General features: G+C 28.9%; 3 protein-coding genes, 2 non-coding genes and 1 pseudogene across 5 annotated transcripts; 3 read left to right on the top strand and 3 right to left on the bottom strand.

The window, feature by feature from the left end:
• LOC149495536 (putative carboxylesterase 7 pseudogene) overlaps positions 1-1,058 on the bottom strand; it is a 1,555-nt pseudogene extending 497 nt beyond the window's left edge.
• A 4,951-nt stretch (positions 1,059-6,009) lies between these two features.
• Positions 6,010-7,912, top strand: LOC149495535 (protein neprosin-like). The gene is made up of 7 exons (XM_089723388.1): positions 6,010-6,164; positions 6,247-6,339; positions 6,436-6,648; positions 6,753-6,902; positions 7,015-7,068; positions 7,165-7,302; positions 7,406-7,912. Exons 1-7 carry the CDS (start codon positions 6,021-6,023, stop codon positions 7,796-7,798), a joined length of 1,185 nt encoding a protein of 394 aa, XP_089579514.1. The 5' UTR covers positions 6,010-6,020; the 3' UTR covers positions 7,799-7,912.
• A 31,315-nt stretch (positions 7,913-39,227) lies between these two features.
• Positions 39,228-39,334, bottom strand: LOC149495534 (small nucleolar RNA R71). The gene has a single exon (XR_016321524.1). It is a non-coding gene; the product is annotated as a small nucleolar RNA R71 (small nucleolar RNA).
• A 5,541-nt stretch (positions 39,335-44,875) lies between these two features.
• On the top strand, positions 44,876-46,770 carry LOC149495533 (protein neprosin-like). The gene is made up of 7 exons (XM_089723357.1): positions 44,876-45,022; positions 45,105-45,197; positions 45,294-45,506; positions 45,611-45,760; positions 45,873-45,926; positions 46,023-46,160; positions 46,264-46,770. The coding sequence occupies exons 1-7, from the start codon at positions 44,879-44,881 to the stop codon at positions 46,654-46,656; spliced, it is 1,185 nt and encodes a 394-aa protein (XP_089579483.1). The 5' UTR covers positions 44,876-44,878; the 3' UTR covers positions 46,657-46,770.
• A 2,785-nt stretch (positions 46,771-49,555) lies between these two features.
• Positions 49,556-49,662, bottom strand: LOC149495532 (small nucleolar RNA R71). The gene has a single exon (XR_016321513.1). It is a non-coding gene; the product is annotated as a small nucleolar RNA R71 (small nucleolar RNA).
• Positions 49,663-57,477: 7,815 nt separating this feature from the next.
• LOC149495531 (protein neprosin-like) lies at positions 57,478-59,418 on the top strand. The gene is made up of 7 exons (XM_089723421.1): positions 57,478-57,624; positions 57,707-57,799; positions 57,897-58,109; positions 58,214-58,363; positions 58,476-58,529; positions 58,626-58,763; positions 58,866-59,418. Exons 1-7 carry the CDS (start codon positions 57,481-57,483, stop codon positions 59,256-59,258), a joined length of 1,185 nt encoding a protein of 394 aa, XP_089579547.1. The 5' UTR covers positions 57,478-57,480; the 3' UTR covers positions 59,259-59,418.
• The last annotated feature ends 12,671 nt before the right edge of the window (positions 59,419-72,089 follow it).

Here is a 72,089-nt window from a genome sequence, read left to right as displayed (position 1 = left end):
CTCTTCTTTAGTTTCAATTATTTCTACAAATCCTCCCCATTTACTCTTTTTTAAAATCTCATAATAAAACCACCCTCTATCTCTCAGAAAATCCTTCTCAGCAACAAATAAAAGCACCCTGGTGCACCCTAATGTGCCTAACTTAGGATCAGTTGCAGGATTAATTAAAGGGTCATCACATCCACTTGTATTTGGACAAGCAAAATACCAAAAACCAGCAATCTTATCTCTTATTTCTTTTTCCTTAACTTCATTACCAATGGCTTCAGTACCCCAAAAATAAGGATGTATCAAAACAATACCTACAATACTAACAATCTTCTCATCAGATAATTTCTCTTTACCATTTCTAATACCCATATGATGTGCTATATTAGCACCAGCACTATCCCCAGCTAAAAACACCTTTCCAAAATCAACATAGCTATTTATCCACTCTTCGGGCCCATTCCCAGTAACATGGGAAGCAACCCATTGAAGCACTGCCCACGAATCATCATAAGCAACAGGAAGATGAAACTCTGGAGCTCTTCTGTAATCTACAGAAACTATTATAACATCAGCCTCCGCGGCTACTGTGTTGCAGAATTTATGGTAATGAGGAGAGAAAGGAGTTTCAATACAAAAGCCACCTCCGTGGTAGTACACTAGGAGAGGGAGTTTTTGATTAGAGTTTGGGTTTGTGTTGTTTGGAAGGTAAAGTCTAGATGATAAGTTTAGTTCTTGTGAATAGAGAATGTCTTTGGATTGAACGTTGGTTTTGGAATCTAGAGAAGGTGGGACGATTTCAGTACCCATTAGTCTCTCTACTTTGCCATCTTTGTATGTGCGGAGAAAAGGAAATAAATCTATAGCAACTTCTAACAGTTCAGGATTTGTTGAATCCATAGGAACGAATGCAAATGGACATGAGACTGAGTAAGAAAATTTGAGAGCTTAATTAATATAGTGGACCAGAAACTCTTGCACATTTGCGAAATCAGAAGAAGAAAACATATAATATTAACAAACATATATAGTTATTAAAGCAATAAGTTGGATGCCGAAAGCAATGATGCATGTGGTACAACAAAAATGACTAGAATAGTTTGCTTTCCTTCAGATTTATACTGGGTGGATATTATTTTCGGTAAAACCAAACAAAAACAAATTGATTGAATTTCAATTATTTTAGTTTGAGTTTCAATAATTTGGTTTGATTTTTGAGCTTTGTTAAATTTCGGTTAATTAGATTAAATTTTGGTAATGAAAAATCGAAATAACCGAACGAAATCATATTATATATATTATATCAACATGCAAAAATAATTTTATATATCTATTAAATTTATAGGTTATTATTTTTTTTAGAATTTTAGTTTATTTCAGTTTATTTCCATATAAAATATGATTTGATTTAGACTCTATTTGTTTGGACAAATCACTTACCTTAAAATATTTTCTTTGAAAAATATTTTGCAAATGACTTGTTTCCATTGTTTGGTTGCAATAATGAAAATTAGTTAAAAAATGTTAAAATATTTAACTCATAAGAACATAAAAATATTTATAACAATAGAAATTTCATATTTTAAAAATTGTATTGTTAAATGTGAGGAAAAAAAATGAAAAAAATGGTTAATTATAAAAGTTGCCAATGACCGGTGATGATAGCTAGTACTCAACCTGATTGATGATAGTGGCTACCAGTAATTAATCTATCTATACTATATACAAATGTATAAATAAGAGGAATAATGAGATTTTCAATAATGCGCGAGTAAAATTTGAATATCTTAAAATAACTTAGCAATGACCAATTAGAAAATTATATTTTATTAGTTGATTGGATATAATTTATTAAAATTATTTTTAAATAAATACATATAAATAATTAAGCATTTCAAAGTTTTAACTTTTTTAATCTTATTTTTTAATAAATATATATGATAATGAGACATTTGAAAATTTTATATTTTATTTTTTAAAATTTATTTTTAAATATTGATTCTATTTTTATTATAATTTAAAATATTTTATTTAGGGGAGAGATAAGAAGCATATTTTTTATAATATTTTTTTCTATATTCTTGTATAATTTGATTGGATATATTTTTAAAACATAAATTTTCAAATAGAATATAAATCATTTTTATTAGTATATATTTATTTTATTAATTTATATCCAGTAAAACTTAGCATTTTTAAGTTTCTAAACCCGAACTATCAAATTCTCTAAGTACATTAAACCTAACTCCAAATTGCTAAGTAAAAAAACCTAGAAACCTCGACTTACATAAGATTCATCTTCTTTTTGAGATAAAAAGATAAAAAAAAATTCCAAATCACAATATTGAAACAGCCTAACAAATCAAAAACCAAGCTAAAAAATTATTAGATAATTCAACAACTCTTCTTTGCTAAAGAATCTGCAAAACAATTTTGTTGTCTTAAAACAAGCTGAAATATAATATACATAATTAAGCTTTTAAAAATTTTTAATTTTTTAATTTTATTTTTAAATAAAATGAACATATGTGTGTGTAGGATAACGAATAGTTGAAAATTTTAATTGTAAAAATATATATTATATAATATTTTGTTGTTATATCTATGTGTGTGTATATATATTAAAACGTATTTATTAGGTTATATTGTAGAATTGTACATATATAATTATAATAAATTTTAGATAAACGAAAATATAAATTGAACTGAAATGTGTGTATATATACATATTATTATTTTATTATTTAACCATTATATTTACATTAATCTCATATGAAATTTTATTTTAACATATAAAAATCTAAATAGTATAAGACAAAAAAATTATAATCAATATTTAATATTAAAAAATAAAAATAAGTATAAATAACAAGTAAAAGTAAGCAATGACATAAAAAATTGAACGAGTACAAATAACGAGTATAGTCACGAGTAACGCACATCATAAAAAGACTAGTATATTAAAAAATATTTATTTATAAGGTTATAATAAGTTCGTAAATATATAGAAAATATTTTCCTCTCTTGAAAATGAAAAGTCATTTTCCTTAAAAATAACTTAATTTTCTTTTGACCAGGAAAATATTTTTCATTGACTTATTTTTCTGAACGCTTCAAACAACAAAAAATGGTGAAAAATATTTTTTTTCTGTAACTTATTTTACAAAAACAAATGTATAGCTCAGTTTCTTTTCACAAATTGAGTTCCATTCAATTTTGTGAAATTTGATTGGACCCAAATGCTTTCCTAGTTGGAAATATATATAAGAAGAAAATATTGAACTTGTGATTGTTGGACGGTTGTCCTCTCCCTTTAACATAACATAATGAACATTGTTGTCTGGTCGGCAGATTCGCTTGTCTTTATGTCTCCATTTTCATTAATACAATTTAATAATTAATTATAATGCTAGCCCAATTAATTGGGTCACGTAGTTCTAGTGAATATACTACTGAAAATTGTTCATTTGTACTCCCACCACTAGAAATATACTCTATATGATCACTATACGTATCCAACCTATGTTGTGGGGGGAAAAAATCAAATGTATAGCAGCTTAAATAAAAACTAAATAAATTAAATTAATATCAACTTTTCTATGCAACAACCTTTAATTCATATATATGGATACAAAAATATAAAGGTTCTTAGAATTATGATTGATAATATATAATAATAAAATATATAAAAGATTAATATAAAAGGGTATTAAATTCTTAAATAAACTCTAATTAATATATAAATAAGGATTCCTACTATCTTTATCCACTTATAATTATCTCTTTACCAATATAAATATTTTCAATCAAGCCTATAGGGCACGATTACACAATTTATTTACTACTCAATTTCTGAGAGTTCAACAATTGTTGCAGTGAGCGTGGAATACATCTTCAATCCCTAAAAATCTTAATATTTTCCTCTTGGATATGATTGCTAATGATTCCGTTGAGCATCTTAATATAGAAGGACAGGACAACACCCATGGCAAAGCAACAGAGCAACCAACACTAGTTCCTTCCCTAACTACCGATCCCAAGCGGCTGCCCTGGCCCAAGCTTATTCACAATTCACCACCATATTATAATAGTTAAATATTAAAAAAATCAAAACATTCAATAAACTATCCACAAAAGGATAAAGCAAGAAAGGGAAAATCAAATATCGTATTATTAATTTATAGTAAATTCACTTTAAATGTAATAATAATGATACATCGTAAAACAACCTCTTCAACAATATTATTATCTTCTTGAGTTTTTATTCTTTTGAAAGGATCAACATCAAATTCCTTTAAACTATAGTCTTTTTTAAGCAAATTTGTGCATGAATATAAATTTATATCAACTTTAAAGTTTAAACCTTTTTAATTCTCAAATTATAAACTGGAAATTTGATTATCCTAATTACATATGGTATTCAAAGCTTTAATTGTAAAGTTTATTATCTTTGAAATTCTAAAATTATAAACTAAAAATTTAATTATTATAATAAATTATGATAATTAATGGAGTATTGAAATGTTTAATTGTAAATCCTCCACTTACCTATTAAAATTTTAAGAGAATACCATATCAGTTTTTAGAACTTTATTTTTATATCTTTATATGGACTGATAGATATATATAGATAGATAGATATGTAAATATAGATGAAAAGGGAATTTTTAAATTGGAAAATAAATTTAAAAAATATTAATGAATTACTTTTTTTTGAAAATATTAATGGTATCATCAATTTCCTTAATTATTAGAAGTGTTAATGTTTCAATTTCTTTTTTAATATTAAATGAAAAATAATATAATTAATATTTTTTAAATAATTAAAAATAATACTCATTCCATCCCATTTTGTTTGCATGGTTTGACAAAAGACGCATATTAATAATTTAGTCAATAAAAATTATTTTGCGTTTTTTACCCTTAACTTATTAAGATATTTATAAAAGTCCTTCATGAGCAATCATAAAAGTTATTATGGAAAAAATAATTGTTTCAATATATAAATTTGGAAATTTTACAAATATTTTAGAACATCCAAAAAAGAAATAACAAACAAATAAAATGGGACTGGGGGAGTATTAAAATTGGATATGACACAATGCATGGAGACATGATTAGCTACTTGTATATATTTGGTTGATATTGATTAACTTATATTCTCATACTATTTAAAGAAGAAAGAAAAATTATATTCTCAGTATACTATTATTTAAAGTTTATTTTATACCATAAATAACAATTAAAAATAAATTAACTGCATTATACCTACAACTCGTGTATGGGACCATACATACAACAAATCAATCAAAAATAATTTTTTGAATTAAACGAGGGCATTTTTTGACCATACATTGAGAAAAAAAATAAACGAGTAATAATTTCTTAAAAAATGCTTTTTGAATTGGTTCAATTTACAAGTGGTCTTATACACCAGTGTAGACAATTCTTATCATATCAATGTGATTCTCTTTCTTTTTGTGCATAACTCACAATAGTTGTTATTAGAGGTATAGATTAGACAAGCCGGATCACGAGTTGTTCAATCTCAACTCGAGAAAAATTTGAAAAAGCTCATCAAGTCTTATTAAGTGTTTTTTTTTTCAAAATATATATATATATATATATATATATTTTAGACTTACTCGAATTTCGAGTTGAGCTTCGAGCCTAACAGGTTGGAGCTCGCTCATCTCGTTTACATCCAAATTGCCATTTATTAATTGGCAAAAACTTATCCAAATTTCCCCTTAAAAAAAAAAAAAAAAAAAAAAAAAAAAAAAAAAAAAAAGCTTGTCCTAATTACATTACTGCAAAAATCAACTTTTATCCATAATGATTAATATTCTCGTTTCCATTTATTCAATATTATTACTTTTTTAGAAGAATTGAACGTTATTATTAATTAGCAAATTAAGAAATAGCTAACTAACGTATCTTCCTACCAAAAATTGTCTATTCTACATTCATATAAAATCATTGCCTTTTATCTCCGTCAACACATAAACATAGCATCTAGTTCCTTAGAATTCATGGCTTTCAAGGTTGCACTAGCAATTTTGTTTTTATGGTATTTATCGCCAACATGTATTGGAAGAACATTATCGGTAGAAGAGGATTTAGAATTAGAGAAGGAGCTCAAACGTCTTACTAAGCCAGCAGTGGAAACCATTCTCGTTAGAAACTAACTTTTTCCTTTGTTTGTAATGAATTTATATCTTAATATTTGGTATTATTAATATGTTTTCATACATACAGACAATATATGGAGATACATATGATTGTGTAGACTTTTACAAACAACCTGCTTTTGATCATCCTTTACTCAAGAATCACTCTTATCATTTTCAGGTTTTTTTTTTCTTTCTTTCTTTTTCTTTTGAATCAGTTTCATTTGTTTAATCTAAATTAAATATATAGTAATATTTTAGGATTTCTTTAATGCAGATGAAACCTACATCCTATCCCACGGGAAGGAGACAAAGAAATTCTTCATCAATCTTAAGACCTGAAACCATATGGCTAAATGGCAAAGGTTGCCCAACTGGTACAGTTCCAATCAAGAGGGTTACAAAAGATGATCTCATCAGAGCCAAATTAGCTGCAGAAATATATGCTTCAAATGTGAATCCTCAAAATGCTGCTAGACCTGGTGTTCATGTAAGTTTATGTCCACATATTTGCATTACTACCCTCTTAACATTGCATAAACCCAATAAGAGTTTGCTGAAATCTGGCTATCTAGTAACTAATACATGAAACAGTTTGCAGGTGGTCGTTTGTCAAATGGGAAGTACTATGGAGCTGGAATGTTTACTAGCTTGTACAATCCAAAATTGTATGATAAAAGTCAATACAGTTCAAGTGAAATTAAAATCCAAAATGGTCCTGATAGTCTTATTTTTGGATGGACTGTGAGTTAACTAGATTCTATTCCTTTTTGCTAAATGTAAATTTCATATTTATCTTGTGCAGTTTCTTTTAAACAATCATCATCAACTTGTTGTGATGTTATGTTATTCTTAGGTCAATCCTGCAGTGTATCGAGATACTCGTACTCGCCTTTTTATATACACAAATGTAACGTTATGTTTTTCATGTTTATAACTTTAAATTGTCTGAATTCTAAGTATTTCATATTAATAACTATTTTCGTATTATTTTGTCTCTTAATAGGCTGGAAACAGTCACTGCTTTAATACTCATTGCAGTGGATTTATACTCAATAGAGCAGATATACCTCTTGATTTTGCTTTCCCTCAACTTTCTGAAATAGGTGGACCAACATATACTGAACACTTTTTCGCCTACAAAGTAAGTTATTATCTCAAACATCAATACTTAAATTTTCAAAGTATTTCAGATTTAGCCCGACATCATATATACTTTTGTTTTTTCCTTGTATGATGATGTACAGGATGCAGCTAATGGAGATTGGATTTTTCAAATTGGGTGGCAATCAGAGTACAGTACCCAAGTTGGATGGTGGCCGAAAAAAATTTTCACAGGATTGGCAGATTCAGCTACATACATAGAATGGGGTGGAGAAGTATATAGTCCTCCAAATATTCCAAGTCCTCAAATGGGCTCTGGTAATATTCTAAAATATCCTATGAGCACAGAATATAATTCATTTTGTGCAGAATTGACAATCGTTAATGAAAGTCATCAAACTGTGAATGCTCCAAAAGTTGAGACATATAGAGATGTCCCTCGTACATATTATGATGCTTATGACTCGGGATACGTTAGAAAGGATTACAAACATTTGATGTGGTTTGGTGGTCCAGGGACTTATAAAGGAAATTGACATAGACAATATTATTATTAAGCTTACAAATAATTTTTATATTAATTGAAGCTTTCTACTGCTGCAACTCAAAAATTAATCTCCAATAATGATTGTAACATTATCAAATAAATAAAAGTGTAAATTTAATCGTCTTTCTAATGATATATTACTTATCAACATGTTATGTAATCTATTCATTATTTACTCGTTTATGCTTTTTAGTTTTTTTATGACGTGCGTTGTTGATGGCAACAAAATATGCATGTAATTTATCATTTATTTTAATTAAATTAAGTTGCTTTTGGTTACAAAGATTGGAATAAAATCTCATTTTCATGATTTTTCTCTCTTTTTTAATTTATCACTTGAGCAACATCAATACACATATTCTTAAGCGAAAATGGACTAATTCATGGTCTCATAGATGCTTTCATCAATGAAAAAGAAGGCTCTTGAAATCAGCAATTTGAAAGCCCAATGAGTTGTCCAAAACCAAAGGAGTCCAACCAGCTAAAATCCCAAGAAACATTTAGCCCAAAAGAAAAGAAGAAGCCTAAGTGAATGAATTTGGACACCTGAAATAATAAACCCCGCGAATGAGCATCTGACAGATAATCTGGATTAATACTGCACCGTTTTGGAGGTGCAATGTATCTGATTTTGGATTCAACTCATTATCAATTCTTTCCAAGGATTGGGCGGTGCAAATGAGAAAATCAGTGCAAGTGGGTGCAAGTGGACCAACCCTAAAACAAGAACAAAAACATTATATAAAGAATGAGATGAAAGATTTGGGGGTTCCAACCCAAAAGGGATTGGAGTTAAGAGAGCAATAATAAGGAGAGACAGCAGCCATTGGAGTTATTACAACACAAAAGGAAGCAAAGTGCAATAAAAGGAAGCAAAGAAGCAGGAGTTATTTTACAAAACTTGGACGTGGGGCACAAAGGACAACACATCAAATATACTCCAAAGTTTGTTTTATTATGCCTCTTATTCCTTTTGTGTTATTTATATTGGTAGCTATATTTGTAATAATGCACCGCTAAAAATTCAAATGTAGTTATGAAATTTTTCTATTAGTTTAAAATGTAACCTTGAATAGTTTGATTTTACATTTGAATACCTATATTTTCCTGATTTAATGTGTGTGAACTTAATACTTGTGAGTATGTTAGTTTCTATATTTGCATGATTTTAGATCTACTTTTTAGATTGAAAAATTAATAAGTTAGATTGGATCCTACATATTAAACCTAAAATTTTAGATCTTAAGCTAAGTTCTTTGAGGGTAAAAATAATTAACACCAGCTTAAAGAGTTTTAACCGTGTTCTGCTATGAGAGTAAATATCACATGATTTTAATATTCCATTTAAACTCGAGTGAGGAATTTGGATATCCTAGATTAGTTCTCCTTCAGGAATAGGCATAAACACGTTTTAATCATGTGAAGCTACCTGAGTAGACGTCACGTGGTTTTAACAATCCATTTAAACTCGAGAGAGATATTTGGAAACCTTAAATTGTTCATGGTTTGCACTAGAATTAATAGATATCCCATAGCTAGATTGTCTCAACTAATTGGTTGCTTGAATTTACTTTTGATTATCTCAACTTGCTATCTTAATTTGTATTTATTTAATTCACTTTGTAACTTAGTTTAACCTTTCTCACCAAAGCCGATCTTCCTAATAATTTGTTGAATTTGAAAATTAATAGTCTATTCCTTAATCCATGTGGGACGATAATCTTTTTACTACTTGTACGATCCGTGCACTTACGGAACACAATTCCAATGGCATCAAGTTTTTGGCGCCGTTGCCAAAGATTAGTGCCTATAATAGATATTAATTTAATTGTGAGACAATTAATTAGGAAATTTTTGTTTTCATTTATTTTCATTAAAAAAAACCAAATAGATAATATTTTCTTTCTTCTTAAGCAAAGTAGGTATGTATACTTTATGTAGTTATTTTATTTTTAATTTCAAAAACATATATATATATATATATATATATATATATATATATATACCAACAAAAGACTAAAGAATAATTATACTAAAGGCTAAACAACAAAAGACTAAAGACCAACAAAACAAAAGACTAAAGACTTTGAACTAAAAGACTAAAGACTTTGAAAACAAAAGACTTATGCTTTTTAATTTTTATCGTATATATACTTTAAGGATAAAGACTTTAAGACTAAAGAGTTACAAGTCATATATATGTAGAGAGCTAAGATTATTACTGGGATTTAAATAAATACAGATACAAACATTTAAAGATAAATTATAACTGTGAACTAAAATACTATGATTAACTGGATTTATATGAATACTTATATAATTCATTAAGTATAATTTTACTTCAGAATCAACATACAGTTTACATAGTATTTCTGATGTGGAAGATCAGACTAAGCTGCATCCACAGAGCATACTTATAACAAATTTAATCAACAATTTAGCATAAAGGTTTAGGGTTCTTGCAACCTTAACCTGGGATCCCCAGAATTAAGTCAGATTGTGGAGGGAGAAGAGAAAGGTGCCGTAAACACGGACTTATATTCGTAGCAGTTTAAGATAAAATACAAACTTTATTTATTTACAAAATATAAATACAAGATTTAAAACTTACAAGAGTTTTAGATTTAGATTTTCTCCAACTTGAACTCTTACAACTTGAACTAGGAGCACCGAAGGAGAGAGGTATTATGGGTAATAACTAAAACTAAACTTATGCCTTCACAAGGGGAGAGGTTCCCTTTATAAAGAAAAAACAAAGAATCTTCTTTCCTGTAGACTGTTTATTTTTTACTGTTGATGCACATTACTCTGTTTACCACGAAATTTTACTGTAGAGACACGTGAAGGAATAAGGTTCCTTCTGCCTTTTAATCATATGAGGACGAAGTATCCTTCTTTTTCTTTTCTTTTCTTTTCACTTTGCTTTTTTGTTTTAACTTTGCTTTTCCTTTTTCTTTTTTGTCAGTTTTACTTTTTACTATTATTGATTGAAGAATATCATCATTGCTATCTTTACTTGAAACAAGGGAAGATGATGATGTTGACGAAGATGAGGACGCCATGTCTGCCCATTTGGCTTTGCCTTTAAGACTGGGTTTGGATGACGATTTATCTGAAGAGACTGCTGGCGGTTTACTTGATGAGGGTTTTATTGGAGAATCTGAACCTGTGGAACTGGAAAATTTCCTGGCAAATTCTTTTATACTCATCAGGTGTTTTAGCCGCTGCTAACCTGGCTTGACACTGTGCTTTTTGGATTCCAAATGTAGGTTGATCCTTTAAAGCAAGAGTTGTAGCATAGGTTAATGCAGGTGTACTAGAAAGTTTAGTTCTAATCCATTGATCGATTTTAAGTTCAGTGGTAGAGTTCTTGAATGATCCCCACCATTTAATCTTGTGTCGTTTTACCAACATAGGAATTTGAGTTCCTATGGGATACTGAGTGTCCAAATACCATTGATATACCCAAGGTGTAAAGAAGGCCATACAATAGTACATTAAGGATGGAATATGGGCTTCTTCAGGTCTAGGTTTATAATGGGCTTTAAAGTACTGATATAAAGAAATGATAGGAGGAGGGAGAATATCATTGGATAAACCTCTTGTTTGCCACCATTTTTAAAACCAGTTTGGAATCTTTAAATCAGGACGAAAAGACTGATCAAAATAAATTAACCACGAATGAGTAGCAGTGGGATTTTGAATAGAGAAAACTTTTTCCCATGCTTCTTTATAGTCAAAATAATTATAAGTAGTACTATGCACATGTTTATATAAAACTTTGAATTTTACTGGAGTATAAAGGGATGGAGCAGGCCAATCTTTAGGATGAATGACTCTTTGGATTTTTATGGAAGAATACAAAATAATAGATTTATTTTTAGGATCAAAATTATGTTTAATTTTTACAGAGTCAGTATCAAGTAAGATATTATGATAATATTCCTGAGGTTTTGAAATATCATTTGGAGTAAAATACCAATCCTCAGGGTAATAGTGTTTTAAAATTGACCAAGGATTAATATTATTATACCCATCCTCGATCTCAATTTCATAATCAAAAATATTTTTAACAAACCATTTATGTATACTTTGAGGAGTATACTGGATTTTTCGCAAATCCACAGCCATCAACAGATTTGATAAGTCTTTACTGTCTACCGTTTGAGACAGACTAGCCGTACCATGAACGGGCACGATCGTTTTAAGTTTAGAAGACATACCTGCATCCTCTATGGAAGAAGATGCTATACCTTGCAACGCCTTTAAAACTTCAGGAGATTGACTAAGTTGTTCAATCCATCTTTGAAGATCTTTAGAGGTTTTAGTGTTTAAGGCTGGGGTTTTAGTGAGGTCTTTAGAATGCTCAGAAAGAGCTTTAGTGGGTGAGTCTGATTCTTCTTTAATGGCTTTTCCCTTATCCTTTTTCTTGCCCATTGTTCTGTAAGAATTCACGAGTAAGAAAGTCTGGAATATTGTTTTTATTACCAGGAATGAATTCAATATCAAAATCAAAAATACTTAATAATGCTTGCCATCGTGCAAAAATTTGTTTAGAGGCAAGATTTTGAACATCTTTTTGTAAAACATCTTTAGCAGATTTGCAGTCGATACGTAATAAAAATTTTTGATTTAAAAGATCAGATTGGAATTTGTTTATACAAATGACTATACTTAAAATTTCCTTTTTAATAGTAGAATAATTAACTTGAGCGGGAGTCCAATGTCCTGAAGTATATTGGATTATACGCTCTTTATTATCAAGTTTTTGTTTTAAAATACCACCATAGCCTATATCAGAAGCATCAGTTTCAACTATTTTAAATGCTGTAGGATTAGGAATATATAAGTAAGGTATTTCTTTTACTAAAGATTTTATCTTTTGAACTAATTGAGTATGCTTTTCCGTCCAAGGACTAGCATTTTTTCGTAATCGATCATGCAATAATTTTAACATACAATTTAAATTAGGGTAAAAATCAATGACATAATTTAAACAACCAAGAAACCTTTGTAATTGGAGTTTATTAGTAATTTCATCTGGAAATTTTTCTCCAAATACCAAAGTTCTTTCTATGGGTTGAATTTTACCTTGCTCAATATAATGACCCAAAAATCTGATTTTAGTTTTAAACAAGTCCATTTTAGTTTTACTTAAGGCCAAACCATTTTGTCGAATTATCATACAAAATGTTTTTTAAGTGTGTGAAATGTTCATGAAGAGTTGTACTAAAAATAAGTACATCATCAATATATACAATACAAAATTTGGAATAAGGATTAAAAATATCATTCATAATCCTCTGAAATTCAGAAGGAGCATTTTTTAGTCCAAAAGGCATTACATTCCATTCATATTGACCAAATGGAACTGTAAATGCAGTTTTATATCTATCCTTAGGATCAATTTGAATCTGCCAATATCCAGATTTCATATCAAATTTACTGAAAATATTTGCTTTATATAAATTTTTTAGAAGATCTTTTTTATTAGGAATTGGATATCTAATCCATTTTAAAGCCGTATTTAATGGTTTATAATTTATTACTAATCTTGGAACACCACGTTCTATTTCAGCATTTTTATTGACATAAAAAGCTGCACAAGACCATGGGCTTCTAGATTTAGATATTAATTTTTTATTGAGTAAATCCTGAATTTCATTTTTACAATGCTCTATCAATTCAGGATTCATCTGAATTGGTCTAGCTTTAGTTTTAATAGTTTTTTCATCAAAATCTTTTTCATATGGTAAATCTACTATGTGTTGTTTACGATCCCAAAAAGCATGTGGATGATCAGCACATAATTCCTTTTCCATAGATTCTTTTAATGTTGTGATTTTATCTTGTATTTCTTTAGTCTCTAATTGTTATTTAATTTTGTCTAAACACATATTATTTCTTGCATCTTTTAAATCTTCTTCTCTAGATTTAATTAAAGAATTGATGTCTAATATTTTAATTGAATGAGCTTTTAAGAGATTTAATTGCTTCTTCTTAGGTTTTTCAGTGAATTCTAACTTAACTGTACTATTTCTTATTTTAAATTTAATACAATCCTCTTTAACTGAATATGGTGTTATTAGATTTATAAAAGGGGTTCCTAATATAACCATATAATTTATTTGAGATGATAACAAAAATACTGTGTTTATTTCTAAACCTTGATTTACTATTTGTGCATCTGTTTTACCTATAATTTCTAATTTAGATTTATTTGCAGTACTTAGTTTTTCATTAGTTTTTGACCAATATCTTTTAGGGATTAAATCTGATTTTATACAATTTAAATCTGCACCTGTATCAAACAGTGCAATTGCATCTATTACAAAATCATTTACCTGAATGTTTATTTTTACCAAATATTTTCTTGAAGTTATTTCTTGTAATAAATTTAGAAAATTACTATCTACATCTTCATCTAATTGATTTATTTCATCTTTACCTGGTTCTGCTTCATCAGAAGAAGAACTAGAAATAAGTTGAGATTCTAATACCTTTATTAGTTTATCATGAAGTTGAAATTGTCGTTTTAATTCACTAACTTCCTTCTTTAGATTTCTAACTTCATTTTTTAAATTACTAGTGGAACTTTCTGCTTCTACTTTTTTATGCTTATTTTTATTTAATATAGTTGTGAGATCAAAAGTATTATGTTGAATTTTAGGAGTTATATCCTCTTTTACTATCTGGGTTTCTTTAAAACTTTTAATGAGTTTTTGAAGGAGTTTAGCTTTAGTGTCTTGGTCATCTATAGAATTTACTACTTCTAAAAGCGTACTTTGATCTTTAGTTAACATGTTTATAGAATAATCAGATGAACTAGTTGTTGTACCTAATTCATCAATTTGATTTCCACTTTCTATAACCTCAGATTATGAAGAATCATAGTCAAGATATAGTTCGTGGATTTTATTTAACACTTCTTCATCTAAATGTAATTCATTTAATTTTTTATTAAATTTACAAAATTTTGAAGTATGTCCCTTTTTACCACAATTATAACAAGTTAAATCTTTATAAGAGGTTTTATTGGAATTTTTAGCTTGTTGCTTTCTTTTAGACTTCCTATGGGGTTTATATTTTTCTTTAGAATAAAATTTATCTTGACTAGGTGTAGACCTGTATTGTCTTTTATGATATTTATTTTTATATTATTTTTTAGATTTATGTGTTCGCATGCATTGTCCATCACATTTCTGTGGAGATTTTACACTATAATCAAATTGTTTACAAAATGATCCTAATTCTTTTTTAGTTTTCTGCATTTCATATTTTATTGTTCTTTGAAGTTTTAAGTCATGACAAATCTGCAAACCTTCTTTTTGAATTATACTAATTAATTGACCATAAGTTAATTTATTGTATGGTATAGGTTGACCATATTGTTGTTTAATATTGTTCCTAACTTTTTCTCCTAAGAAATAAGGGAGTCCAGCCAAAAACTTTTCTTTCCAAAAGCTTTGATTAGAGTCTTCTCTTAACATTAACCTAGTTAGAAAGGTAGTTTTATATTCTTGAAAATTACCTAAGTGTTTACATTTTAAATTACTAAGTAATTCTGCATTTTTATCTTTTAAGTGAGATGGATCCCCAATAAAATGAAGTGAAATAGTGAGAATTAAAGATGACACAGCATCCTGAATTACTTCACCATTTTCATCATATATAGGTTCACCTTCATCATTGACTTGAATTGAATTTAAAATTTCTAGATGTTGTTGTTCAGTGAGATGATAGTCCCACCAACCTTTAAGTTGTCCAGTAAATCCAGCAATGAGGATTTCTGCAATAGCCTTATCAGAAATAATTGACTGCTTTTTATAAGCATTTGCAGCCATGGTCATTTGTTGCAAAATACTTAAGATATTATATTCACTTAAACCATCTATGTTCCATTCATAGATTGTTGAAGCATTATATTTAAATTGAGATATAGTGTTAGGTTTATCAATAATGCCTAAGTCTGGTGCCCTATTTACTATTTCTCTATGATGATTTATAGGATTTAATTCAAATTGTTTAGCATCTTCTGAGTCAGGTTCGCTGACATCAGAGTTGGTGTTTTCTTCTATAATGTTTATATTTCTAGAGGCTTCAGTAGTGTCAGGAGCTACATGTTGATTAGTTGCTGAATGAACCTCAAGTTTACTCAATTGATCTTTTAATTTATTTACAAATTCTTGTTTACTTGATTGAGAAATTTGATAAGGTTTAAACATGTGAGTTTTTACAGTTTCTTTTCCTTTTATGGTTTCTGACACTAAAGGTTTCTCTTCTAGCATATGTTCTATTCGTTTTAATTGTGAGTTTAAACAAATTAAACTTGCATTACTAAAGTTATTTTGTTCAATTATCTTACTATTTGTATCATTATCTCGAGCGACTTTATATGGTGCACATATAATCTCATGATCTTGATGTTTTAATTTACTAATTGTTTTAGGGGGAAAATCACTTTTTATTGTTTGTTCATTTACTATCCATTCTGGTCTTTTATCGCGAATAGTGATTGTATTTAAACTTTTATCAGATTGTTTCTCCTTAATGAGGTTATACCAATCAAAAAATTTAATTTCAGTTGAGTTATTTAATTTATAATCTAAATATTCATATTTTAATTCGCCGAAAGTATAAGTTTTTAATATCTGTTTCATTTTTAGTAAATTCTTTGTTTTAGATATTTCTTTTATTAAACTTTTTTCAATATCTTCTTTACTAATAACATTTAATTCTCGGTTTATATCACTAACATTTTCAGTTATAGCTGAAGCTGTTGGTGATTCTGGAGCAGAGTTAACCAAGTTTGACTGTTGATTTACATAATTATCTACAGGATTATAAACTGCCTGTGGGATAGAATGACTATAATCAACTCCTTTCATTTTATTTGGAATATCCGAAGTAGAATATCTGGGTTTTACTAAGGTTTGAATAATGGGTTTATTTTCAGGTTCTTTATACTTAACATAGATTACAGAAGGTATAGAGGAACTAGGTTTATCATTGTCATCTGTTGTAACAGATGATGATGATCCTGTATACCTCATACTTTGACTACGATTAAATTTTAATGTTACTTTACCATCTTCAAATTGTTCAATTTTTTGTAAATTGACATTTGGTTTTACTGGGTCTGGAATAGGAGGAGGTACAACCCCTTCCAATATCCATTCATCTGGAAGAGTAATATCTTTCCATTGAATAGTTTTAGGGATTACAGTGTTTGTTTTAGTCAAATCAGTCTGTAGAAATCTTGTTTCTCCAATTTTAGGTTGTAATTTATATTTAGTTCCAAAGGCTGAATTCATAGCTTTATAATGAATTTTATAAATTAAAGTGATAGGAATAGATCCTTGCTTCATTTTATAATTATGAGTTTTAATTTCTAAAATAATACTTTCTAATATATTTAAATCATTTAATGAGACAGTCATATCTGGATAGATCTCAAAAGAGATCGGTCCTTCACTTAGACTTGTTTCAACAGATCCAAGTAAAGAATCTTGAAAGTTTAAGAATCTAGCATCTCTTACTACTGCAAGAATACTAGTATTTAATCCTTCTCTGGTTAAAGGTTTTATTCCTATTTGAATTAATCCTATATGAATATAATTATATTTTTTACTTTTATGATGTTGCAAAGTTTTAGAAGACAAAAGAGTGATCCTTTCAAAGGGTTTACTTAATTGAAAATCTCTTTCTTCGGTTTTAATTACATAATCTGTTTTAAATAGATTAAATTTAGAAACTTTATAAATTTGTTCTTTATCAACTTTAGGAATTTCCCATTCATCAATTGCTTTACTAAAATCTTGCAAAATTAATTCATTTCTATTTATGACTCTTTTAATTTCTGAGTTATCGGAGTCTTCAGATCTATTACTACTAGCCGATCTACATAGGAAAGGATCCATTTTATAATATACGATAAAATTTTTTGACTACCTGGTTATACCCGTCCTGGTTATACCCGTTAGATGCCACTCACATGGGACTTACTCATGGGTTCAGTAGGCGTGGGTTCAGTAGGCAAAGCCAAAACCTTTTATTATATATCATAAAATGAAGACTTATTATGTATCTCTACCACGTAGCACGAAATTTAATTCTGGGGATCCCAGGTTAAGGTTGCAAGAACCCTAAACCTTTATGCTAAATTGTTGATTAAATTTGTTATAAGTATGCTCTGTGGATGCAGCTTAGTCTGATCTTCCACATCAGAAATACTGTGTAAATTGTATGTTGATTCTGAAGTAAAATTATACTTAATGAATTATATAAGTATTCATATAAATCCAATTAATCATAGTATTTTAGTTCAAAGACTTTAGTCTTTTAGTCTTTAGTCTTTTGTTTTGTTGGTCTTTAGTCTTTTAGTTCAAAGTCTTTAGTCTTTTAGTCTTTAGTCTTTTGTTTTGTTGGTCTTTAGTCTTTTGTTGTTTAGTCTTTAGTATAATTAGTCTTTAGTCTTTTGTTGGTATCAGAGCCATTAGTCTATAGTCTTTTGTTGGTATAATTAGTCTATAGTCTTTTGTTGGTATCAGAGCCATTAGATTTCGTGCTACGTGATAGAGATACATAATAAGTCTTCATTTTATGATATATAATAAAAGGTTTTGGCTTTGCCTATTGAACCCACGCCTACTGAACCCATGAGTAAGTCCCATGTGAGTGGCATCTAACGGGTATAACCAGGACGGGTATAACCAGGTAGTCAAAAAATTTTATCGTATATTATAAAATAGATCCTTTCCTATGTAGATCGGCTAGTAGTAATAGATCTGAAGACTCCGATAACTCAGAAATTAAAAGAGTCATAAATAGAAATGAATTAATTTTGCTAGATTTTAGTAAAGCAATTGATGAATGGGAAATTCCTAAAGTTGATAAAGAACAAATTTATAAAGTTTCTAAATTTAATCTATTTAAAACAGATTATGTAATTAAAACCGAAGAAAGAGATTTTCAATTAAGTAAACCCTTTGAAAGGATCACTCTTTTGTCTTCTAAAACTTTGCAACATCATAAAAGTAAAAAATATAAATATATTCATATAGGATTAATTCAAATAGGAATAAAACCTTTAACCAAAGAAGGATTAAATACTAGTATTCTTGCAGTAGTAAGAGATGCTAGATTCTTAAACTTTCAAGATTCTTTACTTGGATCTGTTGAAACAAGTCTAAGTGAAAGACCGATCTCTTTTGAGGTCTATCCAGATATGACTGTCTCATTAAATGATTTAAATATATTAGAAAGTATTATTTTAGAAATTAAAACTCATAATTATAAAATGAAGCAAGGATCTATTCCTATCGCTTTAATTTATAAAATTCATTATAAAGCTATGAATTCAGCCTTTGGAACTAAATATAAATTACAACCTAAAATTGGAGAAACAAGATTCCTACAGACTGATTTGACTAAAACAAACACTGTAATCCCTAAAACTATTCAATGGAAAGATATTACTCTTCCAGATGAATGGATATTGGAAGGGGTTGTACCTCCTCCTATTCCAGACCCAGTAAAACCAAATGTCAATTTACAAAAAATTGAACAATTTGAAGATGGTAAAGTAACATTAAAATTTAATCGTAGTCAAAGTATGAGGTATACAGGATCATCATCATCTGTTACAACAGATGACAATGATAAACCTAGTTCCCCTATACCTTCTGTAATCTATGCTAAGTATAAAGAACCTGAAAATAAACCCATTATTCAAACCTTAGTAAAACCCAGATATTCTACTTCGGATATTCCAAATAAAATGAAAGGAGTTGATTATAGTCATTCTATCCCACAGGCAGTTTATAATCCTGTAGATAATTATGTAAATCAACAGTCAAACTTGGTTAACTCTGCTCCAGAATCACCAACAGCTTCAGCTATAACTGAAAATGTTAGTGATATAAACCGAGAATTAAATGTTATTAGTAAAGAAGATATTGTAAAAAGTTTAATAAAAGAAATATCTAAAACAAAGAATTTACTAAAAATGAAACAGATATTAAAAACGTATACTTTCGGCGAATTAAAATATGAATATTTAGATTATAAATTAAATAACTCAACTGAAATTAAATTTTTTGATTGGTATAACCTCATTAAGGAGAAACAATCTGATAAAAGTTTAAATCCAATCACTATTCGCGATAAAAGACCAGAATGGATAGTAAATGAACAAACAATAAAAAGTGATTTTCCCCCTAAAACAATTAGTAAATTAAAACATCAAGATCATGAGATTATATGTGCACCATATAAAGTCGCTCGAGATAATGATACAAATAGTAAGATAATTGAACAAAATAACTTTAGTAATGCAAGTTTAATTTGTTTAAACTCACAATTAAAACGAATAGAACATATGCTAGAAGAGAAACCTTTAGTGTCAGAAACCATAAAAGGAAAAGAAACTGTAAAAACTCACATGTTTAAACCTTATCAAATTTCTCAATCAAGTAAACAAGAATTTGTAAATAAATTAAAAGATCAATTGAGTAAACTTGAGGTTCATTCAGCAACTAATCAACATGTAGCTCCTGACACTACTGAAGCCTCTAGAAATATAAACATTATAGAAGAAAACACCAACTCTGATGTCAGCGAACCTGACTCAGAAAATGCTAAACAAATTTGAATTAAATCCTATAAATCATCATAGAGAAATAGTAAATAGGGCACCAGACTTAGGCATTATTGATAAACCTAACACTATATCTCAATTTAAATATAATGCTTCAACAATCTATGAATGGAACATAGATGGTTTAAGTGAATATAATATCTTAAGTATTTTGCAACAAATGACTATGGCTGCAAATGCTTATAAAACGCAGTCAATTATTTCTGATAAAGCTATTGCAGAAATCCTCATTGCTGGATTTACTGGACAACTTAAAGGTTGGTAGGACTATCATCTCACTGAACAACAACATCTAGAAATTTTAAATTCAATTCAAGTCAATGATGAAGGTGAACCTATATATGATGAAAATGGTGAAGTAATTCAGGATGCTGTGTCATCTTTAATTCTCACTATTTCACTTCATTTTATTGGGGATCCATCTCACTTAAAAGATAAAAATGCAGAATTACTTAGTAATTTAAAATGTAAACACTTAGGTAATTTTCAAGAATATAAAACTACCTTTCTAACTAGGTTAATGTTAAGGGAAGACTCTAATCAAAGCTTTTGGAAAGAAAAGTTTTTGGCTGGACTCCCTTATTTCTTAGGAGAAAAAGTTAGGAACAATATTAAACAACAATATGGTCAACCTATACCATACAATAAATTAACTTATGGTCAATTAATTGGTATAATTCAAAAAGAAGGTTTGCAGATTTGTCATGACTTAAAACTTCAAAGAACAATAAAATATGAAATGCAGAAAACTAAAAAAGAATTAGGATCATTTTGTAAACAATTTGATTATAGTGTAAAATCTCCACAGAAATGTGATGGACAATGCTTGCGAACACATAAATCTAAAAAACAATATAAAAATAAATATCATAAAAGACAATACAGGTCTACACCTAGTCAAGATAAATTTTATTCTAAAGAAAAATATAAACCCCATAGGAAGTCTAAAAGAAAGCAACAAGCTAAAAATTCCAATAAAACCTCTTATAAAGATTTAACTTGTTATAATTGTGGTAAAAAGGGACATACTTCAAAATTTTGTAAATTTAATAAAAAATTAAATGAATTACATTTAGATGAAGAAGTGTTAAATAAAATCCACGAACTATATCTTGACTATGATTCTTCAGAATCTGAGGTTATAGAAAGTGGAAATCAAATTGATGAATTAGGTACAACAACTAGTTCATCTGATTGTTCTATAAACATGTTAACTAAAGATCAAAGTACGCTTTTAGAAGTAGTAAATTCTATAGATGACCAAGACACTAAAGCTAAACTCCTTCAAAAACTCATTAAAAGTTTTGAAGAAACCCAGATAGTAAAAGAGGATATAACTCCTAAAATTCAATATAATACTTATGATCTCACAACTATATTAAATAAAAATAAGCATAAAAAAGTAGAAGCAGAAAGTTCCACTAGTAATTTAAAAAATGAAGTTAGAAATCTAAAGAAGGAAGTTAGTGAATTAAAACGACAATTTCAACTTCATGATAAACTAATAAAGGTATTAGAATCTCAACTTATTTCTAGTTCTTCTTCTGATGAAGCAGAACCAGGTAAAGATGAAATAAATCAATTAGATGAAGATGTAGATATTAATTTTCTAAATTTATTACAAGAAATAACTTCAAGAAAATATTTGGTAAAAATAAACATTCAGGTAAATGATTTTGTGATAGATGCAATTGCACTGTTTGATACAGGTGCAGATTTAAATTGTATAAAATCAGATTTAATCCCTAAAAGATATTGGTCAAAAACTAATGAAAAACTAAGTACTGCAAATAAATCTAAATTAGAAATTATAGGTAAAACAGATGCACAAATAGTAAATCAAGGTTTAGAAATAAACACAATATTTTTGTTATCACCTCAAATTAATTATATGGTTATATTAGGAACCCCTTTTATAAATCTAATAACACCATATTCAGTTAAAGAGGATTGTATTAAATTTAAAATAAGAAATAGTACAGTTAAGTTAGAATTCACTGAAAAACCTAAGAAGAAGCAATTAAATCTCTTAAAAGCTCATTCAATTAAAATATTAGAGATCAATTCTTTAATTAAATCTAGAGAAGAAGATTTAAAAGATGCAAGAAATAATATGTGTTTAGGCAAAATTAAACAACAATTAGAGACTAAAGAAATACAAGATAAAATCACAACATTAAAAGAATCTATGGAAAAGGAATTATGTGCTGATCATCCACATGCTTTTTGGGATCGTAAACAACACATAGTAGATTTACCATATGAAAAAGATTTTGATGAAAAAACTATTAAAACTAAAGCTAGACCAATTCAGATGAATCCTGAATTGATAGAGCATTGTAAAAATGAAATTCAGGATTTACTCAATAAAAAATTAATATCTAAATCTAGAAGCCCATGGTCTTGTGCAGCTTTTTATGTCAATAAAAATGTTGAAATAGAACGTGGTGTTCCAAGATTAGTAATAAATTATAAACCATTAAATACGGCTTTAAAATGGATTAGATATCCAATTCCTAATAAAAAAGATCTTCTAAAAAATTTATATAAAGCAAATATTTTCAGTAAATTTGATATGAAATCTGGATATTGGCAGATTCAAATTGATCCTAAGGATAGATATAAAACTGCATTTACAGTTCCATTTGGTCAATATCAATGGAATGTAATGCCTTTTGGACTAAAAAATGCTCCTTCTAAATTTCAGAGGATTATGAATGATATTTTTAATCATTATTCCAAATTTTGTATTGTATATATTGATGATGTACTTATTTTTAGTACAACTCTTCATGAACATTTCACACACTTAAAAACATTTTGTATGATAATTCGACAAAATGGTTTGGCCTTAAGTAAAACTAAAATGGACTTGTTTAAAACTAAAATCAGATTTTTGGGTCATTATATTGAGCAAGGTAAAATTCAACCCATAGAAAGAACTTTGGTATTTGGAGAAAAATTTCCAGATGAAATTACTAATAAACTCCAATTACAAAGGTTTCTTGGTTGTTTAAATTATGTCATTGATTTTTACCGTAATTTAAATTGTATGTTAAAATTATTGCATGATCGATTACGAAAAAATGCTAGTCCTTGGACGGAAAAGCATACTCAATTAGTTCAAAAGATAAAATCTTTAGTAAAAGAAATACCTTACTTATATATTCCTAATCCTACAGCATTTAAAATAGTTGAAACTGATGCTTCTGATATAGGCTATGGTGGTATTTTAAAACAAAAACTTGATAATAAAGAGCGTATAATCCAATATACTTCAGGACATTGGACTCCCGCTCAAGTTAATTATTCTACTATTAAAAAGGAAATTTTAAGTATAGTCATTTGTATAAACAAATTCCAATCTGATCTTTTAAATCAAAAATTTTTATTACGTATCGACTGCAAATCTGCTAAAGATGTTTTACAAAAAGATGTTCAAAATCTTGCCTCTAAACAAATTTTTGCACGATGGCAAGCATTATTAAGTATTTTTGATTTTGATATTGAATTCATTCCTGGTAATAAAAACAATATTCCAGACTTTCTTACTCGTGAATTCTTACAGAACAATGGGCAAGAAAAAGGATAAGGGAAAAGCCATTAAAGAAGAATCAGACTCACCCACTAAAGCTCTTTCTGAGCATTCTGAAGACCTCACTAAAACCCCAGCCTTAAACACTAAAACCTCTAAAGATCTTCAAAGATGGATTGAACAACTTAGTCAATCTCCTGAAGTTTTAAAGGCGTTGCAAGGTATAGCATCTTCTTCCACAGAGGATGCAGGTATGTCTTCTAAACTTAAAACGATCGTGCCCGTTCATGGTACGGCTAGTCTGTCTCAAACGGTAGACAGTAAAGACTTATCAAATCCATTGATGGCTGTGGATTTGCCAAAAATCCAGTATACTCTTCAAAGTATACATAAATGGTTTGTTAAAAATATTTTTGATTATGAAATTGAGATCGAGGATGGGTATAATAATATTAATCCTTGGTCAATTTTAAAACACTATTACCCTGAGGATTGGTATTTTACTCCAAATGATCTTTCAAAACCTCAGGAATATTATCATAATATCTTACTTGATACTGACTCTGTAAAAATTAAACATAATTTTGATCCTAAAAATAAATCTATTATTTTGTATTCTTCCATAAAAATCCAAAGAGTCATTCATCCTAAAGATTGGCCTGCTCCATCCCTTTATACTCCAGTAAAATTCAAAGTTTTATATAAACATGTGCATAGTACTACTTATAATTATTTTGACTATAAAGAAGCATGGGAAAAAGCTTTCTCTATTCAAAATCCCACTGCTACTCATTCGTGATTAATTTATTTTGATCAGTCTTTTCGTCCTGATTTAAACATTCCAAACTGGTTTAAAAAATGGTGGCAAACAAGAGGTTTATCCAATGATATTCTCCCTCCTCCTATCATTTCTTTATATCAGTACTTTAAAGCCCATTATAAATCTAGACCTGAAGAAGCCCATATTCCATCCTTAATGTACTATTGTATGGCCTTCTTTACGCCTTGGGTATATCAATGGTATTTGGACACTCAGTATGCCATAGGAACTCAAATTCCTATGTTGGTAAAACGACACAAGATTAAATGGTGGGGATCATTCAAGAACTCTACCACTGAACTTAAAATCGATCAATGGATTAGAACTAAATTTTCTGGTACACCTGCATTAACCTATGCTACAACTCTTGCTTTAAAGGATCAACCTACAATTGGAATCCAAAAAGCACAGTGTCAAGCCAGGTTAGCAGCGGCTAAAACACCTGATGAGTATAAAAGAATTTGCCAGGAAATGTTCCAGCAGCTTTCCACAGGTTCAGATTCTCCAATAAAACCCTCATCAAGTAAACCGCCAGCAGTCTCTTCAGATAAATCGTCATCCAAACCCAATCTTAAAGGCAAAGCCAAATGGGCAGACATGGCGTCCTCATCTTCGTCAACATCATCATCTTCCCTTGTTTCAAGTAAAGATAGCAATGATGATATTCTTCAATCAATAATAGTAAAAAGTAAAACTGACAAAAAAGAAAAAGGAAAAGCAAAGTTAAAACAAAAAAGCAAAGTGAAAAGAAAAGAAAAGAAAAAGAAGGATACTTCGTCCTCATCTGATTAAAAGGCAGAAGGAACCTTATTCCTTCACGTGTCTCTACAGTAAAAGGCAAGCTCCAATGGCCGACCAAGCACTATTTCTCTACAGTAAAATTCCGTGGTAAACAGAGTAATGTGCATCAACAGTAAAAAATAAACAGTCTACAGGAAAGAAGATTCTTTGTTTTTTCTTTATAAAGGGAGGCTCTCCCCTTGTGAAGGCATAAGTTTAGTTTTAGTTATTGCCCATAATACCTCTCTCCTTCGGTGCTCCTAGTTCAAGTTGTAAGAGTTCAAGTTGGAGAAAGTCTAAATCTAAAACTCTTGTAAGTTTTAAATCTTGTATTTATATTTTGTAAAAAAATAAAGTTTGTATTTTATCTTAAACTGCTACGAATATAAGTCCGTGTTTACGGCACCTTTCTCTTCTCCCTCCACAATCTGACTTAATTCTGGGGATCCCAGGTTAAGGTTGCAGGAACCCTAAACCTTTATGCTAAATTGTTGATTAAATTTGTTATAAGTATGCTCTGTGGATGCAGCTTAGTCTGATCTTCCACATCAGAAATACTGTTTAAACTGTATGTTGATTCTGAAGTAAAATTATACTTAATGAATTATATAAGTATTCATATAAATCCAATTAATCATAGTATTTTAGTTCACAGTTATAATTTATCTTTAAATGTTTGTATCTGTATTTATTTAAATCCCAGTAATAATCTTAGCTCTCTACATATATATGACTTGTAACTCTTTAGTCTTAAAGTCTTTATCCTTAAAGTATATATACGATAAAAATTAAAAAGCATAAGTCTTTTGTAAGTGAGATGGATCTCCTATAAAATGAAGTGAAATAGTGAGAATTAAAGATGACACTGCATCTTGAATTACTTCACCATTTTCATCATATATAGGTTCACCTTCATCATCTATTTTAATTGAATTTAGGATTTCTAAATGTTGTTGGTCAGTGAGATGATAATCCCACCATCCTTTAAGTTGACCGGTAAATCCAGCAATTAAGATTTCTGCTATAGCTTTATCAGAAATGATTGACTGTGTTTTATAAGCATTTGCAGCCATTGTCATTTGTTGTAAAATACTTAAAATATTATATTCACTTAAACCATCTATGTTCCATTCATAAATTGTTGAAGCATTATATTTAAATTGAGATATAGTATTAGGTTTATCAACAATTCCTAAGTCTGGTGCTCTATTTACTATTTCTCTATGATGATTTATAGGATTGATTTCAAATTGTTTAATATTTTCTGAGTCAGGTTCACTAACATCAGAGTTGGTGTTTTCTTCTATCATATTTACAGATGCTTGAGGAGTGTCAGGAGCTACTTGTTGAATAGTTGCAGAACTAACCTGAAGTATACTTAATTGATCTTTTAATTTATTTACAAATTCTTTTTTACTTGACTGAGAAATTTGGTAAGGTTTAAACATGTGAGATTTTACCATTTCTTTACCTTTTATATTTTCCATAACTAAAGGTTTATCTTCGAGCATATGTTCTATACGTTTTAATTGTGAGTTTAAACAAATTAAACTTGCATTACTAAAGTTATTTTGTTCAATTACCTTTTTATTTACATCATTATCTTGAGCAATTTTATAAGGTGCACAAATAATTTCATTGTCTTGATATTTTAATTTACTAATTGTTTTAGGAGGAAAATCACTTTTTATGGTTTGTTCATTTACTATCCATTCAGGCCTTCTATCTCTAATTGTTATAGGGTTTAAATCTTTTTCAGATTTATTTTCTTTAATTAATTTATACCAATCAAAGAAATTAATTTCAGTTTGATTATTTATTTTATATTCTAAATAGTCATATTTTAATTCTTCAAAAGTGTAAATTTTTAATATCTTTTTCATTTTAAGTAAATTTTTAGTTTTAGATATTTCTTTTATCAAACTTTTCTCAATATCTATGTTACTAAGAACATTTAATTCTCTATTTATATCACTAACATTTTCAGTGATAGCTGAAGCTGTTGGTGATTCAGGTGAATTGACTAAGGTTGACTGTTGATTTACATAATTATCTATAGGATTATAAACTGCCTGTGGAATAGAATTACTATAATCAACACCTTTCATTTTACTTGGAATGTCTGAAGTTGAATATCTTGGTTTTACTATGGTTTGAATAATTGGTTTAGATTCATTATCTTTGTATTTAGCATAAATCACAGAAGGTATGGAAGAACTAGGTTTATCATTTTCATCTGTTGTAACAGAGGAAGATGACCCTGTATTCCTCATACTTTGACTGCGATTAAATTTTAAAGTTACTTTACCATCTTCAAATTGTTCAATTTTTTGCAAATTGACATTTGGTTTTATTTGATCAATAACTGGAGGAGGTACAACCCCCTCTAAAATCCATTCATCTAGAAGTGTTATATCTTTCCATTGGATGGTTTTAGGAATTACTGTGTTTGTTTTAGTCAGGTCTGTTTGAAGAAATCTTGTTTCACCAATTTTAGGTTGTAATTTATATTTAGTACCAAAAGCTGAATTCATTGCTTTATAATGAATTTTATAAATTAAAGCTATAGGAATCGATCCTTGCTTCATTTTATAATTATGAGTTTTAATTTCCAACACTATACTTTCTAAAATGTTTAAATCATTTAATGAGACAGTCATATCTGGATAGATCTCAAAGGAGATCGGTCCTTCACTTAAGCTAGTCTCAACTGATCCTAATAAAGAATCTTGAAAATTTAAAAATCTAGCATCTCTTACTACTGCAAGAATACTAGTATTTAATCCTTCTCTGGTTAAAGGTTTTATTCCTACTTGAATTAATCCTATATGAATATATTTATATTTTTTACTTTTATGATGTTGCAAAGTTTTAGAAGACAAAAGAGTTATACGTTCAAAAGGTTTACTTAATTGGAAATCTCTTTCTTCGGTTTTAATTACATAATCTGTTTTAAATAAATTAAATTTAGAAATTTTATATATTTGTTCTTTATCAACTTTAGGAATTTCCCATTCATCAATAGCTTTACTAAAATCTTGTAAAATTAATTCATTTCTATTTATTACCCTTTTAATTTCTGAGTTATCTGAGTCTTCAGATTTATTACTACTAGCCGATCTACATAATAAAGGATCCATTTTATTAGATAGCATAGATTTTAATGACAGTGGTCCGGTTATACTAAACACCAAAGGAATCCGGTTATGATATCTCAAGAATTCGGCCAGGTTATACCCTTCAACTGCCCTACCAATCGGGACTTACACACGGGTTCAAAAATAGGCCACTTACTGTATCTAATATCTCAAATGGATAACCTAGGTGTATAGTTCAGTTGAACCATATCAAGATAACCTATGATATATTAATAAATTGGAGACTTTATATGTATATCGTTTAGCAGTTCTAAAATCATAAATATATACATATAGGATTAATTGGGTACGTAGCGTTGTAGCACAAGGTTTCCCTTGTTTATCAAGTGCAATGATAAACACCAGGAGGTTATGTGTTTCCAGCTGATATACCAAAGATTTTTAATTTGAATAGTATTTATTTATAAACATACAAGAATGATATTTCTGATGTGGAAGATCACGCTAAGGTGCAACCACAGAGCATACTTATATACAACATACAAATCACAAATCAATTTAATATTTATCAATCAACTCAACCAATTTTAATTGATTTTATTTTAATTAAGGTTTTAGGGTTCCTGCAACCTTAGCCTGGGTTCCCCAGAACTAAGTCAGAGTGTGGAGGGAGAAGAGAATGAAGCCTTTAACAGGGCTTTAATAAGTAGCAATTTATATTTACTAAAATAAATAATTGAAATAACAAAATAGTATTACAATATTTAAATACAAACTTTAAATGATAAACTTAAACTAGTTTTAACTTACAAGAATTTTAAGACTTTCCACTTGTAATCCTTTACAATCGAACTGGGAAAGGAGGGAGATAGTTTAGGGAGAGAATGACTACGCCTAGATTGAAGTATATGCTATATTATGCTATTACATGCGATGCCTTCACAAGGGGAAAAGGCTCCCTTAAATAAAAATTTTGGAATCTTTACTATTTACTTTTACTGTTGGTGAACAGTAGTTTCTGTCGAAGAATCTCTACTGTTTGCTTTTACTGTTGGTGAACAGTAGTCTCTGTCGAAGAATCTCTACTGTTTGCTTTTACTGTTGGTGAACAGTAGTCTCTGTCGGAGAATCTCTACTGTTTGCTTTTACTGTGCCAAGTTGACCTTTACTGTTGGCGAGTGGACCTTTACTGTTGCTGAGTAGATCTTTACTGTTGCTGAGTGGACTTTTACTGTTGCTGAGTTGATTTTGGCTGTGCCGAGCTGTCCTTTACTTTTGCTAAGTTGGCCTTTTACTAAAAACTTGTGTGCCGCTTTGATTGGGTGTTTTACAAAGAGTGAAGGAATAAGGTTCCTTCTGCCTGTTTACAATGATTCAGAATAAGATGAGGACGATGATGTGTCCTTTTTCTTTTTTAGCTTTTCTTTTCTTTTTATTTTTTCTTTCTGTTTTAACTTCTTTTTTCTTTCTTTTTCTTTTTTACCTGCTTTGCTTTGGATTTTTATGATATCGCTGTCATCACTTTCGTCACTAGATGAACTAGATGATGAGGATGATGGTAAAACGATTTTACCCTTGCCTTTATGGTGTGTAGTGTTTGAAGATTTACTGGAGGATGCACTTTGGGCTTTACTGGTGGATGGTTTTATGGGCTGATTTGAACTGGTTGAGAGTTGTTCAGACATCTCTTGACAGATCAATCTATATTCTTCTGCTGTTTTGGCTGCAGCTAACCGGGCCTGACATTGGGCTTTTTGGATACCAAACTGCGGGTTATCCTGAATAGCTAATGTATGGGCATAGGTTAAAGCTGGTTTAGATGGGCTGGATAATTTATTGCGGATCCATTGACTAATTTTATGTTCAGTGGTGGAATTCTTGAATGATCCCCACCATTTTATTTTATGTCTTTTTATTATCATGGGAATTTGGCTTCCTGGAACATACTGATAATCAAAATACCATTGATATACCCATGGAGTGAAGAAGGTCATACAATAATACATCAAAGAAGGAATATGAACTTCTTCAGGTTTAGGTTTATAATGGGTTTTAAAGAACTGGTACAAATAATGGATATCATGAGGAATGATTTCCTCTGAAATTCCTTTAAATTGCCACCATCGTTTAAACCAATTTGGGATTTTTAAATCAGTGCATATATTTTGATCAAAATATATTAACCATGAATGGGTAGTGGTGGGATTTTGAAGACAAAATATCGTATCCCACGCTTTTTTATAATCAAAGTAATTATAACTCATATTATATTTATGTAATCCTTTAAATTTTACTGGCGTTACTAAAGAAGATACGGGCCAATCCTTAGGATGGATGACGCGTTTTATTTTTATAGAAGAATAAGAAATTATTCCATTTTTATCAAAAGTATGTTTGATGTTTACTGATTCAGTATCTAATAATATATTATTATAATAGGCCTGAGATTTAGACAAGTCTGTTGGCATAAAAAACCAATTCTCAGGATAATAATTTTTTATAATTTGCCAAGGATTAGTATGATTATAACCATCCTCAACTTCGATTTCAAAATCAAATAAATTTTTATCAAACCATTTATGGATATTACCAGTAGATTTATATTGGATTTTTGGCAAATCCACAGCCATCAACGGATTTGATAACTCTTTACTGTCTACCGTTTGAGACAGAGTAGCCGTATCATGAGCGGATACGATCGCTTTAGATTTAGAAGACATACCTGGGTCCTCTGTGGAAGAGGATGCCATTCCCTGCAGTGCTTTAATTACTTCAGGAGATTGAGAAAGTTCCTCAATCCATTTTTTAAGGTCTTTATGAGAAGTGGGTTTAGTGTTTAAGGTTTTACTAAGATCTTCAGATTGCTCAGAAAGAGCTTTAGTTGGGGAGTCTGAATCTTGTTTAATTTCCTTCCCTTTATCCTTCTTTCTTTCCATTGTTCTGTAAGAATTCTCTAGTTAGAAGGTCTGGAATATTATTATCATTGCCTTTAATATACTCTATGTCAAATTGAAAAATACTTAAAAGCGCTTGCCATCGAGCAAAAATTTGTTTAGAGGCAAGGTTTTGGACATCTTTTTGCAAAACTTCTTTGGCAGATTTACAATCAATACGAAGTAAAAATTTTTGATTTAAAAGATCAGATTGAAATTTATTTATACAAATAACAACACTTAAAATTTCCTTTTTAATGGTAGAATAATTTAATTGAGTTGAAGTCCAATGACCTGAAGTATATTGGATTATTCTTTCTTTACCATTAATTTTTTGTTTTAAAATACCTCCATAACCAATATTAGAAGCATCAGTTTCAACAATTTTAAAAGCATTAGGATCAGGAATATATAAGTAAGGAATTTCTTTTACTAATGATTTTATCTTTTTTACGAGTTGAGTGTGCTGAGTTGTCCAAGGACCAGCATTTTTACAAAGTCTATTATGTAAAGGTTTTATCATGCAATTTAAATTTGGATAAAAATCAATTACATAATTTAAACAACCAAGAAAACGTTGTAATTGGGGTTTATTAGAAATTTCATCAGGAAATTTTTCACCAAAAACAAGTGCTCTTTCTATAGGTTGAATCTTACCTTGTTCTATATAATGACCTAAAAATCTTATTTTAGTTTTAAACAAATCCATTTTAGCTTTACTTAATGCTAAACCATTTTTCTCGATGATCATACAAAATGTTTTTAAATGTTTAAAATGATCTTCTAGAGTTGTACTAAATATAAGCACATCATCAATATAAACAATACAAAATTTATAATATGGGTTAAAAATATCATTCATGATCCTCTGAAATTCAGAAGGAGCATTTTTTAATCCAAAAGGCATTACATTCCATTCGTATTGACCAAATGGAACGGTAAATGCTGTTTTATATCTGTCGTTAGGGTCAATTTGAATCTGCCAATAGCCAGATTTCATATCAAATTTACTAAAAATATTTGCATTATAGAGTTGCTTTAATAGATCTTTTTTATTTGGAATAGGATACCTAATCCATTTTAAAGCTGTATTTAATGGTTTATAATTTATTACTAATCTGGGAGCACCTCGTTCTATTTCAGCGTTTTTATTTACATAAAAAGCTGCACAAGACCATGGGCTTCTAGATTTAGAAATTAATTTTTTATTAAGTAAATCTTGAATTTCATTTTTACAATGGTCAATCAATTCAGGACTCATCTGAATTGGTCTAGCTTTAGTTTTTATGGTTTTTTCATCAAAATCTTTTTCATATGGTAAGTCCACTATGTGTTGTTTACGATCCCAAAAAGCATTTGGATGGTCAGCACATAATTTGTTTTCCATAAAATTTTTTAGAGTTGAGATTTTATTTTGGATATCATCAGAATTTAATTGGTTTTTAATTCTATTTAAACATGCATTATTTTTCAAATCTTTTAAGTTTTCTTCTTTAGATTTGATTAAAGAATTTATTTCTAACATTTTAATAGAATGAGCTTTTAACAAATTTAATTGTTTCTTTTTAGGTTTTTCCGTAAATTCTAATTGAGCTTTGCAATTTTTTATTTTAAATTTAATACAATCCTCTTTAACTGAATATGGTGTGATGAGATTTATAAATGGAGTACCTAATATTACCATATAATTTATCTGAGGTGAAAGTAAAAATACTGTGTGTATTTCTAAGGCTTGATCTATAATTATTGCATCTGTTTTTCCCATAATTTCAAGTTTAGATTTGTTGGCTGTACTCAATTTTTCACTAGTTTTTAACCAATATCTTTTAGGAACTAGATCAGATTTTATACAGTTTAAATCTGCACCTGTGTCAAAGAGTGCAATTGCATCTATCACAAAATCATTTATTTGAATGTTTATTTTTACTAAATATTTTCGTGAAGTAATTTCTTGTAATAAATTGAGAAAATTACAGTCTACATCTTCATCTAATTCATTTATTTTTAAATTATTATCTGGTTCGTCTTCTTCTGAGGAAGAACTAGAAATAAGTTGGGATTCGAGTATTTTTATTTTTTTAGAGTTTTGTTGAAGTTGGGTTTTTAATTCTTTTACTTCATTTTTTAGCATCTTAATGTCTTTATATAATTCTTTAGTAGATTCATCTGCATCGACCTTTTTAGGTTTATTTTTATTTAAAATGGTAGTTAAATCATAAGTATTAGACTGAATTTTAGGAGTAATATTTTTTATGTCATCTTCGTCTTCAAAACTTTTTATTAGTTTTTTAAGAAGTTTAGCTCTAGTTTCTTGATCTTCAATTCCATTAACTACTGTTAATAAATTACTTTGATCTTTAGATAACATGCTTAAAGAAAATTTTGATGAACTGGAAGAACTTGTAGTAGTTCCTAATTCATCAATTTGATTTTCACTTTCATTAGTCTCAGATTCCGAAGAATCGGAATCTATATATAATTCATATATTTGGTTTAAAACATTATCTTCCAAATTTAATTCATGTAATCTTTTATTAAATTTACAAAATTTAGATGTATGCCCTTTTTTACCACAATTGTAACAAGTCAAATTTTTATAAGAAGTTTTAGTTGTAGATTTAGAAGGTTGTTTATTTTTGTTTTTATAAGAAGATTTTGTTCTCTTTTTACTATAAAATTTATCTTGACTAGGTGTAGACCTATATAGTTTTTTAGAGTATTTATTTCTATAATATTTTTTAGGTTTATTTGTTTTAGAACATTGGCCCTCACATTTCTGTGGAGAAGTTATACTATAGTCAAATTGTTTACAAAAAGATCCTAATTCTTTTTTAGTTTTCTGCATTTCATATTTTATCTTTCTTTGAAGTTTTAGATCATGACATATTTGTAAACCTTCCTTTTGAATTATACTAATTAATTGTCCATAGGTTAATTTACTATAGGGTATAGGTTGACCATGTTGTTGTTTAATATGATTTCTAACCTTTTCTCCCAAGAAATAAGGTAACCCAGCTAAAAACTTTTCTTTCCAAAAGCTTTGATTAGAGTCTTCCCTTAACATTAATCGAGTGAGAAAAGTCGTTTTATAATTTTGAAAATCACCTAAATTTCTACATTTTAAATTACTAAGTAACTCTGCATTTTTATCTTTTAAGTGAGATGGATCTCCTATAAAATGAAGTGAAATAGTGAGAATTAAAGATGACACTGCATCTTGAATTACTTCACCATTTTCATCATATATAGGTTCACCTTCATCATTTATTTGAATTGAATTTAGGATTTCTAAATGTTGTTGGTCAGTGAGATGATAATCCCACCATCCTTTAAGTTGGCCAGTAAATCCAGCAATTAAGATTTCTGCTATAGCTTTATCAGAAATGATTGACTGTGTTTTATAAGCATTTGCAGCCATTGTCATTTGTTGTAAAATACTTAAGATATTATATTCACTTAAACCATCTATGTTCCATTCATAAATTGTTGAAGCATTATATTTAAATTGAGATATAGTATTAGGTTTATCAACAATTCCTAAGTCTGGTGCTCTATTTACTATTTCTCTATGATGATTTATAGGATTGATTTCAAATTGTTTAATATTTTCTGAGTCAGGTTCACTAACATCAGAGTTGGTGTTTTCTTCTATCATATTTACAGATGCTTGAGGAGTGTCAGGAGCTACTTGTTGAATAGTTGCAGAACTAACCTGAAGTCTACTTAATTGATCTTTTAATTTATTTACAAATTCTTTTTTACTTGACTGAGAAATTTGGTAAGGTTTAAACATGTGAGATTTTACCATTTCTTTACCTTTTATATTTTCCATAACTAAAGGTTTATCTTCGAGCATATGTTCTATACGTTTTAATTGTGAGTTTAAACAAATTAAACTTGCATTACTAAAGTTATTTTGTTCAATTACCTTTTTATTTACATCATTATCTTGAGCAATTTTATAAGGTGCACAAATAATTTCATTGTCTTGATATTTTAATTTACTAATTGTTTTAGGAGGAAAATCACTTTTTATGGTTTGTTCATTTACTATCCATTCAGGTCTTCTATCTCTAATTGTTATAGGGTTTAAATCTTTTTCAGATTTATTTTCTTTAATTAATTTATACCAATCAAAGAAATTAATTTTAGTTTGATTATTTATTTTATATTCTAAATAGTCATATTTTAATTCTTCAAAAGTGTAAATTTTTAATATCTTTTTCATTTTAAGTAAATTTTTAGTTTTAGATATTTCTTTTATCAAACTTTTCTCAATATCTATTTTACTAAGAACATTTAATTCTCTATTTATATCACTAACATTTTCAGTGATAGCTGAAGCTGTTGGTGATTCAGGTGAATTGACTAAGGTTGACTGTTGATTTACATAATTATCTACAGGATTATAAACTGCCTGTGGTATAGAATTACTATAATCAACACCTTTCATTTTACTTGGAATGTCTGAAGTTGAATATCTTGGTTTTACTATGGTTTGAATAATTGGTTTAGATTCATTATCTTTGTATTTAGCATAAATCACAGAAGGTATGGAGGAACTAGGTTTATCATTTTCATCTGTTGTAACAGAGGAAGATGACCCTGTATGCCTCATACTTTGACTGCGATTAAATTTTAAAGTTACTTTACCATCTTCAAATTGTTCAATTTTTTGCAAATTGACATTTGGTTTTATTTGATCAATAACTGGAGGAGGTACAACCCCTTCTAAAATCCATTCATCTGGAAGTGTTATATCTTTCCATTGGATGGTTTTAGGAATTACTGTGTTTGTTTTAGTCAAGTCTGTTTGAAGAAATCTTGTTTCACCAATTTTAGGTTGTAATTTATATTTAGTACCAAAAGCTGAATTCATTGCTTTATAATGAATTTTATAAATTAAAGCTATAGGAATCGATCCTTGCTTCATTTTATAATTATGAGTTTTAATTTCCAACACTATACTTTCTAAAATGTTTAAATCATTTAATGAGACAGTCATATCTGGATAGATCTCAAAGGAGATCGGTCCTTCACTTAAGCTAGTCTCAACTGATCCTAATAAAGAATCTTGAAAATTTAAAAATCTAGCATCTCTTACTACGGCAAGAATACTAGTATTTAATCCTTCTCTGGTTAAAGGTTTTATTCCTACTTGAATTAATCCTATATGTATATATTTATATTTTTTACTTTTATGATGTTGCAAAGTTTTAGAAGACAAAAGAGTTATCCTTTCAAAAGGTTTACTTAATTGAAAATCTCTTTCTTCAGTTTTAATAACATAATCAGTTTTAAATAAATTAAATTTAGAAATTTTATATATTTGTTCTTTATCAACTTTAGGAATTTCCCATTCATCAATAGCTTTACTAAAATCTTGTAAAATTAATTCATTTCTATTTATTACCCTTTTAATTTCTGAGTTATCTGAGTCTTCAGATTTATTACTACTAGCCGATCTACATAATAAAGGATCCATTTTATTAGATAGCATAGATTTTAATGACAGTGGTCCGGTTATACTAAACACCAAAGGAATCCGGTTATGATATCTCAAGAATTCGGCCAGGTTATACCCTTCAACTGCCCTACCAATCGGGACTTACACACGGGTTCAAAAATAGGCCACTTACTGTATCTGATATCTCAAATGGATAACCTAGGTGTATAGTTCAGTTGAACCATATCAAGATAACCTATGATATATTAATAAATTGGAGACTTTATATGTATATCGTTTAGCAGTTCTAAATCCTTAGGACCGTTTAATTATTTACTCAAACTCAGATATTTAGTTGATTTTAATATTTATAAATTAATAAACATATCATACATATTAAAACCTATATAAGCATGAACTAAACAACGATCATTATCAATATACATATTAATCAAAATATCATTAATATATATGTCAAATAATATACTATTATCAATAGGATTTATAATCATATAAATCATTACTATTATCTTGGTACGTAGCGTTGTAGCACAAGGTTTCCCTTGTTTATCAAGTGCAATGATAAACACCAGGAGGTTACGTGTTTCCAGCTGATATACCAAAGATTTTTAATTTGAATAGTATTTATTTATAAACATACAAGAATGATATTTCTGATGTGGAAGATCACGCTAAGGTGCAACCACAGAGCATACTTATATACAACATACAAATCACAAATCAATTTAATATTTATCAATCAACTCAACCAATTTTAATTGATTTTATTTTAATTAAGGTTTTAGGGAAGGTGCAACCACAGAGCATACTTACAGAGCATACTTACAGGGGACTGGTTACCCGCACCTCAGCCGGATTATATTACAGGATTATAAACTGCCTGTGGTATAGAATTACTATAATCAACACCTTTCATTTTACTTGGAATGTCTGAAGTTGAATATCTTGGTTTTACTATGGTTTGAATAATTGGTTTAGATTCATTATCTTTGTATTTAGCATAAATCACAGAAGGTATGGAGGAACTAGGTTTATCATTTTCATCTGTTGTAACAGAGGAAGATGACCCTGTATGCCTCATACTTTAACTGCGATTAAATTTTAAAGTTACTTTACCATCTTCAAATTGTTCAATTTTTTGCAAATTGACATTTGGTTTTATTTGATCAATAACTGGAGGAGGTACAACCCCTTCTAATACATAGAATATTAAAGTTCTTTGTTTTTATTTAACCATTTTCGAATATTCCGTTTCTTTTTTGTTTAATTCTATTCTAAGTTTTATTTTCTTTTAATTAATTGGTTAAATTAATTTTCGAAAATGACAAAAAAATAGTAATAATAATATAATATTTAAGTCTTTCTTTTATTTTATTATTTTTCGGATATTCATTTTATTTTATTTCCTTTTCCCTTTTTATTTTAATTTAAAGTTTACTTCTTTTAATTAATTTTGTTAATTTTTCGAAAAAAAATCTTTTCTTTCTTTTTCTCATTATCTAGCCAACTAATCTTTTATGTTAAGATTAAGAAGCGCAGAATTAATACATCTTGATCTAGAAATTAAAAGAATAGCTCGCGCTTTGAGAAGAGAGAATCCGAGGTATCAAAAAAGAAGGTGCAGCCTAATATCGAGAAGCCGCTGAAGTGCATACTCAATTTTAGACATAGTCGAACTAGCAGACCCGCCGGAGATTCCCGAACAAAATCATGTTAGGTTCGAGATCAATAATTGAGAGCAATAACTGAACGAGATGGCCGAAGAGAGAACTTTGTGGGATTTAAATGTTCCTAATCCCGAAGGAGCATAACCAGCTATCGTGAGACCGCTAATAGCAGCCAACAATTTCAATATCTAGCCATCTTTAATTTCTATGGTGCAACAATAGCAATTTGCAGGATTACTAGAAGAAGATCCTAATGTTCACATCGCCACATTCCTGGAGATTTGTGAGACATTAAAATAAATGCGCATCGGACGAAGCAATTAGATTGAGGCTGTTTCCATTTTCATTATGAGATAGAGCAAAACTTTACTTACATTCTATGTCTATTAGATCATTCACGACCTGGGATGAATTGAGTCGAGCTCTTCTTTTGAAATATTTCTCGCCTAGTAAGACTATGAGGCCAAGGAAAGAAATATCCAATTTTCGGATAAAGGAAGATGAGACGTTGTACAAAGCCTAGGAGAGATTCAAAGACCTTCAACACTAATGTCCACATCATGGATTTGAGAAGTCAACTCTAGTGCAATTCTATGATGGAGCAACACCAACAACTCGAAGTGCCTTAGATGCTATTGCTGCTGGATCGTTTTTAAAGAAGAGAATTTCATAAGCATATGGATTATTAGAAGAAATGGCAACCAGTGGCTATCAGTGGAATGAGGAGAGAAGTAAAACAAAGAAGGTAGTAGGACTTTTAGGTGTAGATGGATCGACACTTTTGACTACCAAGTTTGATGCGCTTGCCAAGAAATTAGACAACCTAAGTGTAAATGCAGTAGCAACTCCGCTAATGGGATGTGAAGTTTGCAAAAATATTGGTCATACAAGTATGGAGTGTTAGTATGGAATGATTGAATATAAAGTGGAATAAGGTAATCATATTCAGCATAATTAGTAGCATAGACCTCAAGGAAACCCATTTTCAAATACCTACAAACTTGAGTGCAGAAATCATCCAAACTTTTCTTGGTCGAACCAACAGAATCCACCTCCTAAACCTACCTTGACTAACAATTCGAGATCGCCACCACTTCCAAAAGCCAAATACTCCTCAACCCTATTAGAATCCATAAACACAACCTTAATAAAATCCTACATAGATATAATGTTATTGCCTTTAATTTATAGATATAATGTTAGATACAGATATATGGATGTAAAAATTTATATGAACTAGTCATGTATCTGTGCAATGCCGGTTTATACAAATTTATATATTTTTGTTGTCTTATATGAAAATCTTTTAAGAAAGTTCTTGAAAAGTATTTACGTAGTCATCTCTTATGAGTGACAAAACCAAAAACATATAAAAGACATAATTATGAATGTACTAAAGTAATAAAATATCTATAATATTAAAATTCTTCTAGCAAGAATCACAGTTGGTGAATAAATCAATATCCAAACATGAGCCAAATTCTAAAGTGAAAAATGTGTACAAATAGTCGAGTATTATTTGAAATTGTCAGCACTTACATTATAATTGTTGAACATTAAAAAATATCAAAACATTCAATAAACTATCCACAAAAAGATAAAGCAAGAAAGGAAAAAAAAAATCAAATATCGTATTATTAATTTATAGTAAATTCACTTTAAATGTAACAATGATGATACATCGTCAAACAGCCTCTTCAACAATATTATTATCTTTTTGAGTTTTTATTCTTTTGAAAGGATCAACATTAAATTCCTTTAAACTATAATCTTTTTTAAGCAAATTTGTGCATGAATATAAATTTATATCAACTTTAAAGTTTAAACCTTTTTAATTCTCAAATTATAAACTAGAAATTTGATTATCCTAATTACATGTGGTGTTCAAAGCTTTAATTGTAAAGTTTATTATCTTTGAAATTCTAAAATTATGAACTAAAACTTTAATTATCATAATAAATTATGATAATTAATGGAGTATTGAAATGTTTAATTATAAAGCCTCCACTTACATATTATCATAACATTTATAAAATTCAATTTACAACCACCTCAGCATATTAAATTTCTAAAAGAATGTCATAGTAGTTTTCAGAATTCTATTTTTATATATTTATATAGATAGATATATAAATATAGATGAAAAGGAAATTTTTAAACTCGAAAAATAAATTTAGAAAATATTAATGAATTACTTTTTTTTGAAAATATTAATGGTATCATCAATTTCCTTAATTATTAAAAGTGTTAATGTTTCAATTTCTTTTTTAATATTAAATGAAAAAAAATATAATTAATATTTTTAAATAATTAAAAATAATACTCCTTCCATCCCATTTTGTTTGCATGGTTTGACAAAACACGCATATTAAGAATTTACTCAATAAAAATTATTTTGCTTTTTTTACTCTTAATTTATTAAATAATTTATTAAGATTTTAATAAATGTCCTTTATTTAATGAGCAATCATAAAGTTTATTATGAAAAAAATAATTGTTTAAATATATAAATTTGAAAATCTTGCAAACATTTTGAAACATCCAAAAAAGGAATAACAAGCAAATAAAATAAGACTGGGAGAGTATTAAAATTGGATATGACACAATGCATGGAGACATGATTAGTTAGTTGTATACATTTGGTTGATATTGATTAAATTATATTCTCATACTATTTAAAGAAGAAAAAAAAGTTATATTCTCAGTACACTATTATTTAGAGTTTATTTTATACCATAAATAACAATTAAAAATAAATTAACTGCATTATACCTATAACTCGTGTATGGGATCACCCATACAACAAATCAATCAAAAATGATTTATTGAATTAAAGGAGGGCATTTTTTGACCATATATTGAGAAAAAAAAAATAAATGAGTAATAATTTCTTAAAATACCCTTTTTGAATTGGTTCGGTTTACAAGTGGTCTTATACACCAAGTGTAGACAATTCTTATCATATCAATAGGATTCTCTTTCTTTTTGTGCATAACTCACAATAGTTGTTATTAGGGGTATAAATTAGACAAGCCAGATCACGAGTTGTTCAATCTCAACGCATGAAAAGTTTGAAAAAGCTCATCAAGTCTTATTGAGTGTTTTTTTTCAATATATATATAATATTTGTTTTAGACTTACTTGAGTTTTGAACCGACCTTCGAGCCTGATAGGTTGGAGCTCGCTCATCTCGTTTACATCCCAAGTTGCCACTTATTGATTGGCAAAAACTTATCCAAATTTCCCTTAAAAAAAAAAGGCTTATCGAAATTACATTACTGTAAAAATCAACTTTTATCCAGACTACCATCAATGTGATTCTCCTTCCTTTTATGCAAAATTAGCAAAAGAATGTTATCTTTTCATTTTATGATAAATTTAAATTTGCAAATTCTATCTTCATTTTCATTTCGTATCTACTTTATTCAATATCATTGTCTCTGTTCTCTTAATTTTGATATTTTTTAACTTTCTACAAGAATTAAAAAAATGATTGAACCATCTCAATCCTAGAAAAAACAAAGATAGTTAACTAAACTATCTTTTACTCATTCCTTGTAATTAAAATTGATAAAGTTTAGTGGAGATATGGAAAAGAGTAAAGTTGAAATACAATAATTAGTAGTATTTTAATTTTCTAAAGGTGTCATAAAAAATAAAAAAAAAAAGGTCAAAATGTATCAAAATTAATGGAAAATATATTTATTATTTTATTAATTAAAGATATTAAAGCAAAATATGATTAGAGATATTAACGGTGGTATTAATTTTAAATTGATGATATTGCCTTTAATTTATAGATATAATGTTAGATATAGATATGGATGTAAAAATTTATATGAACTAGTCATGTATCTGTGCAATGTGCGGTTTATATAAATTTATATATTTTTATTGTCTTATATGAAAATCTTTTAAGAAAGTTCTTGAAAAGTATTTACGTAGTCACCTCTTATGAACGACAAAACCAAAAACATATTAAAAAGCATAAATTATGAATGTACTAGAGTAATAAAATATCTATAATATTAAAATTCTTCTAGCGAAAATCACAGTTAGTGAATAAATCAATATCCAAACATGATCCAAATTATAAAGTGAGAAACGTATACAAACAGTCGAGTATCATTTGAAATTGTCAACACTTATATTATAATAGTTAAATATTAAAAAAAATTAAAACATTCAATAAACTATCCACAAAAGGATAAAGCAAGAGAGGGAAAATCAAATATCGTATTATTAATTGATAGTAAATTCACTTTAAATGTAATAATGATGATACATCGTAAAACAGCCTCTTCAACAATATTATTATCCTTTTTAAGTTTTTATTCTTTTGAAAGGATCAACATCAAATTCCTTTAAACTATAATCTTTTTTAAGCAAATTTGTGCTTGAATATAATTTTATATCAGCTTTAAAGTTTAAAGCTTTTTAATTCTCAAATTATAAACTGGAAATTTGATTATCTTAATTACATGTGGTATTCAAAGCTTTAATTGTAAAGTTTATTATCTTTGAAATTCTAAAATTATAAACTAAAAATTTAATTATTATAATAAATTATGATAATTAATGGAGTATTGAAATGTTTAATTATAAATCCTCCACTTACCTATTATCATAACATTTATAAAATTCAATTTACAACCACCTCAGTATATTAAAATTTTAAGAGACTACCATATCAGTTTTCAGAACTTTATTTTTATATCTTTATATTGACAGATAGATATATATAGATAAATAGATATGTAGATATAGATAAAAAGGAAATTTTTTAAACTAGAAAATAAATTTAAAAAATTATTAATGAATTACTTTTTTTTTGAAAATATTAATGGTATCATCAATTTCCTTAATTATTAAGAGTGTTAATGTTTCAATTTCTTTTTTAATATTAAATGAAAAATAATATAATTAATATTTTTCAAATAATTAAAAATAATACTCCTTCCATCACATTTTGTTTGCATGGTTTGATAAAACAAGCATATTAATAATTTAGTCAATAAAAATTATTTTGCCTTTTTTACCCTTAACTTATTAAGATATTTACAAAAGTCCTTCATGAGCAATCATAAAGGTTTTTATGAAAAAAATAATTGTTTAAATATATAAATTTGGAAATTTTACAAACATTTTGGAACATCTAAAAAAAGAATAACAAACAAATAAAATCAGACTGGGGAGTATTAAAATTGGATATGACACAATGCATGGAGACATGATTAGTTAGTTGTATATATTTGGTTGATATTGATTAACTTATATTCTCATACTATTTAAAGAAGAAAGAAAAATTATATTCTCGGTATACTATTATTTAGAGTTTATTTTATACCATAAATAACAATTAAAAATAAATTAACTGCAATATACCTAGAACTCGTGTATGGGACCATCCATACAACAAATCAATCAAAAATAATTTTTTGAATTAAATGAGGGCATTTTTTGACCATACATTGAAAAAAAAAAATAAACGAGTAATAATTTCTTAAAAAACGCTTTTTGAATTGGTTCGATTTACAAGTGGTCTTATACATCAGTGTAGACAATTCTTATCAAATCAATGTGATTCTCTTTCTTTTTGTGCATAACTCACAATAGTTGTTATTAGGGGTATAGATTAAACAAGCCGGACCATGAGTTGTTCGATCTCAACTCAAGAAAAGTTTGAAAAAGTTCATCAAGTCTTATTGAGTGTTTTTTTCAATATATATATAATATTTATTTTAGACTTACTCGAGTTTCGAACCGAGCTTCGAGCCTAACAGGTTGCAGCTCGCTCATCCCGTTTACATCCAAGTTGCCATTTATTAATTGGCAAAAACTTATCCAAATTTCCCCCAAAAAAAAAAAAGCTTGTCCAAATTACATTATTGCAAAAATCAACTTTTATCCATAATGATTAACATTCTCGTTTCCATTTATTCAATATTATTACTTTTTTTAGAAGAATTGAACATTACTATTAATTAGCAAATTAAGAAATAGCTAAGTAACGTATCTTCCTACCAAAAATTGTCTATTCTACATTCATATAAAATCATTGCCTTTTATCTCCGTCAACACATAAACATAGCATCTAGTTCCTTAGAAGTCATGGCTTTCAAGGTTGCACTAGCAATTTTGCTTTTATGGTATTTATCGCCAACATGTATTGGAAGAACATTATCGGTAGAAGAGGATTTAGAATTAGAGAAGGAGCTCAAACGTCTTACTAAGCCAGCAGTGGAAACCATTCTCGTTAGAAACTAACTTTTTCCTTTGTTTGTAATGAATTTATATCTTAATATTTGGTATTATTAATATGTTTTCATACATACAGACAATATATGGAGATACATATGATTGTGTAGACTTTTACAAACAACCTGCTTTTGATCATCCTTTACTCAAGAATCACTCTTATCATTTTCAGGTTTTTTTTTTCTTTCTTTCTTTTTCTTTTGAATCAGTTTCATTTGTTTAATCTAAATTAAATATATAGTAATATTTTAGGATTTCTTTAATGCAGATGAAACCTACATCCTATCCCACGGGAAGGAGACAGAGAAATTCTTCATCAATCTTAAGACCTGAAACTCTATGGCTAAATGGCAAAGGTTGCCCAACTGGTACAGTTCCAATCAAGAGGGTTACAAAAGATGATCTCATCAGAGCCAAATTAGCTGCAGAAATATATGCTTCAAATGTGAATCCTCAAAATGCTGCTAGACCTGGTGTTCATGTAAGTTTATGTCCACATATTTGCATTACTACCCTCTTAACATTGCATAAACCCAATAAGAGTTTGCTGAAATCTGGCTATCTAGTAACTAATACATGAAACAGTTTGCAGGTGGTCGTTTGTCAAATGGGAAGTACTATGGAGCTGGAATGTTTACTAGCTTGTACAATCCAAAATTGTATGATAAAAGTCAATACAGTTCAAGTGAAATTAAAATCCGAAATGGTCCTGATAGTCTTATTTTTGGATGGACTGTGAGTTAACTAGATTCTATTCCTTTTTGCTAAATGTAAATTTCATATTTATCTTGTGCAATTTCTTTTAAACAATCATCATCAACTTGTTGTGATGTTATGTTATTCTTAGGTCAATCCTGCAGTGTATCGAGATACTCGTACTCGCCTTTTTATATACACAAATGTAACGTTATGTTTTTCATGTTTATAACTTTAAATTATCTGAATTCTAAGTATTTCATATTAATAACTATTTTCGTATTATTTTGTCTCTTAATAGGCTGGAAACAGTCACTGCTTTAATACTCATTGCAGTGGATTTATACTCAATAGAGCAGATATACCTCTTGATTTTGCTTTCCCTCAACTTTCTGAAATAGGTGGACCAACATATACTGAACACTTTTTCGCCTACAAAGTAAGTTATTATCTCAAACATCAATACTTAAATTTTCAAAGTATTTCAGATTTAGCCCGACATCATATATACTTTTGTTTTTTCCTTGTATGATGATGTACAGGATGCAGCTAATGGAGATTGGATTTTTCAAATTGGGTGGCAATCAGAGTACAGTACCCAAGTTGGATGGTGGCCGAAAAAAATTTTCACAGGATTGGCAGATTCAGCTACATACATAGAATGGGGTGGAGAAGTATATAGTCCTCCAAATATTCCTAGTCCTCAAATGGGCTCTGGTAATATTCCAAAAGATCATATGAGCACAGACTATAATTCATTTTGTGCAGAATTGACAATCGTTAATGAAAGTCATCAAACTGTGAATGCTCCAAAAGTTGAGACATATAGAGATGTCCCTCGTACATATTATGATGCTTATGACTCGGGATACGTTAGAAAGGATTACAAACATTTGATGTGGTTTGGTGGTCCAGGGACTTATAAAGGAAATTGACATAGACAATATTATTATTAAGCTTACAAATAATTTTTATATTAATTGAAGCTTTCTACTGCTGCAACTCAAAAATTAATCTCCAATAATGATTGTAACATTATCAAATAAATAAAAGTGTAAATTTAATCGTCTTTCTAATGATATATTACTTATCAACATGTCAGGTAATCTATTCATTATTTACTCGTTTATGCTTTTTAGTTTTTTTATGACGTGCGTTGTTGATGGCAACAAAATATGCATGTAATTTATCATTTATTTTAATTAAATTAAGTTGCTTTTGGTTACAAAGATTGGAATAAAATCTCATTTTCATGATTTTTCTCTCTTTTTTAATTTATCACTTGAGCAACATCAATACACATATTCTTAAGCGAAAATGGACTAATTCATGGTCTCATAGATGCTTTCATCAATGAAAAAGAAGGCTCTTGAAATCAGCAATTTGAAAGCCCAATGAGTTGTCCAAAACCAAAGGAGTCCAACCAGCTAAAATCCCAAGAAACATTTAGCCCAAAAGAAAAGAAGAAGCCTAAGTGAATGAATTTGGACACCTGAAATAATAAACCCCGCGAATGAGCATCTGACAGATTATCTGGATTAATACTGCACCGTTTTGGAGGTGCAATGTATCTGATTTTGGATTCAACTCATTATCAATTCTTTCCAAGGATTGGGCGGTGCAAATGAGAAAATCAGTGCAAGTGGGTGCAAGTGGACCAACCCTAAAACAAGAACAAAAACATTATATAAAGAATGAGATGAAAGATTTGGGGGTTCCAACACAAAAGGGATTGGAGTTAAGAGAGCAATAATAAGGAGAGACAGCAGCCATTGGAGTTATTACAACACAAAAGGAAGCAAAGAAGCAGGAGTTATTTTACAAAACTTGGACGTGGGGCACAAAGGACAACACATCAAATATACTCCAAAGTTTGTTTTATTATGCCTCTTATTCCTTTTGTGTTATTTATATTGGTAGCTATATTTGTAATAATGCACCGCTAAAAATTCAAATGTAGTTATGAAATTTTTCTATTAGTTTAAAATGTAACCTTGAATAGTTTGATTTTACATTTGAATACCTATATTTTCGTGATTTAATGTGTGTGAACTTAATACTTGTGAGTATGTTGGTTTCTATATTTGCATGATTTTAGATCTACTTGTTAGATTGAAAAATTAATAAGTTAAATTGGATCCTACATATTAAACCTAAAATTTTAGATCTTAAGCTAAGTTCTTTGAAGGTAAAAATAATTAACACCAGCTTAAAGAGTTTTAATGGTGTTTTGCTATGAGAGTAAATGTCACATGATTTTAATATTCCATTTAAACTTGAGAGAGGAATTTCGATATCCTAAATTAGTTCTCCTTCAGGAATAGGCATAAACACCTTTTAATCATGTGAAGCTACCAGAGTAGATGTCACATGGTTTTAACAATCCATTTAAACTCGAGAGAGATATTTGGACACCTTAAATTGTTCATGGTTTGCACTAGAATTAATAGATATCCCATAGCTAGTTTGTCTCAACTAATTGATTGCTTGAATTTGCTTTTGATTATCTCAACTTGCTATTTTAATTTGTATTTATTTAATTCACTTTGTAACTTAGTTTAACGTTTCTCACCAAAACCGATCTTCCTAATAATTTGTTGAATTTGAAAATTAATAGTCTATTCCTTAATCCAAGTGGGACGATAATCTTTTTACTACTTGTACGTCCCGTGCACTTACGGAACACAATTCCAATGGCATCAAGTTTTTGGCGCCGTTGCCAGAGATTAGTGCCTATAATAGATATTAATTTAATTGTGAGACAATTAATTAGGAAATTTTTGTTTTGATTTATTTTCATTAAAAAAAACCAAATAGATAATATTTTCTTTCTTCTTAAGCAAAGTAGGTATGTATACTTTATATAGTTATTTTATTTTTAGTTTCAAAAACATATATATATGATACATAGAATATTAAAGTTCTTTGTTTTTATTTAACCATTTTCGACTATTCCGTTTCTTTTTTTTTTAATTCTATTCTAAATTTTATTTTCTTTTAATTAATTGGTTAAATTAATTTTCGAAAATGACAAAAAAATAGTAATAATAATATAATATTTAAGTCTTTCTTTTATTTTATTATTTTCGGGTATTCATTTTGTTTTATTTCCTTTTCCCTTTTTATTATAATTTAAAGTTTACTTCTTTTAATTAATTTTGTTAATTTTTCGAAGAAAAAAATCTTTTCTTTCTTTTTCTCATTATTCAGCGAACCAATCTTTTATGCTAAGATTAAGAAGCGCAGAATTAATACATCTTGATCTAGAAATTAAAAGAATAGCTCGAGCTTTGAAAGGAGAGAATCCGAGGTATCAAAACAGAAGGCGCAGCCTAATATCGAGAAGACGCTGAAGTGCATACTCAATTTTAGACATAGTCGAACTAGCAGACCCGCCGGAGATTCCCGAACAAAATCATGTTAGGATCGAGATCAATAATTGAGAGCAATAACTGAACGCGATGGCCGAAGAGAGAACTTTGTGGGATTTAAATGTTCCTAATCCCGAAGGAGCATAACCAGCTATCGTAAGACCGCTAATAGCAGCCAACAATTTCAATATCAAGCCATCTTTAATTTCTATGGTGCAACAATAGCAATTTGCAGGATTACTAGAAGAAGATCCTAATGCTCACATCGCCACATTCCTGGAGATTTGTGACACATTAAAATAAATGCGCATCGGACGAAGCAATTAGATTGAGGCTGTTTCCATTTTCATTATGAGATAGAGCAAAACTTTACTTACATTATATGTCTATTAGATCATTCACGACCTGGGATGAATTGAGTCGAGCTCTTCTTTTGAAATATTTCTCGCCTAGTAAGACTATGAGGCTAAGGAAAGAAATATCCAATTTTCGGATGAAGGAAGATGAGACGTTGTACAAAGCCTGGGAGAGATTCAAAGACCTTCAACACTAATGTCCACATCATGGATTTGAGAAGTCAACTCTAGTGCAATTCTATGATGGAGCGACACCAACAACTCGAAGTGCCTGAGATGCTATTGCTACTGGATCGTTTTTAAAGAAGAGAGTTTCATAAGCATATGGATTATTAGAAGAAATGGCAACCAGTAGCTATCAGTGGAATGAGGAGAGAAGTAAAACAAAGAAGGTAGCAGGACTTTTAGGTGTAGATGGATCGACACTTTTGACTACCAAGTTTGATGCGCTTGCCAAGAAATTGGACAACCTAAGTGTAAATGCAGTAGCAACTCCGCTAATGGGATGTGAAGTTTGCAAAAATATTAGTCATACAAGTATGGAGTGTTAGTATGGAATGATTGAATATAAAGTGGAATAAGCTAATCATATTCAGCATAATTACTAGCCTAGACCTCAAGGAAACCCATTTTCAAATACCAACAAACTTGAGTGCAGAAATCATCCAAACTTTTCTTGGTCGAACCAACGGAATCCACCTCCTAAACCTACCTTGACTAACAATTCGAGATCGCCACCACTTCCAAAAGCCAAATACTCCTCAACCCTATTAGAATCCATAAACACAACCTTAATAAAATCCTACATAGATATAATGTTATTGCCTTTAATTTAAAGATATAATGTTAGATATAGATATATGGATGTAAAAATTTATATGAACTAGTCATGTATCTGTGCAATGCTGGTTTATACAAATTTATATATTTTTGTTGTCTTATATGAAAATCTTTAAGAAAGTTCTTGAAAAGTATTTACGTAGTCATCTCTTATGAGTGACAAAACCAAAAATTTATAAGAGACATAATTATGAATGTACTAAAGTAATAAAATATCTATAATATTAAAATTCTTCTAGCAAGAATCACACTTAGTGAATAAATCAATATCCAAACATGAGCCAAATTCTAAAGTGAAAAATGTGTACAAATAGTCGAGTATTATTTGAAATTGTCAACACTTACATTATAATAGTTAAACATTAGAAAAGATCAAAACATTCGATCAACTATCCACAAAAAGATAAAGCAAGAAAGGGAAAAAAAATCAAATATCGTATTATTAATTTATAGTAAATTCACTTTAAATGTAACAATGATGATACATCGTCAAACAGTCTCTTCAACAATATTATTATCTTTTTGAGTTTTTATTCTTTGGAAAGGATCAACATCAAATTCCTTTAAACTATAATCTTTTTTTAAGCAAATTTGAGCATGAATATAAATTTATATCAACTTTAAAGTTTAAACCTTTTTAATTCTCAAATTATAAACTGGAAATTTGATTATCCTAATTACATGTGGTGTTCAAAGCTTTAATTGTAAAGTTTATTATCTTTGAAATTCTAAAATTATAAACTAAAACTTTAATTATCATAATAAATTATGATAATTAATGGAGTATTGAAATGTTTAATTATAAAGCCTCCACTTACATATTATCATAACATTTATAAAATTCAATTTACAACCACCTCAGCATATTAAAATTCTAAAAGAATGTCATATTAGTTTTCATAATTCTATTTTTATATATTTATATAGATAGATGTATAAATATAGATGAAAAGGAAATTTTTAAACTGGAAAAATAAATTTAAAAAATATTAATGAATTACTTTTTTTTGAAAATATTAATGGTATCATCAATTTCCTTAATTATTAAAAGTGTTAATGTTTCAATTTCTTTTTTAATATTAAATGAAAAAAATATAATTAATATTTTTTAAATAATTAAAAATAATACTCCTTCCATCCCATTTTGTTTGCATGGTTTGACAAAACACGCATATTAAGAATTTACTCAATAAAAATTATTTTGCTTTTTTTACTCTTAATTTATTAAATAATTTATTAAGATTTTAATAAATGTCTTTCATTTAATGAGCAATCATAAAGATTATTATGGAAAAAATAATTGTTTAAATATATAAATTTGAAAATCTTGCAAACATTTTGAAACATCCAAATAGGACTGTGAGAGTATTAAAATTGGATACGACACAATGCATGGAGACATGATTAGTTAGTTGTATATATTTGGTTGATATTGATTAAATTATATTCTCATACTATTTAAAGAAGAAAAAAAAGTTATATTCTCACTACACTATTATTTAGAGTTTATTTTATACCATAAATAACAATTAAAAATAAATTAACTGCATTATACCTATAACTCGTGTATGGGATCACCCATACAACAAATCAATCAAAAATGATTTATTGAATTAAACGTGGGCATTTTTTGACCATATATTGAGAAAAAATAAATAAATGAGTAATAATTTCTTAAAATACCCTTTTTGTATTGGTTCGGTTTACAAGTGGTCTTATACACCAAGTGTAGACAATTCTTATCATATCAATAGGATTCTCTTTCTTTTTGTGCATAACTCACAATAGTTGTTATTAGGGGTATAGCTTAGACAAGCCAGATCACGAGTTGTTCAATCTCAACGCGTGAAAAGTTTGAAAAAGCTCATCAAGTCTTATTGAGTGTTTTTTTTTCAATATATATATATAATATTTGTTTTAGACTTACTCGAGTTTTGAACCGAGCTTCGAGCCTGGTAGGTTGGAGCTCGCTCATCTCGTTTACATCCTAAGGACCCATTTATTGATTAGCAAAAACTTATCCAAATTTTCTTGAAAAAAAAAAAAGCTTATCGAAATTACATTACTGCAAAAATCAACTTTTATCCAGACTACTAACAATGTGATTCTCCTTCCTTTTTTGCAAAATTAGCAAAAGAATGTTATCTTTCATTTTATCATAAATTTAAATTTGCAAACTCTATCTTCATTTTCATTTCGTATCTACTTTATTCAATATTATAGTCTTTGTTCTCTTAATTCTGATATTTTTTAGCTTTCTACAAGAATTAAAAAAATGATTGAACCATCTCAATCCTAGAAAAAGCAAAGATAGTTAACTAAATTCAACATCTGTGCAATGCTGGTTTATACAAATTTATATATTTTTGTTGTCTTATATGAAAATCTTTTAAGAAAGTTCTTGAAAAGTATTTACGTAGTCATCTCTTATGAGTGACAAAACCAAAAATTTATAAAAGACATAATTATGAATGTACTAAAGTAATAAAATATCTATAATATTAAAATTCTTCTAGCAAGAATCACACTTAGTGAATAAATCAATATCCAAACATGAGCCAAATTATAAAGTGAAAAATGTGTACAAATAGTCGAGTATTATTTGAAATTGTCAACACTTACATTATAATAGTTAAACATTAAAAAAGATCAAAACATTGATAAACTATCCACAAAAAGATAAAGCAAGAAAGGGAAAAAAAATCAAATATCGTATTATTAATTTATAGTAAATTCACTTTAAATGTAACAATGATGATACATCGTCAAACAGCCTCTTCAATAATATTATTATCTTTTTGAGTTTTTATTCTTTGAAAAGGATCAACATCAAATTCCTTTAAACTATAATCTTTTTTTAAGCAAATTTGTGCATGAATATAAATTTATATCAACTTTAAAGTTTAAACCTTTTTAATTCTCAAATTATAAACTGGAAATTTGATTATCCTAATTACATGTGGTGTTCAAAGCTTTAATTGTAAAGTTTATTATCTTTGAAATTCTAAAATTATAAACTAAAACTTTAATTATCATAATAAATTATGATAATTAATGGAGTATTGAAATGTTTAATTATAAAGCCTCCACTTACATATTATCATAACATTTATAAAATTCATTTTACAACCACCTCAGCACTTTAAAATTCTAAAAGAATGTCATATTAGTTTTCAGAATTCTATTTTTATATATTTATATAGATAGATATATAAATATAGATGAAAAGGAAATTTTTAAACTGAAAAAATAAATTTAAAAAATATTAATGAATTACTTTTTTTTGAAAATATTAATGGTATCATCAATTTCCTTAATTATTAAAAGTGTTAATGTTTCAATTTCTTTTTTAATATTAAATGAAAAAAATATAATTAATATTTTTTAAATAATTAAAAATAAGACTCCTTCCATCCCATTTTGTTTGCATGGTTTGACAAAACATGTATATTAAGAATTTACTCAATAAAAATTATTTTGTTTTTTTTACTCTTAATTCATTAAATAATTTATTAAGATTTTAATAAATTTCCTTCATTTAATAAGCAATCATAAAGGTTATTATGGAAAAAATAATTGTTTAAATATATAAATTTGAAAATCTTGCAAACATTTTGAAACATCCAAAAAAGGAATAACAAGCAAATAAAATAGGACTGGGAGAGTATTAAAATTGGATATGACACAATGCATGGAGACATGATTAGTTAGTTGTATATATTTGGTTGATATTGATTAAATTATATTCTCATACTATTTAAAGAAGAAAAAAAAGTTATATTCTCAGTAAACTATTATTTAGAGTTTATTTTATACCATAAATAACAATTAAAAATAAATTAACTGCATTATACCTATAACTCGTGTATGGGATCACCCATACAACAAATCAATCAAAAATGATTTATTGAATTAAACGTGGGCATTTTTTGACCATATATTGAGAAAAAAAAATAAATGAGTAATAATTTCTTAAAATACCCTTTTTGTATTGGTTCGGTTTACAAATGGTCTTATACACTAAGTGTAGACAATTCTTATTATATCAATAGGATTCTCTTTCCTTTTGTGCATAACTCACAATAGTTGTTATTAGGGGTATAGCTTAGACAAGCCAGATCACGAGTTGTTCAATCTCAACGCGTGAAAAGTTTGAAAAAGCTCATCAAGTCTTATTGAGTGTTTTTTTTCAATATATATATAATATTTGTTTTAGACTTACTCGAGTTTTGAACCGAGCTTCGAGCCTGATAGGTTGGAGCTGGCTCATCTCGTTTACATCCCAAGTTGCCATTTATTGATTAGCAAAAACTTATCCAAATTTTCTTGAAAAAAAAAGCTTATCGAAATTACATTACTGCAAAAATCAACTTTTATCCAGACTACTAACAATGTGATTCTCCTTCCTTTTTTGCAAAATTAGCAAAAGAATGTTATCTTTTCATTTTATCATAAATTTAAATTTGCAAACTCTATCTTCATTTTCATTTCGTATCTACTTTATTCAATATTATAGTCTCTGTTCTCTTAATTTTGATATTTTTTAGCTTTCTACAAGAATTAAAAAAATGATTGAACCATCTCAATCCTAGAAAAAGCAAAGATAGTTAACTAAATTATCTTTTACTTGAGTCCTTGTAATTAAAATTGATAAAGTTTAGTGGAGATATGGAAAAGAGTAAAGTTGAAATACAATAATTAGTAGTATTTTAATTTTCTAAAGTGTCATAATAAAAAAAAAAACGTCAAAATGTATCAAAATTAATGGAAAATATATTTATTATTTTATTAATTAAAGATATTAAAGCAAAATATCATTAGAGATATTAACGGTGGTATTAATTTTAAATTAATGATATTGCCTTTAATTTATAGATATAATGTTAGATATAGATATGGATGTAAAAATTTATATGAACTAATCATGTATCTGTGCAATGTGCCGTTTATACAAATTTATATATTTTTATTGTCTTATATGAAAATCTTTTAAGAAAGTTCTTGAAAAGTATTTACGTAGTCACCTCTTATGAATGACAAAACCAAAAACATATTAAAAAGCATAAATTCTGAATGTACTAGAGTAATAAAATATCTATAATATTAAAATTCTTCTAGCGAGAATCACAGTTAGTGAATAAATCAATATCCAAACATGAGCCAAATTATAAAGTGAGAAATGTATACAAATAGTCGAGTATCATTTGAAATTGTCAACACTTATATTATAATAGTTAAATATTAAAAAAAATCAAAACATTCAATAAACTATCCACAAAAGGATAAAGCAAGAGACGGAAAATCAAATATCGTATTATTAATTTATAGTAAATTCACTTTAAATGTAACAATGATGATACATCGTAAAATAGCCTCTTCAATAATATTATTATCTTTTTGAGTTTTTATTCTTTTGAAAGGATCAACATCAAATTCCTTTAAACTATAATCTTTTTTAAGCAAATTTGTGCATGAATATAAATTTATATCAACTTTAAAGTTTAAACCTTTTTAATTCTCAAACTATAATTAAACTGGAAATTTGATTATCCTAATTACATGTGGTAGTCAAAGCTTTAATTGTAAAGTTTATTATCTTTGAAATTCTAAAATTATAAACTAAAAATTTAATTATTATAATAAATTATGATAATTAATGGAGTATTGAAATGTTTAATTATAAATCCTCCACTTACCTATTATCATAACATTTATAAAATTCAATTTACAACCACCTCAGTATATTAAAATTTTAAGAGAATGCCATATCAGTTTTTGGAACTTTATTTTTATATCTTTATATGGACAGATAGATATAGATAGATAGATAGATATGTAGATATAGATGAAAAGGAAATTTTTAAACTGGAAAATAAATTTAAAAAATATTAATGAATTATTTTTTTTGAAAATATTAATGGTATCATCAATTTCCTTAATTATTAAAAGTGTTAATGTTTCAATTTCTTTTTTAATATTAAATGAAAAAAATATAATTAATATTTTTCAAATAATTAAAAATAATACTCCTTCCATCCGATTTTATTTGTATGGTTTGAAAAAATACGCATATTAATAATTTAGTCAATAAAAATTATTTTACATTTTTTACCCTTAACTTATTAAGATATTAATAAAAGTCCTTCATGAGCAATCATAAATGTTATTATGGAAAAAATAATTATTTAAATATATAAATTTGGAAATTTTACAATATTTTGGAACATCCAAAAAAGGAATAACAAACAAATAAAATGGGACTGGGGAGTATTAAAATTGGATATGACACAATGCATGGAGACATGATTAGTTAGTTGTATATATTTGGTTGATATTGATTAACTTATATTCTCATACTATTTAAAGAAGAAAGAAAAATTATATTCTCAGTATACTATTATTTAGAGTTTATTTTATACCATAAATAACAATTAAAAATAAATTAACTGCATTATACCTACAACTCGTGTATGGGACCATCCATACAACAAATCAATCAAAAATAATTTTTTGAATTAAACGAGGGCATTTTTTGACCACACATTGAGAAAAAAAATAAACGAGTAATAATTTCTTAAAAAATGCTTTTTGAATTGGTTCAATTTACAAGTGGTCTTATACACCAGTGTAGACAATTCTTATCATATCAATGTGATTCTCTTTCTTTTTGTGCATAACTCACAATAGTTGTTATTAGGGGTATAGATTAGACAAGCCGGATCACGAGTTGTTCAATCTCAACTCAAGAAAAGTTTGAAAAAGCTCATCAAGTCTTATTGAGTGTTTTTTTCAATATATATATAATATTTATTTTAAACTTACTCGAATTTCAAGCCGAGCTTCGAGCCTAACAGGTTGGAGCTCGCTCATCTCATTTACATCCAAATTGCCATTTATTAATTGGCAAAAACTTATCCAAATTTCCCCTTAAAAAAAAGAAAAGAAAAAAAAAGCTTGTCCAAATTACATTACTGCAAAAATCAACTTTTATCCATAATGATTAACATTCTCGTTTCCATTTATTCAATATTATTACTTGTTTAGAAGAATTGAACATTATTATTAATTAGCAAATTAAGAAATAGCTAACTAACGTATCTTCCTACCAAAAATTGTCTATTCTACATTCATATAAAATCATTGCCTTTTATCTCCGTCAACACATAAATATAGATATAGTTCCTTAGAATTCATGGCTTTTAAGGTTGCACTAGCAATTTTGCTTTTATGGTATTTATTGCCAACATGTATTGGAAGAACATTATCGATAGAAGAGGATTTAGAATTAGAGAAGGAGCTTAAACGTCTTACTAAGCCAGCAGTGGAAACCATTCTCGTTAGAAACTAACTTTTTCCTTTGTTTGTAATGAATTTATATCTTAGTATTTGGTATTATTAATATATTTTCATACATACAGACAATATATGGAGATACATATGATTGTGTAGACTTTTACAAACAACCTGCTTTTGATCATCCTTTACTCAAGAATCACTCTTATCATTTTCAGGTTTTTTTTTTCTTTCTTTTTTTTTTCTTTTGAATCAATTTCATTTCTTTAATCTAAATTAAATATATAGTAACATTTTAGGATTTCTTCAATGCAGATGAAACCTACATCCTATCCCACAGGAAGAAGACAAAGAAATTCTTCATCAATTTTAAGACCTGAAACCATATGGCTAAATGGCAAAGGTTGCCCAACTGGTACAGTTCCAATCAAGAGGGTTACTAAAGATGATCTCATCAGAGCCAAATTAGCTGCAGAAATATATGCTTCAAATGTGAATCCTCAAAATGCTGCTAGACCTGGTGTTCATGTAAGTTTATGTCCACATATTTGCATTACTACCCTCTTAACATTGCATAAACCCAATAAGAGTTTGCTGAAATCTGGCTATCTAGTAATTAATACATGAAACAGTTTGCAGGTGGTCGTTTGTCAAATGGGAAGTACTATGGAGCTGGAATGTATACTAGCTTGTACAATCCAAAATTGTATGATAAAAGTCAATACAGTTCAAGTGAAATTAAAATCCAAAATGGTCCTGATAGTCTTATTTTTGGATGGACTGTGAGTTAACTAGATTCTATTCCTTTTTGCTAAATGTAAATTTCATATTTATCTTGTGCAATTTCTTTTAAACAATCATCATCAACTTGTTGTGATGTTATGTTATTCTTAGGTCAATCCTGCGGTGTATCGAGATACTCGTACTCGCCTTTTTATATACACAAATGTAACGTTATGTTTTTCATGTTTATAACTTTAAATTATCTTAATTCTAAGTATTTCATATTAATAACTGTTTTCGTATTATTTTGTCTCATAATAGGCTGGAAACAGTCACTGCTTTAATACTCATTGTAGTGGATTTATACTCAATAGAGCAGATATACCTCTTGATTTTGCTTTCCCTCAACTTTCTGAAATAGGTGGACCAACAATTGGTGAACACTTTTTCGCCTACAAAGTAAGTTATTATCTCAAACATCAATTCTTACATTTTCAAAGTATTTCAGATTTAGCCTGACACATATATACTTTTGTTTTTTCCTTGTATGATGATGTACAGGATGCAGCTAATGGAGATTGGATTTTTCAAATTGAGTGGCAATCAGAGTACAGTACCCAAGTTGGATGGTGGCCGAAAAAAATTTTCACAGGATTGGCAGATTCAGCTACATACATAGAATGGGGTGGAGAAGTATATAGTCCTCCAAATATTCCTAGTCCTCAAATGGGCTCTGGTAATCTTCCAAAAGATCCTCAGAGCTCAGAATATAATTCATTTTGTGCAGAATTGACAATCGTTAATGAAAGTCATCAAACTGTGAATGCTCCAAAAGTTGAGACATATAGAGATATCTCTGGTACATATTATAATGCTTATGACTCAGGATACGTTAGAAAGGATTACAAACATTTGATGTGGTTTGGTGGTCCAGGGACTTATAAAGGAAATTGACATAGACAATATTATTATTAAGCTTATAAATAATTTTTATATTAATTGAAGCTTTCTAGTGCTGCAACTCAAAATTAATCTCCAATAATGATTGTAGCATTATCAAATAAATAAAAGTGTAAATTTAATCGTCTTCCTAATGATACATTACTTATCAGCATGTCATGTCATCTATTCATTATTTACTCGTTTATGCTTACTAGTTTTTTTATGACGTGCATTGCTGATGGCAACAAAATATGCATGTAACTTATCATTTATTTTAATTAAATTAAGTTGCTTTTGGTTACAAAGATTGGAATAAAATCTCATTTTCATGATTTTTCTCTCCTTTTTGATTTATCACTTGAGCAAAATCAATACACATATTCTTATGCGAAAATGGACTAATTCATGGTCTCATAGATGCTTTCATCAATGAAAAAGAAGGCTCTTGAAATCGGCAATTTGAAAGCCCAAGGAGTGTTGGCTCAAGGGTCAAATTCTAATTTCGGAATTTTTATGATTAAAACAAAACAAATAAATTCAAGTTATATTGTTTGTGCTAATAATATTTTATGCAGAATACATATGGAAAGTAATAAATGAACAAGGCAAGTCCTATAAATCCAAAGATTATGAAGACATTCGAAGACTCTAGTGGTTAGATTTTTAGGATTCATTGTAGGATAGAGAGAATATTCAACTATAAGCACAAAAACTAATTTTCTTTCATCAAAGTTAATTTTTCGAAAATAGTTCTTCAAAATAAATCTTTTCGTTCCTTGATTTTTTCATTAAAAATTGTTTTTCGAAATTCTCTTAAGATTCGAAATGTTCAAATTACCTAAATTAAAGAGACTATGTCTCTAACAATTTTGGTAATAAGAATAAATCGAATAAAGATCTTACGCGCTTCAATTTTGGATTTTTGAAGATCTAAGAATCTTGATCTATCTTCTTACCTAAAAAGAAGAAAAATCTTATTTTAATCCATTTTAGTAAAAAAAATCTTTTCGAAAAATATTTATTCAAGTATTTACTTTCGAAAATCTTTATTTTAGAGGAAAGAAAGATTGTCTCTTATTTACTTACCAAAAAGATAGAATATTGACTCAAAAGTTTTGGTAACAAAGATTTCCGTATCTTCTAGATAATGAAAGACAATATTCAAATTTGAAAAAGAGATTTTTACTTTCTAAAAACGAGAGTCACAGACCTCTCCATAAAAAGGCGTTTTGATTCTTGAAAAACATTGAAGAAAGAGTTTCCGTTTTAAGAGTATTCACCTATTGATCATATCTTTTATCTCTCAAAACTTACTCTCTACCTCCTTATTTATTTTCATCTTTATACTTTACGTTTTTATCTTTAAAAGAGAAAAGAATTTTTATAACAACTTCTTTTGAAAAACAGTTCTGTTTTCTTAATGATTTTCTAATCTTACAAACTGTTTTTCCTGTGCTTATATTTGCATTTCTGTCTGTCTATTTAGATTCTGTAATCTTTAGTAGACAGGTTTCTATTCGATAAACATTTGTGTAATAGCTTAGGTGAGAAGCTATTGTGAAAGAGGTTATCAAGCGACCTTCTTCATGAGAGAGACTCTAATGTCTTGAATTGAGTTTCTGTACTCTGCCAAAAACAGAAAGGGTTGAGGTTAACTAGAACCTTTGGAAAATCTAGTAGGATAAAGGGTAGATCTAGGTGTTGATCTATTGCCTTGTACTGTTGGTTTGTCTCTTACCCTTGAAAAGAAATAACATAGTTGAGGATCTCAAGATTAGTCTTGGGGAGTGGATGTAGGCGAGTTAGTGCCGAACCACTATAAATCACTGTGTTGATCTATTTAATTTCTGAAGTTTTGCTTGATACTATTTTACTCACACTTCTGTTTGTACTCTAGAAATGCTAAAGTTGTTAATGGTTTTGATGTTCTAAAACTGAAATAAGTCTTATCTTCTATAAACATTAGAACTCTGGAATTTTGATCAGTGAATATACCAAGCTCTAAACGGTTCTTCTATTTTTAGTATATTTCACTATTTGGGTTTCTAATCAATTTTTTAAACTTGATTGAAGCTTTGTGAAGCAGTTCAGATTTCAATAACTGTCTCTCACTTAGTCTTTTATGATTTTCTAAACTTTATGAGGAAGTTCTAATTACAATAGCTTTCCATCATAAAGCAGTTCTGATAATTGAATAAGACATTGTGAAGCAGTTCTGATTGACAGCTGCACTTCGCAAGGTCTTTCTATTTTCTCTGAATAGAACATTATGAGGTAGTTCTAATCAATAACCTATTTTCACAAGTTCTTTATTTTTCCACTGCACTTAGAATTCTGTATTTTGTTTTTAAAGCTAAAATTTATATTTTTAGAAAACTCAATTCACCCCTCTCTTGGATTGTGCCATATATAGACGGGACCCACAATCTGGTATCAAAGCTTTGGCTCTCGACTTACCGAAGCTTAACAGCTTAAGAGATAAGATCCCATGGCAACCCCACGTCATCTTACTTCTTTAGAAGGTCAATCTGTTTCTAGACCTCCTTTGTTCAATGGTTCTAATCACTCTTATTGGAAAACCAGAATGGAAAATTTCATGAAATCAGTTGACATAAACTGCTGGAGGAATATTATTACTGGTCCTCGTATTCTTATGAAAATTGTAGAAAATGAGAGTATTAGAAAAACAGAAGAAGAATATACAGATGTTGATTGAAATGATATTTCTATAAATGTAAAAGCTATTAATATTCTTCATTGTGCTTTAGATGCAACAGAATACAACAAAGTATCTGGATGTAGATCTGCAACAGAAGTTTGGAAAAAACTTAGAGTTACCTATGAGGATACAGATAGAGTAAAAGAATCCAGAATAAATATCATTTGGAGAGAATATGAAATGTTTAGTATGAAGGAAGGTGAAACTTTTGCACAGTTAAATTCTAGATTTACTAATATAGTTAATCCTTTGAGAACTCTCGGAAAGGAAATTTCAGAAGATGAGCTTGTTAAGAAAATCCTTAGAATTATACCTAAAAAATGGGATTCTATAAGAACTGTTATGAATTACAAAGAGACTCTCGTCACTTATGATTATCTTATAGGAGCTCTTGTTTCAGAAATTATCTTATAGGAGCTCTTGTTTTAGAAGAAATGAAATCTTCTTTGACTGTAGAAGATAAGAAAAAGAAAGGATTGGCTTTGAAAGTAGTTTCTAGTGAAGAAAGTTCTTCTGATCTTGATAGTGATGATTTAGCACTTGTTGCTAAAAGATTTAAAAAATTCTATAGAAAGAGTAGAAGGCCATAGAAAAAGTTTATAAAAAAGAAATTTCCACCCAAAAATAGCAACTTACCTAAGAAAGAACCTTCTGAGATGGTTTATTATGAATGCAACAAACCCGGACATATCAAACCCAATTGTCCTAAATTAAAAAAAAAGTCAACAAAAGATAAGCTGAAATGGGCATTCATAGCTGCTTGGAGTGATTCAGATAATTCTCATTCTGAAAGCCAGAGTGATCAAGAAGAAATAGGTAATATTTGTCTAATGGCTATTATTGGTTCCGACTCCAAAGAAATCAGCACTCTGACTTCACCACAGAAAGTTGAAATCGATGAAACAGATGCAACGGTCCGAAAGCATGAAGAAAGACCTGTAAGCATTTCTGAACCTGAATCAGAAAGTGATCTTCTAGATACTTACAATAATCTTTGCAATGAGTTTGAAAAGCTTGTTAGAAAGCATAAAGTTCTAAAGAAGGATTTCAGAAAACTAAAAACTGAATGTAATCATTTAAAAGATGCTTTTTATCAAGAAGTTATATGCAAAGATCTTATCATAGAGATCAAAGATCTTAAAAATTGTAATAATAGATTTTCTGAAAATCTGACACACCTTGAAGAAAAATGTGAAAATCTGAATTCTGAAAATGAATCTTTAAAAACTGAAATTAAAATTCTAAAATAAATTTCAGAATTGTTTTCTAAAGAAAAGACAAGATCTAGCTATGATTGCATTTCTAAACTGAATCATGTTTCTAATAAGGAAAATGTTGTTTCTAATGTTGTGACTTTAGAACATCAAAGTTTCAACAGAAAGAAAAATCATAGTAAGCTAAATGCACCAGTTACCACTAACCCTCCAGGACCCAAAATGAGTTGGGTACCTAAATCTGCTTGATCTTTTCAGGTGTGCCTAAGGAGTGAGCTGAAAACAGAAATGTGGTACATGGACAATGCTTGCTCTAGGCATATGACTGGTGATAGAAAGAAGTTCACCAGATTAGAAAAGAAAAAGGGAGGTACAGTAAGCTTTGGAGACAAAGCAAAAGGTAAAATCGTTAGTATTGATGTGGTAGGTTCTAATCCTTCAATAGAAGATGTATGCTTAGCAGAAGGATTACATTATAACTTATTAAGTGTTAGTCAAATTTGTGATAAAAATAGATGAGTGATCTTTGAACCTTCTCATTGTGAAGTTCAGAACATGCATGATAATAAAACTTTATTTGTTGGAAAAACGTTTGGGAATATATACCTTGTAGATCTCTCTGATATGCATAACTAGGATATATGTTTAGTTTCTGTTGATAATTCTAGTTGGTTATGGCATAGAAGACTTGGGCATACAAGCATGCACCTTATTTCTAAACTGTCTAAGAAAGATTTGGTTCGAGGTTTGCCAAAGTTGAAATTTGAAAAAGATCACTTTATGATGCTTGTCAAATGGGCAAACAAACCAGAACATCTTTTAAATCCAAGGGCATGGTTTCTACTTCTAGACCTTTAGAATTGCTTCACCTTGATTTATTCCGACCTATTACCCCTTTAGTCTTGGAGGAAAATTCTATGCATTTTTTATTGTAGATGATTACTCTAGATTCACCTGGACACTCTTCCTTAAAAATAAGGATGAGTCATATGACATGTTTGTTCATCTTTGCAAAAGAATACAAAATGAAAAAGGATACAACATATCTGCAATTAGAAGTGATCACGGAGGAGAATTTGAAAATCAGAAATTCGATGCTTTTTGCAACGAGTCAGGAATCTTCCATAACTTCTCAGCACCTAGAACACCCCAACAAAATGGAGTAGTAGAACGCAAGAATAGAACACTTCAAGAAATGGCTAGAACCATGCTAAGTGATTCTAAACTACCAAAGTATTTCTGGGCAGAAGCCGTTAATACTGCCTATTATATTCTAAACAGGGCTTTAATAAGATCTAAACCTGAAAAGACTCCATATGAGTTATACAAAGGTAGAAAACCAAATATTGGTTATTTTCACATTTTTGGGTGTAAATGTTTTATTCTAGATAATAAGATAAATCATCTTGCTAAATTTGATGCTAAATCTTATGAAGGTATTTTTTTGGGATATTATAGTAATAGTAAAGCATATAGAGTGTTTAATAAAAAGACTCTAGTTGTAGAAGAATCTATTCATGTTGTGTTTGATGAATCTGACTCTACATCTAGAATTTTAGAAAATGATGATGTTGTAGATTCTAATCAAGAAAAGCAGAATGAATAATCAGAACAGCTAGAACAGCCAGACAGTGAGCAGAATATTGATAATCAGGCTGAACCAGAAGTTGAACATGAAGATCAGAATATAGTTGAAAGTCAAATGCCAGAAACAGAAAATGAAGATTCTCAATTACTAAAAGAACAGTGATTCTATAAGTATCATCCCCAAGAAGACATTATGGATAATCCTTCAGAAAGGATGATGACTAGAGCTCAATATAAAAGATATTTTGGTAATGTTGCTTTCGTTTCTCAATTAGAACCTAAAAATTTAGAAGATGCTTAAAATGATGAAAGTTGGATTCTTGCTATGCAAGAAGAGCTAAATCAATTTGAGACAAACCAAGTTTGGAAACTTGTTTCTAGACCTAAAAACCATTCTGTTTTTGGAACAAAATGGGTGTTTAGAAATAAGCTTGATGAATAAGGTAATGTTGTGAGAAATAAAGCAAGATTAGTGGCTCAAGGGTACAACCAAGAGGAAGGCATCGAGTTTGATGAGACCTTTGCCCCGGTTGCTAGACATGCAGCCATTAGAATGCTTTGTGCATTTGCATGTTTTAAAAGCTTCATGTTATATCAAATGGTTATAAAAAGTGCTTTTCTAAATGGTTTTCTAAACGAAGAAGTGTATGTAGAACAACCTCCTGGTTTTGAAATTTTTGATAAACCTAATCATGTTTACAAACTTACTAAAGCTCTTTATGGTTTGAAGTAAGCTCCTAGAGCTTGGTATGAAAGATTAAGTAAGTTTTTATTAGAAAATGGTTTTTTCAAGAGGAAAGGTTGATAAGACACTATTTATAAAAAATAAAGCACATGTCACTTTAGTTGTACAAATTTATGTTGATGACATAATCTTCAGCTCTACTAATAATCTCCTTTGTAAGGAATTTTCTAAGTTTATGCAGGGTGAGTTTTAAATGAGTATGATGGGAGAATTAAACTTCTTCCTTAGGCTTCAAATCAAACAATGTGAAAATGGAATTTTCATAAATCAAGAAAAATATGCTAGAGAATTGTTGAAACGATTTAAAATGAAAAATGCCAAGGTATGTAGTACGCCAATGAGTCCATCCTCAAAATTAGAAAAAGATGAAAAAGGTAAGGATGTGGATATCAAATTGTTTAGAAGTATGATTAGTTCTTTACTATATCTAACGACAAGCAGACCAGACATACACTTTAGTGTTTGTCTATGCGCTAGATTTCAATCGTGTCCCAAAGAATCTCATTTAATTGCTGTAAAAAGAATTTTAAGATATCTTTGTGGAACTTCTAATCTGGGTCTGTGGTATTCTAAAGGAGATACATTTGATCTTGTTGGGTATAGTGATTCTGATTTTGCAGGGAGTAGAATAAATAGAAAAAGTATGTCTGGAACTTGCCAGTTTCTAGGTAGTGCCCTTGTATCATGGTTTAGCAAGAAACAGACATCTGTTTCTCCTTCTACTACAGAAGCAGAATATGTTGCTGCTGGAAGCTGTGTTGCACAAGTTTTATGGATCAAACAACAGTTGGCAGACTATGGACTGAAATTAGAAATAGTGCCAATAAAGTGTGACAACATAAGCACCATCAATTTATCTAAAAATCTAGTTCAACATTCTAGAACCAAGCGCATAGAACTCAGACATCACTTCATACGTGATCATGTACAAAAAGGTGATATAGTGATTGAGTTCATTCCTACAGAAAAGCAATTAGCAGATATCTTTACTAAATCTTTGAATGAAAGTCAATTCTGATTAATTAGAAGAGAACTCGGTATGTTAGTTCTAAACTCTTAACTTTAGAACTCTGTATGTATGTTCTAAACTGATTTCTATATTTGAGAGTGAAAGACCTGCTATGTTCTAATACTTTATTCTATGTGTTTGTGAAAAAAAACATTTTTGTGTCTAAAAAGGAATGTGTATTGCTCTGATATGACTTTCTAATGTCATTATCAGAATCTCGCTTTAGACAAAAATTCAAAAACAGTCAATTTGTTTTGTGTGTTTGCTTTATTATGTTTTGTGTCTTTATTTTATTTAAGTTTTGGCGGTTTTATTTTTATTTATTTGTTGATTTGAATTTCCCTAAAAACTGTCTTTTATTTTCGTTTTATTCTTCTTTCCTAAAATCTATTTCGCTACTTCAACGTTCCTGTCTCTCTATTAACTGCTCTTTATTTCTCTCTTGCTCTCTTGCTAACGAAACCCTAAGTTGTTCTTTGCGTCAAAAACCTTAACAATGGCCAAATCAAGCTTCACCTCTTCGTTCGACTCTCTAACTGAACAAGAACTCCAACTCCTAAAAAGGCTATCACAGAAATATGAGCAAAAGGAGTCAAAACAGAAAAAGTCAGTTGAAGAATCAAAGGAAGAAAAAACGGAAATTGCAACTTCAAAGAAACAAGTAGCTAGGGCTCGCAACAAAGGTAAATATGTTCTTTCACCATATCCTCTCATGCGTTCTTATGTCATTGTTTGGAAATTTTTCTGGAATGCTAAGTTTAACTTCAAGGAACTCTTTGAGTTTCAAGGTTGGATGGATTTTCTGTCATTAAACAGACCATGTTATGAGAATTTAGTCAAAGAGTTCTATGGTTCTCTTAAGATTAGTGGAACAGAGTCGATTTCTGTAAAACTTGAGGGTGAAATCAAAGCGTTCTCTTAGGCTGACTTGAGCAAAATTTTTAATTTGCCAAATACTGGGTCTAGGGTAACGAAAATTAAGGATATTTCTAGGGTTAGTGAGTACAAAAAGGAAGATTTTGTGAAGAAAATTGTTAAGAGGGGTTCTGTAGATAAGCAGGGTGTTATTGAATGCTCAAATTTGACGGATAGCATGAAATGGCTATACAAACTGATTGTGCATTATATTTATCCCAAAAGTGCTTCACTTACATATGTGAATCAGGTTGAAATGTGCATTATGTGGCACATAGTTGAGAAGAAACCCTTCAACCTATGTCATACCATCTTTGACAAAATGCAGAATAACCCTAAGAAACTGCCCTATGGAATGGTACTTACACCAGTGTTTGAGCTTCTGAATGTTGATTTGAATGAAAGTGATGGTTGCAATGTTTTAAAGCTAGACAGTGGGTCATTGAAAATGAAAGATGAAGAAGGAAAAGAAGAAAAGGAAAAAGAAGAGAAAGAAAAGAAAGAAAAAGAAGAAGTTGAGAAAAAGAAGAAGAAAGAAGAGAAAGGAAAAGGTAAGTTAGAAGAAACAGAGAAGGAAGAAAAGAAAGAGAAATTGAAAAAAGAAGAGAAAGAAAAGAAATTAGAAGAGGAAAAGAAGGAAGAGATAGAAAAAGAGAAGGAGACAATAGCTGAGAAGGAGGCATAATTAGAAAAAGAAAAAGGGGAAGAAACAGAAGAGGAAAAGGAGTCTGAGAAGGTAGAAAAAGGAAAGAAAATAGAAGAAACCAGTGATGCTAAAACAGAAAAACTGGAATTAAGTGAAGAAGACAGGTCAACTGAGGTCAAAATTGAAAAAGAATCTAAGCTTTTATCAGCTCAAAGGAGTAGAGAAGCTATGCTAGGAAGAATGGAAAAAGAGCTTATAGAAGATCATAATAAGGAGCTTGATGAGGCAATAAAACATTGCAAGACTGTGATTGAACATAATCAGTCTCTCATCGAGTCCTTGGAAAGAATGAAAGATGTTAATGAAAGGAAGCTAGCTACTCTAAAAGTTAAGGGAACACCCTACACTCTTGCCGCAGAGAAACTAAAGAAAGTAAAGCACACTGCGGGTAAACATAAGGCTCATGGAAGAAAGCCTCCATTGCACCCTTCTTCTAAGTGACCAGAAAGCTCTATTGAAACCACTCCTGCTCAGAATCTCAGAAGTTCTAAGAGACGTAGAACTGACTCCAAACTCCTCTGATTTCTTTTTGTGTTGTGAACAATATATTTTGCTTTGACTTTGTAGGTTATATCGTTTGAACTTTGTTTAAGTTTTTTTTTTTTTTCTTATGTGCTCTGATCTTTCCTAACCCTTTTATATGATGACAAAAAGGGGGAGAACACAAGATATTTTGATGGTTAAGTACGTACTCTGCTAATATGTGGAAACTTTAGTACTTACATCTCATTGCTTATTATTTTCTAGTCTGTGTTATTTCTGTTCTATTTTATGAGCTATATGTTTTACATGATGAACTGATTGGTTAGTCTTTAGAACTTAGATTCTTGTTCTAACGTATGCTCTGCAGGTTAGATTTAAAGATTTTTGTTCTATTTCTAAATATCAGTTTCTATTCTATTCTTATGCTCTGACCATATGCTCTGATTATTAGAACTTAGAATATCTTGTCTATTTTTGCTAGTTCTAATATCAGTGTCTAAAATGTTTTCCTTATTCTAAATTTCATAAATACTTGTATTGCACCTATTCAGGGGGAGCATAATACATGTTATAAATTTGCTTCATAATAAGATCATATGGCATACTTAGAACTTATATTTTTCTATGGATAAAATTTAGGGGGAGCACATGTTTTATGTTTGCTAAATTATTGGTTTTGTCATCATCAAAAAGGGAGAGATTGTTGGCTCAAGGGTCAAATTTCAGTCTCGAAATTTTGAAGATTAAAACAAAACAAATAAATTTAAATTATATTATTTGTGCTAATAATATTTTATGCAGAATACATATGGAAAGTAATAAATGAACAAGGCAAGTCCTACAAATCCAAAGATTATGAAGACATTCGAAGACCCTAGTGGTTAGATTTTTAAGATTCATTGTAGGATAGAGAGAACATTCAACTATAAGCACAAAAACCAATTTTCCCTCATCAAAGTTATTTTTCGAAAATAGTTCTTCAAAATAAATCTTTTCGTTCCTTGATTTTTTCATTAAAAATTGTTTTTCGAAATTCTCTTAAGATTCGAAATGTTCAAATTACCTAAATTAAAGAGACTATGTCTCTAACAATTTTGGTAATAAGAATAAATCGAATAAAGATCTTATGCACTTCAATTTCGAATTTTTGAAGATCTAAGAATCTTGATCTATCTTCTTACCTAAAATGAAGAAAGATCTTATTTTAATCCGTTTTAGTAAGAAAAATCTTTTCGGAAAATATTTACTTTTGAAAATCTTTATTTTAGAGGAAAGAAAGATTGTCTCTTATTTACTTACCAAAAAGATAGAATATTGACTCAAAAGTTTTGGTAACAAAGATTTCCGTATCTTCTAGATAATGAAAGACAATATTCAAATTTGAAAAAGAGATTTTTACTTTCTAAAAACGAGAGTCACAGACCTCTCCATAAAAAGGCGTTTTCATTCTTGAAAAAACATGGAAGAAAGAGTTTTCATTTTAAGAGTATTCACTTATTGATCATATCTTTTATCTCTCAAAACTTACTCTCTACCTCCTTATTTCTTTTCATCTTTATACTTTACGTTTTTATCTTTAAAAGAGAAAAGAATTTTTATAACAACTTCTTTTGAAAAACAGTTCTGTTTTCGAAATGATTTTCTAATCTCACAAACTATTTTTCCTGTGCTTATATTTGCATTTCTGTCTGTCTATTTAGATTATGTAATCTTTAGTAGACAGGTTTCTATTCGATAAACATTTGTGTAATAGCTTAGGTGAGAAGCTATTGTGAAAGAGGTTATCAAACGACCTTCTTCGTGAGAGAGATTCTAATGTCTTGAATTGAGTTCCTGTACTCTGACAAAAACAGAAAGGGGTGAGGTTAACTAGAACCTTTGGAAAATCTAGTAGGATAAAGGGTAGATCTAAGTGTTGATTTATTGCCTTGTACTGTTGGTTTGTCTCTTACCCTTGAAAAGAGATAACATAGTTGAGGATCTCAAGATGAGTCTTGGGGAATGGATGTAGGCGAGTTAGTGCCGAACGACTATAAATCACTGTGTTGATCTTTTTAATTTCTGAAGTTTTGCTTGATACTATTTTACTCACACTTCTGTTCGTACTCGAGAAATGCTAAAGTTGTTAATGGTTTTGATGTTCTAAAACTGAAATAAGTCTTATCTTCTCTGAACATTAGAACTCTGGAATTTTGATCAGTGAATATACCAAGCTCTAAACGGTTCTTCTATTTTTAGTATATTTCACTATTTGGGTTTCTAATCAGTTTTCTAAACTTGATTGAAGCTTTGTGAAGCAATTCAGATTTCAATAACTGTCTCTCACTTAGTCTTTTATGATTTTCTAAACTTTATGAGGAAGTTCTAATTACAATAGCTTTCCATCATAAAGCAGTTCTGATAATTGAATAAGACATTGTGAAGCAGTTCTAATTGATAGCTGCACCTCGCAAGGTCTTTCTATTTTCTCTGAATAGAACATTGTTAGGTAGTTCTAATCAATAACCTATTTTTACAAGTTCTTTATTTTTCCGCTGCACTTAGAATTCTGTATTTTGTTTTTAAAGCTAAAGTTTATATTTTTAGAAAACTCAATTCACCCCCCCTCTTGGGTTGTACCATACATATACGGGACCCACAAGGAGTTGTCCAAAACCAAAGGATTCCAACCAGCTAAAAGCCCAAGAGACATTTAGCCCAAAAGAAAGAAGAAGCCCAAGTGAATAAATTTGGACACCTGAAATAATAAACCCTGCAAAATGAGCATTTGACAGATTATCTAGATTAATCTTGCACCGTTTTGGAGGTGCAATGTATCTGATTTTGGATTCAACTCATTATCAATTCTTTTCCAAGGTTTGGGCAGTACAAATCAGAAAATCAGTGCAAGAGGGTGCAAGTGGACCAACCCGAAAACACTATATAAAGAATGAGATGAAAGATTTGGGGGTTCCGACACAAAAGGGATTGGAGTTAAGAGAGCAATAATAAGGACAGACAGTAGCCATTGGAGTTATTACAACACAAAAGGAAGCAAAGAAGTAGGAGCTATTTTACAAGAGTTGGACGTGGGGCACAAAGGACAACACATCAAATATACTCCAAAGTTTGTTTTATTATGCCTCTTATTCCTTTTGTGTTATTTATATTGGTAGTTATATTTGTAATAATGCACGACTAAAACTTCAAATGTAGTTATGAAATTTTTCTATTAGTTTAAAATGCAACCTTGAATAGTTTAATTTATATTTGAATGCCTATATTTTCCTGATTTAATGTGTGTGAACTTAAAACTTGTGAGTATGTCGGTTCCCATATTTGCATGATTTTAGATCTACTTGTTAGATTGAGAAATTAACAAGTTAGATTGGATCCTACATATTAAACCTAAAATTTTAGATCTTAAGCTAAGTTCTTTGAGGGTAAAAATAATTAACACCAGCTTAAAGATTTTTAATCGTGTTC

This window comes from Jatropha curcas, chromosome 6 (genome assembly GCF_041381405.1).
Source record: "Jatropha curcas cultivar XTBG-Jc1 chromosome 6, XTBG_Jcur_1.0, whole genome shotgun sequence".
Classification (NCBI taxonomy): Eukaryota; Viridiplantae; Streptophyta; class Magnoliopsida; order Malpighiales; family Euphorbiaceae; genus Jatropha; species Jatropha curcas.
Note: the sequence above shows the minus strand (reverse complement) of the source record. Positions and strands in the feature narration are given on the sequence as shown.

Coding starts and splice junctions, on each gene's coding strand:
- LOC149495533 (XM_089723357.1), top strand. CDS start 44,879: ATGGCTTTCAAGGTTGCACTAGCAATTTTGCTTTTATGGTATTTATCG. Junction 45,198..45,293: donor ATCACTCTTATCATTTTCAG/GTTTTTTTTTTC, acceptor TCTTTAATGCAG/ATGAAACCTACATCCTATCC. Junction 45,507..45,610: donor CTGCTAGACCTGGTGTTCAT/GTAAGTTTATGT, acceptor TACATGAAACAG/TTTGCAGGTGGTCGTTTGTC.
- LOC149495531 (XM_089723421.1), top strand. CDS start 57,481: ATGGCTTTTAAGGTTGCACTAGCAATTTTGCTTTTATGGTATTTATTG. Junction 58,364..58,475: donor GTCTTATTTTTGGATGGACT/GTGAGTTAACTA, acceptor TGTTATTCTTAG/GTCAATCCTGCGGTGTATCG. Junction 58,764..58,865: donor AACACTTTTTCGCCTACAAA/GTAAGTTATTAT, acceptor GATGATGTACAG/GATGCAGCTAATGGAGATTG.
- LOC149495535 (XM_089723388.1), top strand. CDS start 6,021: ATGGCTTTCAAGGTTGCACTAGCAATTTTGTTTTTATGGTATTTATCG. Junction 6,340..6,435: donor ATCACTCTTATCATTTTCAG/GTTTTTTTTTTC, acceptor TCTTTAATGCAG/ATGAAACCTACATCCTATCC. Junction 6,903..7,014: donor GTCTTATTTTTGGATGGACT/GTGAGTTAACTA, acceptor TGTTATTCTTAG/GTCAATCCTGCAGTGTATCG.